This window comes from Hippoglossus hippoglossus, chromosome 22 (genome assembly GCF_009819705.1).
Source record: "Hippoglossus hippoglossus isolate fHipHip1 chromosome 22, fHipHip1.pri, whole genome shotgun sequence".
In the NCBI taxonomy this organism is placed as follows: domain Eukaryota; kingdom Metazoa; phylum Chordata; class Actinopteri; order Pleuronectiformes; family Pleuronectidae; genus Hippoglossus; species Hippoglossus hippoglossus.
The window spans coordinates 11503437-11575525 of NC_047172.1; the positions used below are offsets into that span (position 1 = coordinate 11503437).

The 72089-nt window shown below is 44.7% G+C and overlaps 1 protein-coding gene across 1 annotated transcript; it reads left to right on the plus strand.

The window, feature by feature from the left end:
* Window positions 1-7196: 7196 nt before the first annotated feature.
* Window positions 7197-10280, plus strand: sox11a (SRY-box transcription factor 11a). Its single transcript, XM_034576379.1, has one exon. It carries the CDS (start codon window positions 7403-7405, stop codon window positions 8510-8512), a length of 1110 nt encoding a protein of 369 aa, XP_034432270.1. The 5' UTR covers window positions 7197-7402; the 3' UTR covers window positions 8513-10280.
* The last annotated feature ends 61809 nt before the right edge of the window (window positions 10281-72089 follow it).

The window sequence follows — 72089 nt, forward strand, 5'->3', positions numbered from 1 at the left end:
GGACTCTATTGAAGTTCTCTCCTTTTCTGTTTTCTCCACTTGGTCTCCGAAGACGTTCACTCAGAACATAAATGTATGTGAGGACAACTTTATTCGTAGCCTATAAAGGTTGGTATTGAAACGACCTTCGCCGTGGACTTCAGTGTGTATTTAAAGGAGTTCTAATCTACATACAAGACAATACATTCTCTAAACACCAGTTGTCATTTTCATGGCAAAATGAGTGAAAATGTAGGAATGTGATGAATCCGGGTGGATAACCGGCCAAAGGCTGTAGTATCTGATTTCAGAATGGTGTGCAACATCTCCAGAGTTTTTGGCCCCACAACTGGAAAAAAGTATGTTTTCATTCTGGCCCACATGATTATGATTATGTTTACAAAAGTTGCGCAGTGTTTACTTGGGGTGTTTTTGTCGTCATGCCGGAATGACATTTCTTTACATCTTTTTTTTGTGTTCCCCGCTGTTTTTTTTGACTGAATAAAGCGGCTGAGGGTTCAACTAATTTCACATCAGTTTTCGGTGGTTATTTGTCACAATATGTGGTTTGAGGGATTGATTTTCCCCCTCCCACTACGTTGATGAAACCCCTGCGAGTGTGTGTGAAGGGGGGGGGGGGGTCCTCCTCTGGGAATTCATCTTGTGCTGATAACTTTGAGCTATCTTATCTTCTCACTGTTCAAACAAGAGTGAATGCTCAGATTTACTCCAGGTGTTTGTCTCTCCGCGGCTCCATTTCATCCTGATTTTGTTTTCAAGGTTAAAGCCTGATTGTTGCAGCAATGCTGGGCTTTTTTTTTTTTGTCCGGCCATGTTGAAGCTTGTGACTAACTCCCTCTGTCATTTGTCGAAAATGTCATTTATAACTCAGTGAGCAGCGGAATTAGACTGTTAGGTTTGGTTTCATCAGAGCAAAGAAAATTAAAGGATAAAAACTGCTTTTAGGAAATTACCTCATAACCTTAAAAAGTTTTAAGTGTGTGTGACAGATACATTTTGATTTGTGCACTAATTATTTTAGTATAAGGCCGTTTACAATGATAAATCAACCCTTAGTATTAATTAAAAGAATTTGAGGAAGCCATCAAAAGAAAATAAATTGAAACAAACAGCCCCTGACTTTAATTCTGGCCTGTCCTACCTACTAATTATTAAACCTCAGGACCTAACACAATGCCGCCTGAGATTTGTCCACGGGGCATGGATTCTCAATTTGTCATGCTGCTTTGAACTGTCACTATTCAACTGGTGGTGCAAAGATCATAAACCAGTAAAACTTCAGAGCACAGGATGCGACTGAGGGTGACTAAGCACAGCGGAGGGCCCTGCACCAGTCGCTCTGCAGTGTAGTCAACACTATCTTATCTCGCGAGGGGGGCAAGTCTGGGCTGGCCAGCAGGGAAGCGGAGCACAGCGCGGCTTCAGTGGGAAAAAAGTCCCACACTTCTAGGAAACCTGTAGTTAAAATGTTTATCTATTGCTCCAAGACTGATGATGTTTTGGTTCCATTCTTGGCAGCGGCGACAAAATTATATTAATGAACTATCCTACTGCTACACACCAACTTTGTATTTTCTTGGGGCAACGATTTGTAGTTTTCATCCAGCTCTTATTAACACAGTAATAATCACTTTTTTTTTTTTGCTGCTTTGTCATTTATTATGTTACACAATCGTACAAATGAAACTTCCTCTCGCTCTTTCTACAGTCAGCACCGGTGTGAGAGGGAGCAAGACCTGACCTGCAGCCATACAATCCATCAGCATTAGTCCTGCGCAGTCTCCAGACTAAACACACTCTCATTACAGTGGCTGCGAGCGCCTGCAGGGCTCTTCCACCACACAAGTTTATTAACACAAGACACAGTGTACAATACTAAAACGAGGTACGCCGGACTCTTACAATAAACACTGCTTCAATGCTCCTGGTATATAATTAAAGGATTTAGATGGCCTGAGCTTATGGGGAATGACATGGCAATATGGTTCCTGTAGAACATACTGTACTGTGCGAGCCCGGAGTTTCTCCAGGATGATGTCATCTCCTTCAGGCTACAGTGGATTCCTGCTGCTTTGTGGGGCAGCGTCTGTAGAAAAGTCTGTGAAGAGAGAGAGAGAGAGGGAGAGGAACTGAGACAGGAAACTCTTCACGCTTTTCCTGCAGAATTCAAACAGTCGTCACCTACGCAGACACTGATTAAACGTAGCCAGCCAATAAAAATCTAATTTTGCATTTATCACATTCGCGGGTGCAATAATTGGCTTAGTCGCAAAGTATCTAGTTACAAATTACAAATGTCCGACACCCACACTGATCCTCGTGTTTCTCATTGGCCACGCTCAAAGTTTATAGCCTCCCTCTGGGTTTAGTGCGTGCTGGAGTGGTTGGCTGAGGAGGTTATTGAAGTTTAACAAATCATCACGAGTGGATGAGATGTTCAGATCCCGAAGAAAAAAGTGTATTATCGGCAAAATGTGATTAAAGTTTCAAAAGTTAAATACTGATTATGATTAATGCGGTGTTATATTATTACATCCATCAAGGAGGTTATGTTTCCCTCTGTGTTTATTTGTGTGTTTATGGATTATGGAAAACCCCTCTTTATTTATTGGAGGGGTGAAACATGACCCAAAGAAGGAGCCCATTACATTTTAGTGCAGATCTGGATCGGGGGGGGACCAGCAATGGTATGTACTATTTTCTATTATCAGATTATTACTGCTAATCAATCCAATGTAAACCTGATGGTAATCTGTGTCTGCAAAATAACTGTAACTAGAATTACACTACGTAAAGCGCATACCTCCACCACGGCCCAACAAACCCCTTATGGATCTATTTAAATTCACTATGTCCAGCATTTTATATGGATCTGCACTCGTTTATATCACTCCCCTTAACATGCCTGATTTGGTTTTTCATCACGATCCACAAATTATGATTTTAAATATTCATGATAATATCCAAAGACAACCCATGTCACAAAAAGGTAAAAAACAACAACAACTGAATCCTTCCCCTGATGCAGATTTGCACCGAAATTGAATGGGTTCCTCCTTGATCCACACCACATCCTTCCAACACGTTTCATGGTAATCTGTCCAGTAGTTTTTGTTGAATCCTGCTCACAATCAAACAAACAGACAGAGGTGAAAACTCAACCTCCTTGGCAGAGGCAGCTGTAGCTGAAACATAATGTCAATGTGGTGGATGGAGTATAAAGTACAATATTTGCCTCTGTAATGTAGTGGAAAATAAATATGAAGAAACATAAACAGGAAATACTCAAGTACACGTACAGGTAGCTGAAGTCTGTAATTTAATACAGTACTTGTGTAAACTTACTACCTAGTTCCCACCACTGTTTATCATAAGAAATATAGAAATGGTACTCAGTTCACTTGTTAAGGGCAAAAATACACAACTTCACAATTCAATCCACTAGATGCATAAACTATATTCAGAATAACGTTTGCTCCTTTTAAATAAGAGGAAGACCGTTACACGTTCAAGTGTACACGAAGTACCTGCAGCTCCTGCGCTGGATTGTATTTGCGTGTCCCTGTGACAAACATTCCAGCACAGTCCTCAAGCATCATCTGTTTACATTCACGACAAGATACTCCAGTCTCAAGTATCTGCTAAGCATCAGACCTTGAGAGACAGAGACCACATCAAGGAGGTCAACAAAGAACCTGACACCCTGGAGATACATTTGCATTGAGTTGAGAATGTAAAGCAACAGCGAGGCATAAAATGGCCTCGGAGGCACCAAACACTTGCAGTAAAACAACAGCCTCCAAACTGCTGTGAAATCCTTCCTCGTTGTCGAAAGCTCGTCTTATCTTGAAAGAGAGAGAGAGAGAGGAAGCAGAGAGCGGGAGCGAGCGTGATCTTTTGAGGAATGAGAGCAGAGTGACAGGCGGCCCCGGCGAAACGAATCACGCCGCAGCTGACGCGACTCGTTTTAGCATCATCTCACAAGTTAAGACAACGAGATGGGCCTCAGCGACTGGCAACGAACACACACAACTATAAATCCCCAGGTATATGAGCAGGTATCGGTTTTCACCTCCTGCCACAGCCCTGGATACAGAGGAATCTGTGTGGAAGGAGACTTGCGGGGTGGATTTACCTTCTTCTACTTGCAAACTGATGGGACTTGTTACATAAATTCTATACAAAGCACCAGATTACCATAAAGTGACTCCACTATACGGCCTAGAAAATCACCAATTCACTGCACGGCAATAAACATCGTAACCCGAGTACACAGGATACTCAAGAATGTGTCTGTCAAGTGAGAAGTTAATTTGCGTTTTCATGTGCTACCAAAACAACCCCCCCCCACACACACACACCCCTTTCCTCACCACCGGCTTTTACCCCCCCTGCAGCCATTGTGAAGCCATCAGATAGTGGCTTCCAGAAGTCCACACCTGTCTTAGGGCTATGCAGAGGAGATGGATCCATGCATTTTGAGCATCAGATAGCCTCCAGCCAGGGTTAGTATTGATCTAACGCTTCACTGGCCCTTTGTGAGAGCAGCAGCTGCTTTGGGGGGCTTTTAGATAAGCAATGCAAAGGGGAATTGTTTCTCCTGAAACGCTCTTTCAGTGTTTGTGCATGAAAACCATCACTTAATTCAACACTCCATCGCTCTGGAATGAAAATGTCCCCTCCTCTCCCCTGACATGAAAAGCAGCAAATAAGCAATAAGCACTAAAACATCTGCCTTTGGGGTATTGGAAAGCGAACGGGTATTAGAAAATCACACGGTGATAATGCAGCTCTCTGGATTTTCGCTGTTTAATCATGTGTAATCTCTAGAGTGAAAATGAAATGAAAACACAACATGTTGCAGTATCCCACCACAACTATCTCTCTCTCTCTCCTTCTCTCTCTCTCTGTCTCTCTATCTATCTCTCTATCTCTCTCTCTCCTCAGTCTGATCACCAGTCACTGAATGAGGCAGCCGGTAGGGGTGGGAGGAGGTGGGGAGGGGGTGTGTATTACTGCTGCATATGTGTGTGCGTGTGTGTGAGGCAGGCAATGGCGATGAGACCCTCCCTGAGATGACTCATAGGCTGCATGGGCTGACACCAGCACCTCATTCACAGCCAATAATGAGCCATGCTAATGAGCAGGACAACCGCCCTGCATGCTCATCATTAAGCAGTCCTGTGATTCATGTCCAGCATTAAACCATCATATAAAGAGATAAGGTTGGCTGGAGCGGGGCCGGGATGAGATATGAATAGACAAGGGACACATCCGGGGGGAAAAAAACCTGTCACTGCAGGTAATACTTTGTATGATACGACTGATCTGTATTTTATTTTATTTTTCCGTTATTGACAAATCAGGACGGAATAAAACGCTAATTTAGCTGTTTGGTATTTTAAGGGCAGTTTCCTTGAATCCCACACAGATATACAATAAATATGTGCTTGCAAAGTGTGCATATATATGACACCATGCTATCAATTCATTTGAAATAACCTCTTCCACCCACATCGGCACTGATCAGATGATTAAACTCCCTTCCAATGAATCCATCAGGGGAAAAAATAAGATGCTGACAGTAAAACATGCATGTGCATGTGCCAACCTCCTGAGACTCCTGCTCCAACACATATATCTGATAAGGCTTAATCAGCACAGGGTGGTCATGATAAAGCATTTCAGTCCTATCTCTGTCTGGGAGGGAGACGCAGACAGGGGGCTGCCTCTCTTCTCCCACGGATGGAAAGCCAAAGAGCTCCTCTATCTCTCACAGCGTTTCTCTCGCTCACGCTGCCCCGGTCTCCTTACCCCTTGTCTTCTTTTCCCCCTGTGTGCCCCCTTTTTTTCTCCCCTCCTCACTCTGCTTTTCTAGCTGCCTCTCTCTGTATCAGAGACACTTCTTAAGCCCCAGCTGGGGAAAATAAGGTGGCTGGGTTGGGGGGAGGGTTTCAAAAGGGTAAGTGATTGCCCTCTAGGGGACGAAGCAGAGAGAGAGAGAAAAGCAGGACGCCTTATCGCCCCAGCCTCCAATAGCACTGCTGGCTACCACCCAGAGCCAGCGGGGAGGAGGGCGGAGGGTGGGGGGGCTGCAGGAGACGCCAGCTAGATGCATACACTGCCTCTTGACACAGCAAACTCAGCGGGGAGCCTTCCATCCGTGCCTGGCTGTATGGGCTCAACTCAAGGCTGCACAGCCAAATGTTGCCATCTGAATGAGTGTTATTGCTTCGGCTGCATGTGTTGCTGTGTTCTACACGGGCTTTAATCCAAATGGAGGAGAGATCACAGAATGTGTTTATAATTTTGATCAGAGGATTTTTATTTTTTTTATTTTATATAAATAGCAGCTTATCACAATTACATTAATCACTTGGGTGTGTGTGTGTGTGTGTGTGTGTGCATGGATGTTTCCTTGGAGCAGCATTCTGTAATGAGAGATGCTGCAGGTGTGTTTTGGGAACACACTCTCACACTATAAACAAGATCTCTAAAGCAGAATGTGCTACTGACCTATTTCCTTCATCCTCATGTGGACCTGGAAACAAATAGGACATGAAGGGAATCATGGCGAAAAAAAGGAAAAGAATGTGATAGCACGTGGCCACTCCGAGATAGGTGTTGAATGCACGAGGTTACACTGAACTTAACGGTGACATCCAGTCTTCCTCTAAAGACATTACCAGCTGCTAAAATGTATCCCTCTACAGCAGCCAGTGAGGCAGGCAGGCGGGCGCACAGACGCATCCAGGCGCCTGCAACAGTGTCCAAGCGCCACCTTCAGTATCCAACCTATGGTGATGGGGGGGAGCAAATAATCACAGAGTCTACATCTCTTCCTCCAGACACATCTGAGCTGATGACTGGCTGGAGAATAACCTCCTCTGCCACGCGTTATATATATTTTTTGTTCTTCACTTCACTAAAATAAGGAAATAGATGTTGGGTGTTGTGTGCGCCATGGTGCGCGGTGTTCATCTCAGGAGCGCACGGTGCTAACTGCGTGTTTAATATGCCTGTCTCGCCCCGCGTGTTGCCCCAGACACTGTGTACCACAAATCCCCACCTCCACTCCAACGAGCGCACGGGAGGGAGGAATAAAAAGGGTTAAGGGGAGTCTTGGATGGAGTCTGCAGGGCGGAGTGGAAGCGACGTGATTGGCCGGCTGCGCGTGACGCAAGGGAGATGAAAAAGCCGATAACTAGTTAAGAAGGCAGTTTGTAACTCTGGAAAAAGAGTGCAGGAGCTTGAGACGCACATTACGCAGAGGACGCGAGGACGAAACCGGCGCTTTTTTACGCAGAGAGCTGAGCGGTGTTGGCAGTGTTTTTTTGGGGGGGGGAACTGTGAGACACTGCGGCGTCCGGACCCAAAGTGACTGGGAGCAGGGGAGGACACGATGGTGCAGCACACAGACAACAGCGAGACGGACGGGAGCATGTCCAGGGAGGCTACGGACTCGGAGGAAAGTGAGTTTATGGCATGCAGCCCCGTGCCGATAAACCCGGACTGGTGCAAGACAGCCACCGGCCACATCAAGAGACCCATGAACGCGTTTATGGTGTGGTCCAAGATCGAGAGGAGAAAGATCATGGAGCAGTCGCCGGACATGCACAACGCGGAGATCTCCAAGCGGCTGGGGAAGCGCTGGAAGATGCTCAAGGACAGCGAGAAGATCCCGTTCATCCGAGAGGCCGAGCGGCTGCGGCTAAAACACATGGCCGACTACCCCGACTACAAGTACAGACCCAAGAAAAAACCAAAGCTCGACAGCTCCAAGTCCTCGGCGCCTTCTCCGGAGAAGTGCGCAAAGATGACAAAGACCCCCAGCAAGAAGTGCTCCAAGATAAAGACTAAGAGCGCCTCCAGCAAGTCCTCTCACGGCTACGGCGACGACTGCGGCGTGTTTACCGGCTTCAAAGTTGCGAAGGCGGTGAAAATCGAGCTCACGGACGAGGACGACGACGACGACTACGAGGAGGACTACCGGATGGGGATTAAGCCCGTGGACGAGGAGCGCCTGAGGCCGTACAATGTAGCCAAAGTTCCCGCGAGCCCAACTTTGAGCTCCTCGGCGGAGTCCGAGGGGACGAGCATGTACGAAGAAGTGCGGAACAACAACAGCAGACTGTTTTACAATATCAAAAACATTACCAAGCAGAGCGCGTTGCACGCTGCGTCCGTGTCACCAGCATCCTCCAGGTCGGTCTCCACATCCTCCTCCTCCTCCTCATCCAGCAGCAGCTCCTCTTCTTCCGGCGAGGACGCGGACGATTTGCTGTTTGACTTTAGTTTGAATTTCGCCCCCAGCGCCCCAGGCTCGGAGCTGGGCAACCCCAATTCAGGAAACCTCTCCCTGTCTCTTGTGGATAAGGACCTGGACTCTTTCAGCGAGGGCAGCCTGGGCTCTCACTTTGAGTTCCCAGACTATTGCACGCCTGAACTCAGTGAGATGATTGCCGGGGACTGGCTGGAGGCGAACTTTTCCGACCTGGTCTTCACATACTGAACTGTGTGAGAGAGAGAAAAAGAGATGGAGGGAGGAAGACAAAAGTTCCTCTTGTAATAACAGAGAAGGGAGCGTTGAAATTATATATGTGTCCCGGTCAAGTTGTCCCTACCGCCCTGCCTCCTCCTGTCTGTGGGTTTTCTGAAGGGTCCTAGGTGGGAGGTGGAGGACCAGGAGGCGAGGTGAGGTTTGAGGAATGAGATGCGTATGAAGATGGTAGCAAAAAAAATAACATAAATAAAAAACAACAGCAAAGTCTGCAGGCGTTTTTTTCTGGCAGCATGACAGGGTTTTTATGGATTTTTTCCCCTCCAGTAGGTCTGCATTTACTGTTCAGCTTAAACGGACCACAAAAGGGAAAAACGTGAACTTCTATGCATCTTATCCTCTTAAAACTAAAAAAAATAACTGCAGGGAGCTGAAAACGGACTGTGGACTGACTCGAAGCAAATCTGTGAACTGACAATTGTTCAGGATGTTACTTTACAACGGTTTATGTAATTTCTAAATGCCGCAAAAAATGTTTGTTTTCTCTGTTCTTTTTGTAACTGATTCCGTTTTACCTCCTGGGTTTGGACAAATTACGCAGCCTAAACCTCTGCAGAGTACAGGTGTGGAGGGGAACATTTTGATACATAACAGACCTCATCTTTTTAAAAGAAAAGTAAGATATTTTCAGGCATATTTTTGTACAGTTCAAAGGGAATGTTCTTACTGTGCTTTCAGTGAGTTTCAGGCACTTCTTCCCTTTATCCTTTGTTTTTACGCATGCAAGGGAGTCCTGGTTTTTAAGGATTAAGTTAAATTAAAACTTGCATCAAAAATGCCTTGTGATTTTAAACTAGGTTTTTGTACAGTTGTAGAGCAGATTTGTTGAGTATTTGTAGACGATACAATGGCATCATGGGGAACACATACCTCAGAGCTGGAACTAGTTTCAAGATTGTATATGTACTGTAATATAGTAAAGTTAGGAGTTTATGTATATCATACTCGTGATATGTGGATGGGTCCCAATCGCAGGTGTGAAACTGGATTTTGGTATTTTTTATGGCACATACTGTTTTTTCCCCCCTCTCATTTTTTTGTGCAATATATACTCTTAAGATACAGACCATCAACAATTGTAGCAAGTGATGGAGAAACAGACTTGTGCACTGTCAACATCATTTCATGTTATGATGCTGAAGCCTGTCCGGGCAGAAAAAAATAAACAAATCAGCTGGAACTGATACAAAAACGATTAAATATGGCCTCATGGTGTGATGCATACGTACAGAAACTGATAAATATAACCAATTGAATGTTATTTGACACGTGCGATTTGGGGGCGATGGGCATGAGTGACACCAAACAGTTTGAATCCGACTGAACAAGAAATTTGGGGAAAAACACAAAGAGTTCTGCAAAAGGGCATAGTCTGATAAGAGTGGTGGTCTGGCATTAGTTTAACAGGCAAGCAAAAAAGAACATTCCATAGTCCTGTTTCATGAAATGAAACTTTATTTTAAAACTGAAGACTGCCTTCTTTTTTTAAAACATTAACCATAAACCTGTATTTTTTATTTCTTGCACTTAAAAAAAAGCAGATATTGTTTATTTTTATGTGGGTCTTACATATGAAGTCTGTTTGATAAAAAGGTTTTGGAATATGACCTAATTATATGCCAAGACGTTTTGTTGGAAGTTCTGGGCAGTAGTTACTTCACATTCCAAGTGTGAATCTGTCTTTGACTCATCTTTTAATAAATAAGTACCTACCACCATCGACTGTCCTTTCAGTTTGTGAATATATGTACACAGATGTGTTATTTGTTGCGTTTGAAAAGGATGTGATGACAGAGTGATGCCTATTTTGTATGTAGGCGGATCCTCTGTAATGGATGGGCTCAAACTAACATGTGAATTCACATTTAATAAAAAGGAAAAAAGGAAAACTTGTAAACTGCAGTGTCGAGGTGCTTTCCTGTTTCAAATGGTGCTCTCTCTCTCTCTCTCTCTCTCTCTGGTGAACTTTCTCCCCCTCCTGACGCCCCCTTCGTGAAAACGGACTCTGCAGCTTTAAGAAATTGAATTGCCCGCTTGCCTGCGCCGAGCGATGTGATTGGTGGGCCTTTGCCGGTTCCCTTGGAGACGGAGCTGGAAACAGGAGCCGGCTCCTCTCAGCGTGTGGCAGCTCTTAGTCTGTCTGGCTTCCATTCAGAAAAGTAGCACTCTGTCCGGCACAGAAACAGCGAGGGAGCTGAGAGAACAGAGGGCTGGGGGAAAAAAATTCTAAATGTGACATATGTTCACTCCGGGACAAACAATGGCACTTACTCCAGACTGATACTGTTTTATGTGTGGATATAAATATGGAGGGGACGTTAACAGAAACATGATTCACATGACAAAGTAAACTCAGGACAGCCAAAGTCCACTAATCCTTCATTATGTCACTCAACGTGGGATCAGGGGTAGTAGGTCAGTGACGGTGGTTTAAAATAACCATTCCAGTCGTCGTCTGTTGCATCCAACGAGGATCACAGCTCTTATTATTACTTCTTAATGCCTCATCTTCACTTTGGATATTAGATCAAATATCTGGTACGACAGAAAACCAACAAATCTAAAGACAAACATAAATAGAAATAGGTACAAATCATATCAGATACCTATATATGTCTCACACTCACTAAAATAAGTGTGATACTTGACTTTGTATCACCAGATCTGATCAGACTGAGCTCCTGTATCAGTCTGTATGTGAACTGTTTGCCCCTGAATCGTTCATTAGGATAAAAACACATCTCAGCCGTATATGATGATGTCATCACTGTGCCAAAGCATGAATTCAGGTGATGACATCTTCCCGGAGCTCTGAGAGCCCTGTTCCTCCAGAGGAGCAGCGATGCAGCCGTTTGTCTCCTCTGAGCTCGGCTTAGTGAGGCCCACCTTTAACAAATCGTATATAAAGAAGCACAGACCTCGGCCACAGAGAGATTTGTGTTCATTACAGCAATAGAATCTAATGATGAATATTTGCCATGCATGGCTGCACAGGTACAAGCCCCCCCATTAAGTCCGTTTGCAAATCTGTAATAAAACATTTATCTAGCTATTACTTTACCTGACCTATTGGTCAAAGTTGCTAATGGGTTCCAGGGCTATTCCCAATAGAATCTCAACATTGATTTTGTGTTCCTCTGAAATATCTGCTCTGGGCTAATGCCACTGGTACATGTTGAAATGAAATTAGTGGCCCGTTGAAATTTCCCTCTATTTCCTCCTTAAATAAATAAATGGAAATCTAGAATGCTCGGGAGACGCTGGGTGAGATAGCGTCCTCCCAGGAATCCAGCGGCGGGGGGATATTGTGGCGACAAAAGAAAGTAATTTCCAATCCCTTGAGCGCTTAAATCATTCATATGACGCTGGATGTCAGAGTCAAACGCCGTACGTGACACCTATACAAAGACCCCTGCCACAGAGCCCAGGGCGGGAGCTGTAGCTCCACATTTGCCAGTTGCTTAAAGTGGACATCTAAAATGTGTTAGTGCTCAAAGACACTGTCCCCCTGTGATTGGTGTCTGTCTCACTGAATCCAGTAATGATGCCTGTTATGATTTCCTCACATCTCTCCCTCTCTCTCTCTCTCTCTCTCTCTCTCTCTCTCTCTCTCTCTCTCTCTCTCTCTCTCTCTCTCTCCCCCTCTGTACTGACTCCCAACCAGTGAGCACAGATGCATTACATCACTGCTTAGCTTATGCCGCTGCGCAGTAAGATTCCATGTTGTGTCATCGTTGATCCACATGTGGTCCTTTTCTCCCCGTGGGAGACCGTCTGATATTGCTATGGGAATACAGATAGATGTCCTCCATGCCGGAGGTTTCATAATAACAAAAACAACGCAGTGTTGCCTAAATTTAACCCTGTTTATCGTCTGTTAGTTGACGAGTCGGCAGGATTTATGGTATCTGCTCCAGATCTGCCATCTGACATCGGGACGGCGTTTGACACCATTTCTGTCCAAGCGAGCTCCTCTCCTGCTCTGTTATACAAGCGTGACATGCTGTTCGCCGCCGCCAGTGCCTCACACACCCTGCAAGCTGTGTGACAGAGTCTTGAAATGACACACCAGCGGTCGGTCCCCTGTGAGTCCTGTGATATGATCCATAACAGGTAAAAAAAGCTATTTGGGCCATAAATATAATTTATTATCTTATGAATCCAGATGAGAAAACGACACCCTTTTTCTCATCTGGATTCTGGGACGCCTGTTTACCATGAAATCTTAGATATAATGACCTTATGCAGTAAGCACTCATCCCTAATGTTGTGCGGTTGCCTCGCTGATAGTCAGGGGGAATTTGTCGGTGGAATTGCCTGCCTGAGCAACAGTCCGGTCCCTGTGTCCTCTGCTCCAGTCTTGGCCTGGGGCGACTCCTGCTGCTGTTGATGGCTATCCATTTGCTCTGCCCTCCCTGAGTACGAGAGGCAGGCAGAGAGGAAGCATCGGCCCCATCTGCTGCACTGATATTTACTATCCCTTCACATTTGTGAGGAGGAGGGGGGAGGCAAGGCCCAATTCCCTCATGGTGTTTCAGCACTCTGGCAGATACACACACGTGCACCCACACACACACACACACGCAAATGTAAATGTGACAGAGAGACAGATAAGATGCAAATAGATATAGAGCGTAAAAAAGAAAAAAAAGTGCTGTTCATAGAAACCAGAGTTAAACTCAGATTTAACTTGATGCAGCCCGGGATAGAAAACAGCCGGTGTCACAGATATTCAGCGTGTAGCTGGAGGCGACTCACCTGCACGCTCGGCTGCTGCCTAATTCTCCATTCACAACTTCATTGGAGTTTTCCATTATTTAGCAAAGGTAATGAGACATTGAGAAGAAGTTTGCAGGGGGTGGGGGGGGGGGAAGCTGCAGCAGCGAGCGGCCGACACAGCAGGTTGTCGGGGGGGGGGGGCGCTTTAAGATGGCAGGGCTATAGTCTTGTTGGCACAGAAACAAACAGTTCAATCACTCCTCCCCGAATCTGCCCTGACACGTGATAAGATCTCATTGGGAGAAGGTCACTTTTTTTCCCCTCTGTGGGGAGCTGCTGGAGGTCGCACATCACTCATGTGAATTATCTCTCCAGAGGAACTCTGCTTCACACCTGCTCTTCTGTTTTTCGAAAACCCCAACTCTGAGAATTACATTAATTGAGCGGAGCCTCCCGGATGACATTTCTACAGATCTGGAGCTCAATAACGCGTTAGATAAACACGCGGAGAAAATAAATCGTTTGTGTTCCCCCCCCCCAAAAAAAAAAAAAAAGCCACAGTAAATGGGCTCAGTGTAATTAGAGGCAACTTGTAATGACATCTCGCTCTGTTTAGAGCAATCACACAAGTTGGTTGCTCTGATTGCGGTCAGTATTGTTCCTACTTAACATTATTTGGAATTAACTGTGAATCTGTGCTGGATATTTATCTTAGAGCTCCACAGCAGCTGCTGGAGGCCCCGGCCCTTTCCAATAAGAAAAAAGGTCATAAGCTTACGATTGTGGCCCAATGGGGTCATCGCTGGTGGTAAATCGAAATCATATTCAAATCCAGATTATAGAATATGAGTGTTTTTTTTTTTTAAAGTTACATGCATTTGTTTTTATCGCTTTTAATTCAGCACTCCATATGTGTTTATACGTGCTTGTTGACCAGATTATGTTGTTGCTGTCTAATCAAATGGAGTGGATATTAGTGTATTCTTTGAGCTCAGCGCTCTCTCACTGCATGTGTGTTTCTGCTGAGGAAAGTCTGTTTGGCTTTCAGCCCAGATGCATGGATTTAAAACCACAGCACCGCCCCCGTCATCCCCTCCCCCGGTTTTTTTCGGAGTTGGGGATTGTGTGTGTGTGTGTGTGTGTTTGTCTGTTGGATTATATAATTTTTTTTTAAGGTTGTTGTTTGGCTGATGAGATGCAAACTTAACGGAAACTAAGCTGCAGCGTGGCTCTGAACACTGGCGAGTCCGGAGCAGTTTGGACGAGCGCACCGTTTCTTCACACAAGCACAACATTGTAGAGCACTCGCAATAAAACAGTGTAAAAGACAAAGTGCCTGCTCTCCTGCAACCCTTAAATTTAATGATACCAGCAACAGACATTCATGACCCCCGACGCTCACCCACCCCGGGATCAAGTCAGGCAGTAATGTAGATTCAAAACTGCAGCTCAATGGGAGTCCGAGCAATTTCCCCCTGAAGCAAGAGCAGAGCCAGCAGTTGGTCATTCATATGCATCTGAAATCTAATACTCTGCCGCTGTGCCCCTCCGTGGCCCCACCTTTCCTGACTCACCAGTGAACCTCGCGCACTCTGACCATTATACACCCCCGTGCTTCCTCCCGCTATCTCTCCCTTTCTTGCCCCCCAACCCCCCCCCCCCTCACAGTCAGACTCGACGCAGGGTCTCATGTGATAGTCTTTGCTGCTTCAGTAAATAATTAGCACACCGAATCCTCTGGGGCCCGATACAGGAAGCATGGCTTGCTTACCAGGGGGGCTACGGTTCTAATGATCGCTATCCTGCAAGGTTTTTTTGATAGCGGGCCCCCTGCCTTTCTCCTCAACACACCAAATGTGAAAGAAAACAACCATACACTACACAATTCATTTTTTATGTGAATGTTCATGGAGAAAAACAGGCTTGATTTATATATAAAGGTTTTTAAGGTTTTAGTCTCTGAGACTTAAATGTGTCTGCTCGCGATGAATCTAATGAGAACAATATTGTTGAAAGCTAAATTTAATGATTATGTTCAGTAATCAATCAAATTAACATGTTGATATACATTTCTATTCATCGAGACAGTTAAAATCCTTTAACAAAATGACACCAACATCTTACACAACCAGCAAGGTTATGTTTTCATTGGCGTATGTGGAGTTTTTGGGGCATTTTCACAGATTTCCCTGGAAATAATTAATTGATCTTGATGAAAAATCGAGCACATTTAGGGGACTGATATCTATGAGTGTGTAAAAAATTGTTGAATTTAAGTGGACTGCATTATTTTGCAGCTCAATTCTCCCAAATTCTGTGGTGGATCTTGTTTTTTTTTTTTAAATCAGGGGCATCCATTAACAACTCCTGATTCAGTAAGGTGCACATTGAAGTCATTGGTTGTTTACTGTTAACTACACCTTTGTGCAAAACCCCACGTCATTGAATATAATTTGAATTTTTTGGTTGCTGAAAAACCATTTGCCCTTCAGGGACAAATAAAGTTGAATTGAAAAACGTTCATTGTTCAAAAAAGCTTAGAAAATACAAATTCTTAAATTAAAAACACTGACAGGACAGAGGCACTTCAGGGGCCAATCAGATTCCAGCTTGGGCCAGTGCCACCCGGTCCTGCCCCTGGATCCACCCCTGCCTGAATGCATTGCGCAATGCATTCAGTAGATGCATTCCGCAGATTTGAATTGTATATTTTACTCAACCAGAAACATCAAACCCTTGCCAGATGCTTGACCTGACTGATTGGTAAAGGAGATACTCAGATAAAGTAAAGCCCTCTCAGGACCGCAGCCATAAAATGACAACTCCTGCCAAAAAGTCCATTAACTGCATGTAGATCGTGTCAGCTTGGTCCAAACCATAGACGCAAACAACTTCAGATATTATTGTGAGAGATGAAGAGACCAAATGAAAATGTGCCAGGACCTGAGAGGGACTTGAAAACATCCCTTCCCTTATGCCCTCCAGTGCATGTTGACCCCCCCACCCCCCAAAAAGGGCAAAACAAATCACATCGATGAATAATTCATGTATATATGCGAATGAACAATTCATATGCATCACGCTGAATCTATATCCATTATGAAGAAATGTTATATTCATGAAAGCTACTACACCTTAAAGATTGTCAGGAAGCAAGCAAGGAAATCTATATTTCTGGGAGTTAAGCACACAGCTGGCAGCTCCCATCGCCTCCGAACGGGATTCCTAGGTTTATTTTATTGCCTCCCCAGCGTTCCCATCACGACGCGCACTCTTTGAGGCCTAAACTCAAGGAACATGTGGCCTGGTCAGGGCGACAAGCGAGACAGTGCAGAAACGCATTTTACGCGCTACTGCAGCGCACACGGCCTCTGTGGAAGGTTCTGGGTGGTTGTAGATTGTTTGTAGCCGGTGGGGACTGGAGCTATAGTGTCTGAAGAGATGTGACACGTAGCCCCCACTCGTCACCACCGATACACACAAACACTGTTGACACACACGCACACACACACACACACACACACACACACACACACACAGGCACACGCACACTGTAGCCTTCTTTCTCTCCTTCTCTCCTGGCTGGTCAGAGTTATTCATTTCGTTGAGCACCTCAGCCGCCAGCAGAGAAATGCTGTCACTGGGTCATTACAAATACCCACAGGCGGTTGAGAATGTCCTCACAGATACAGGAGACAAACGTGAGGCTGCATGCTGCTGTCTGAGTGCTGCTGTTTGATGGTGTTCTCAATGACCTACATTTTCCCTTCCTCAGATATTTCACATTGGACCTGATGAAAACATGGATTACTAACACAGGATCCCACAGAAAATATTCTTATTTTGTCTCACACACAAATAGATGTGTGCAACACACATTTCACAAGACTAAGTCTGTTAAATATACACTCTAGTTTAATTATACAGGGTTGATTTTTAATATTGATTATTAGATTTTATTATGTATATAGTTAAATCCTGTGACTTTAATGACAATTATAGAGTTAAACTAAATGCATCTACTCGAGTAAATGTAGTACTAAATTACAGTTATAGTTTTCGCTTTTGGTTGGGATGGTTAACCCCATTTTACTATGAAGGGCCTTTTTAATTTCTATATCATACTTTGAGGGCTGAAAAGGAAAATATGTGAACACATATATCACAGTAATCCCTCCAATGGGATGGCTAGAACTGCTTATCTTCGGTGAGACAGCTGATGTCAGATGGTAGTGATGATGGTATTGGCATTGCGACAGGATTGAGTCAGTCAGCCTCGAGCAAACTCATGATTGCAGAAGTCAGTTTTCTTAAAAGCTGCTCACATCAGCAGGTTGTCCCAGAGAGATGCAAACTACAGGGCATGACCCCTTAGAACGGGGAAATCCTCAGGACGGATCAAATTTATAATACAAAACATTTTACCAGATCATTTAAGCCTTACGTGAACCCAGAGGAAACTCTACAACCTATCCATACACTCCTCATACTGTATATTACATATATAACATACTGTTGAACACAAATTCAATCTTTAATCATTTACACCACCTCTTGGTCAAAACACCCAGTCGTTGATGTTCATATCAAGACCCAGGCTGCCGACTGTACTGCCTGCATGTTGTGTCTGTAGGTGACTCACCTCCGCAGGACGGTTACACTCTATTTTCATGGAGTGATGAGACGAAGGACACTACTGTGATCAAAAGAGGACTCCTCATTGATTTTCAAAACCACACATTATGCTGCAAATACATATCAAAGGGAACAGCCTGCATGGCCTCTGTGATGCGCTCAGCATGACTTAAACATGCTACGGCCATGTTTAAGCCTCAAGCTAACACATTTTAACTCTGAATAACAAGGTGTTACTGCCTTCATGCCTACGTATGGGAGCCACTGAGGTAAAAGAGAGAGAATGAAATTCAGTGTGGAGGGGAAGAGTATTATGAGAATTTGTGCCACTGTGATTTGATGAATTATTAAAGTCGCATTTACAAATTTCTTAATTAGAAAGGGTAATCCAGTAATTAACCAGAGGACCAGATGGCTGTTACTGTATATCACTGTAATATATAATCCCACTCCCTGAATTACTTTGAGCTGCAAGTTCCCTCCTCGCCAAAAAAACTCACTAATAATCCCATTAGGTCTTACCACAGAAACTATACTCGGCTTTTGAGCGGCCTCAACCGTGTAATTGCCGTGCATTTAAAGCAATTTGGTCAGCGGCGACAGAAACCTGCTTACTGCTGAAAAGTTAATGACACTGAAAACCGATACTGCTCTCAGAACACTTAGATCTAACGTTTGACAGAATTTGTCACTGCATCGTTCCTTACTGGGAAAAAGACTACGTGGATTTCACTATTTCCCACGTTTGCGAAGAAACGTTGTGTATGGCACGTCTGAGCGTCATGGTTTGTTACAGCCAAACGGATTGTGGAGGCTTGTGGTCCGCAGAGGTACTATCTGTGAGGAGGTGACAGCGAGTGGCAACAAAGATGTTTTCAAATTGTGTTTAAAGAGAGATACTAGGCGTCACAGTGATTGAATGGTCACAATAACAAGATTTAGTTGTTTTGGTCCAATTTTCAATCAGGCAGCCGGCTTGTTCCTGTCATGACAGAGTCCTCTAGCACAGAATTGCGTGACTGATATCTCATATACTAGATTTCTCACTTCAGTGCACCCTAGAATCCAACCTGCCCAACCCTACCACCCACACACACACACACACACACACACACACACACACACACACACACACACACACACACACACACACACACACACACACACAGACAGGCACACACACACAGTCTCTCCACCCTCCATTCCCCGCACCTCCCTTCCCGAACTCCCTCACCTCATCCATCCAAACTAAACCACCTTTATGGCCATATTTCTGTAAAGTCCACCGCCTTGATTTGCTTTGGCATTCCTGTCCTTATTCATCCAGTGGGTCTGTGAGCTGGTATAATTAGGAGAACGCCATAAGGCCCCTGCCTCCTGACAAGTGATCAACAAACAATGATTTATGAGGCCATCTTTTATCAGGGGATGACCATTGATTTAAACACAACGAAAACCCACACACACACACACATACACACACATGGAGACACACACGCAGTTTTTTGACACAGATGACAATACGCATAAATCACATTTCGATGTCCCTACATTTTCAGGTGTTGTTGTTTTGTGCTGACCTATCCTATTTACCTGTCATTCACTTTAATAAACACCAAAACTCATAAGCCCGCAGCTTGATATGGATTTGACGAGTGATCTGACTGGCAACACTGTGCACTGCTTAAAATCCCTCGAATGCTTGAACGCACCTCCTGCAAATCAATTTAGCCGCCCTTTTGCTTATGCTGATTCCACATATTTTCTCGCTGTTGTTTTAAGTATTGATCGTCACAGAGGCCGGGAAGAAACACAACAACCGTGCAGTGTCGGTATAGTATCCAGTACATCACTCGGGCCTGTGTGCCTGGGTAAGGTCTCCTGACAGACAACACGCTCGCTGCGTTTTATTGCTCCGCCAGCTGCGGGTCCTGCGTCGCTCTCCCTGTGAAAATCGCAGGATCATATTTCCATGTGTACTGGAAAGCGGCAGCTTCAGATACTGATTAATGAGTAATGAAATGGCTCTTAGTTATTACAGGAGGAAAATATTAATATGGGAGACGTTGCGTGAGAAGAAGGGTGCCTTTATTATGTTACCGGTCCGTTCCATCATCTCGTAGACCTGTCATAGGTCCACGGCATCGGCGTGATCAAGAAGCCATATTGCTCATCAAATGCTAAGCGATCCCGCTCCAGTTAGAATGCACACGTGCTGTCATCATCATATACGATTCCTTTTAGCGCTCGATAAATCTAAGTGTGTGATGATTTGGTCCTGATTATGTGCTGCGGAGGGCAGAATTTAAAAAACACTTTACCTGATGCCTAATTACAAATACAATTAATTGATACTCATTCAACCGGTTATCAGACATATCAGTGGGAAATAATTCTTGTTTTCTACAAGCAAAAGAGTAGAGACGCTGGACGACATGGGGGTGAACTTTGCATTATTGTCTTTCCTTACCACAGATTGATCGTCACTGCAGTGAGGTCGATACGTGTCTAAACATGACGTTAATAAGGTGACTGGACTGACTGTCTATACCGCAATACCACAGAGCGTGATGATGCAGAAGTGGGCCTGTGAGGGAGTTCACAGGAGAGTGATAGAGATGGTCTACAGGCCAAACCCTGTCCCTCCTCCTCCTCCTCCTCCTCCTCTGGTGTGGGACGATAAGAATGGGCACCATTATGCTCATTGCAATTATACTGTTGTTAGTGATTGTTGTTGGTCAGAGGTAGCAGATCAAAAGGAGTGGATCCATATTGATTAACTGCCATTGTGAGGGAATGACCAAGTAGAGCTCCCACACTGTGGCGGGGCCTGCGCTCTGTGTACAGTGATCGACTCGCCCTCTGCTTTAACTTGCACTGTGGCAGTGGAATAATTGAGCATGCGGCATGAATCCAGTATCAGAGATTCATGTGTCTCACCCCACCTCTTCCTCTCTGTGCTCCCTTCAGCCGGCCGATGATTGAAAGGCCTCTGGTGTCTCTCTGCTCTACGTGGATAAGCAGTTGTCATAGGGAACATCAATACTTGAATGGATAGACAGTTTTATCCATTGATTAAACACTGAGCGAATGCACGAGTGCTCACCCTTGCAAGGAGCGACGTCCACACCGGTAACTACCCCCTCCTCCATTTTTGTGATTTAGGGCACATTTGCGCAATGATCTCTAAGTGCGGTGTCATTCCCTTCCCTCGCCATATTTGCCAGAGCATAATCGATAACTTCATTTGAGCTCTGATACATGCGGATGGGGAGTCATGGTGTTGGGGAAAAGAAACGTTTTATATTGTTGCATAAGGTCAAGCACATGCTTCTCCTGCTCAGAGAATTGGTTTGGAAATAGTCCCATCAACATTGGTAAAGCAATGACAAATGGGAGTTATGGTTTGACAGGTCAAAAAAACTGCCACTTGGAAAATTCCAATCAATAACAATTTCTCTCATTTTACAGAGCAGACCCGACGGTAGTGTCACGAGTTTTCAGCAGACAGAACATGGAAAACTAAATACTTGCTAATATGATTAAAAATGAGCATCACATCCAGTTTTAAAAGACATTAGCAGTTTAGTGATTGTCTGTATTTGTGCCGCATTTACATTCCAACAATGCAAACAGACAGAGGGAAAGCTCCTGACTGACACTTGCTGCTCCTGCAGCATCTGGTCAGATTGGACTCTTATTATGGCAGGGATCTCATTCAGATGGTCATTAGACAATCAAATGAGAATAATTTGCCTGGATCTCAATTACTAGGGAGCCAATTCTCCTGGTGCGCCGATGGCCTTTCAGAGAAGCGCTAAGCGTCACCAGGTATGTTGCTCTTACACTGATTGCGCATTTGTGCCCAAGAGATCTCACTATGTGCGAATGCCCTTTCTGATAGCAGAGGGAAATGCCTGTGGGAGAAGTATTGTGCGGGAATACGGAGCGGAAAGGGTAAAAAAAAGCACAATTGTTTCCCTGGATTTCATTCATGGCTTTCATCATCGGGTAAACATTCATTATTTCGCACATCATATGATGTGTGGATGGTTTGTATAAATTATTTTTATGTGCTCTTCACCAAGTTTTTTTTATATGATATACTGTAAGTAAAAAGTGACTCAAAAGCTGCATATGAGCACTAACAGTGAGATGCACGCTGTTTTCAAGGGCGTCCATTTGCTCAGTCCGAGGCCAAAACAGCAGTGGCCACTGCCCTCAGCATTAACCCCCACTGGCTCCTAGAGGTTAAAACCCCTCGTTTGATTTACAACGGCCAGTGGACACAGCGGCCATTAAAAACATGTAAATTTGGACTGTTTGTAGAGAGAAAGGTGCATGAACCCAGTGACAGACCACCCACTCTCTCTCTCCCTCAAACAACACTCTGCGTGGCTGCGGCTCACAAATCAGGGGGGAGCTTTCATTTGGGCAAGGTCACAGACCTTTTTATCACCTCCTTAAGACACCCTTTGGAGCCATCTCTCATGTTGCACAACTGGATGCTGCTGCACATCCCTTTTGGTGCACGCTCATCGGACCGTTTTATCTGTTGCCTCGAAACGGTGCAAAGTGGCTTTTGACACTTTAAAACCAAAGTGGTGATGACATATGAAATGAGATGATGAAATTCTGCGAGACCACCCCAGCATTCTGAAAGTTTCACCCGGTACTGACACTGAAATTATTCATGTCCTCAATCAAACTCGGTGTTTACATTCACCTCCCAAACTGTGCCAGCACAAGGTTTGAACATCCTTGACATCTGCCTTTTGGCTCAAATGTGATGGATGGATTAAATGTCACCTATGCCCTGGGTGTTTCCGTCAGTTTCTGTATGGGCGTTGTTGTGTATGCGCTCACATTGTTTGTTTCCGTCAGATGTTAGTGTTGTGTCTGTCAGTCTTGACACTGCCTCTGCCTTTCTTGTCCTGACGTGCTCTGCTGCATCCTGCGGCATTTGGCACCCTCTCAAGTCCCCTCCTCTTTTGCTACACACACACACACACACACACACAGAGACACACACACACACACAGAGAGAGACACACAGAGACACACACAGAGACACACACACACACACACACACACACACACACACACACACACACACACACACACACACACACACACAAACACACACATCCTCAATTAGCCAAGATAAGCTGGGATTCTGTGACTTCCTGCAGATTCCTCTTCAGATAAGGGAGAACAATTTAAAAGCCCTGAACAGACAGAGACATGAGCCTCTCTGGAAGCTTACAGGAAGAAAAAAAAAGACCTGCACATACAAAAGCCAGAGCTGCCAGGCTCTTGTCTGTCAACGTGATGATTGGCCTCAGCATCATCCTGTCATACCGCATTACTTTTGGTTTTTGCACACCTCAATGGCACTCCTTGCTGAATCTCATTTATCACATAGCAGGGGATGGACACCATGGTATCACAGGGGACGTCTCTGAAAGTGTGACAATGTACCGTTTTGGAGAGGATCCCACAGCGCTGGCTTGGGTCTGTGCAGCAGAAATAATCACCGTGGGCTGGAGAAGCCTTTGTACGTGACAAAGACTTGAAACTTGATCACATCGTTTGCCTCATCTCAACATTTTTCTTTCACAATGTCATTTCTGTTTCACAACTCACCTTAGCTATGCATACTTGTAAGAACATTACCAGTCTGAGATCTGCTGTGAGCAGCCTGTTAGTGGTAAAGTCTGATCGGTGGAATCAGAGGAAATACTCTGAAGTGGACATTTTCTTTGAAGTCAGCTTGTAAACCAGGACAGTAGCTCCAGGAGTAAAAATGGAAATCTGCCGCAAGAGGCTATCACTTTTTTAAAAATTCGATTTTTACATTGTTGAACAATGAACAAGAGCAGCTCAACAAGAAATTAGAGGACAAGTCTAAAATAGTGTTTGATTTAATTGGTTTGATAAGGGCAATGTCTGTCTCAGCAGAACAGACTATCTTGGAAGGTGTGTGTGTGTGTGTGTGTACTTGTTTTTGTTACCTCTTTAAGGCCAGTATAAACACTGATCTTATCAGGACCAGTAGACCTCATCGGGTCCAAAGTACAGTCTTGAGGATAAACATAATTTCTGAAGTCCTGGTTAAAGGTATGGGTAAGATGTGAATCGTGGTTAGGTTAAGGTTAAGGTTAGGGTTAGGCATGAATTGGTCATGGTTACTGTTTAAGGATTAGGTTGTGGTTAGGCTGTCTGTCAATAATTACTGGAAGTCAATTCAAAGTCCTAACAAGAATAGCTAGGCAAACTCGTGTGTGTGTGTGTAGTCTAGGTATTACTCACGTTGTGGGGACTGTTTACAGAGTCACATTATGGGGACTTAGTTCAGGTTAAGGTTAGGTTTTGTCAAGTAGTAACTAAGGTCAGAGGAATTCTCCATGAAATCAATGTAAGTCAATGCAATGTCCTCTGAAGTTGTGGAGAAACAATTGTGTGTGTGTGTGTGTGTGTGTGTGTGTGTGTGTGTGTGTGTGTGTGTGTGTGTGTGTGTGTGTGTGTACCTGAGATAATGTCCAGATGACAAAAAGCAATCAACTCATCTTGAAAAGGGAAAAAAAGAACTTGAAGTAGATCTGATTCCAGTGAAGAGGAGTCTGTCCCTCTAGTGTGCATATTACCGCGTCTCATTTTGCTTATTGCTGTCTAGAGTACTATGACAGCAGAAGTGGGCAGAGATTTAATCTCCGCAGCCCTACTAACAATACTACGCTCGTGGCTGAGGGCCGAAACACGCACAAAGGGCCAATCATCTCTAGCACTAAGCGCTTTCTTGCACATGCACACTTTCCCTATAGTTCTCCGAGCTGTCAGGAGTAAAGAGATAAAGAATGAGCAGGAGGGACAAAAAAGAAAGTCAGCCGTGGCGTGAGGAGTGTCTGCCACCACGGCGTCATTAACACCCAGTGGTGCTGGGGTAAGGGAGGGAGACGGGGCCTCCGAGCACTCGGAGTGAAATTGCAAACCCAAGGTTCCTGATACAACCTGTTATTATTTTTGACACAAGCCATTTACAATAGCTATGAAGGTGGCAATGGAAAATGTAATATTGATTGTATGCCCTCAAGGCTTTGCTCCCCTGACTTCTAAACGTCACACGTCTCACATATGTTGGGTGTGATGATATGTTTCTCTTTTTTTGTATTTATTTATTTATTTACTTTTTTTGTCACTTCCACAAATCCTATTTTAGGGGCTTTGTTGATAGTTTATTTGATGAGGTAATTACATTGGTAGATTGCGAGGGCAAGGTGATGTTTTGGGAGTGGAGAAAAATAATAGAAAGCTGTGTAACTATCGCAATGCAATATGATATCCGTCTGATGTGACAGGTGTTAATATACCCAATGGCAATCTGTATTTCATCTCTTTTTCATGAGGGTGCTTACTGAATTACTTTCAAATGACATTTCTGAAACATTAAGCGACCATGGCACCGTGGGATTGCTCATGGTGGCTCATTCCGGAATTATTAAAATACACTCTAACGTACAGTATATGAAAGACACACAGGCGGAAAAAGAATACTGTTTTTCTTAAACACAGACGTGTGATATCCTCGGACACATTTAAGCTTTGTTTGTGCAGACACGTTGTCTCTTCGCTTCAAATGGAGGCATTAGAAAGTAGAGGAAGCTATTAAGCTCCTCGAACACAGTGACTAACTAAACACACTGTTGAAACAACTCGGGAGTGTTGGCCTTTGGAGAGCCCTGTCTCTGTCTGTCTGTGACAGAAACCTGTCAAAACCAAGACAAACATGTTTAACAAGGCCCTCAAAGGACTGGAGACAATTGCGCGAGCCTGTGTGAGGTGCCGCGGAAGTCTCGGTGTCTGGGGAGATTGCAGGGGTTATCTACCAATGTGGTAATTACGCCAGGGCTCTTCTCTCTGGTAAGTGTGACAACTTTTACCGCTTGTTTCTAAAATGAATGCGTGACCCGCACGGCACCCCGTCCATGTAGAAAACCACTGATTGCTGTGTTAAAAGCTATCTTTGTGAAAAGTGCTGTCTAAGAGCTCTTTTTCTCTGGTGCTAGGCGCCGCCACGGACACGTCGTTATGGACTCACATGATGATTTAGATGACCCCCGTAAAATCTCCCTAAAAAGAAAGTATAGCGAGGGCAAAACCTTTGTGTTGTCAAGTATTCTTCATATTTGATTTTGTACTAACCTGTTTGAAATTCAGCTTTTTAAAAGCATTACAAATTCAAAATTAAACCTCTGATAAAGGATTTTTTTTTTACTTTGTTATCCTCATTTACACATCCCACATGCTGAGAGGGGCTGATCAAACTGTTGCCGTCAGTGTCACCATTAGAACATGTAATGTTGAGCCGCTCCGTGTTAGCATTGTCATCATTTGTCTGGCTAATAGCGCCTCTCATTTTCCCATGCACAGTTAGCCTGACATGGTTTTATCTCTGTCATCACATTAGGTCGAGTGGAGGAAATTCAGTCTTAATGACACAGAGATTATTGGCTTTGTGTTTTGGTTTACCAGTAAATGCCAGCCATGCCAATGGGATTTCCCTGCGTAAGCCGTCACTATCAGTTTACAATAACTGTTGCATTCTGCTGTTATCCACGAGGATATCAAAGCACAATACAAAAAGTCGCTGCTCCCTCACTTAGCGTCATTGTTGAGCGATACGGTCCCAAAATAGACACACTACGCCCGGAGCAGTGGTTTTACTGTTGCAGAGCGATGCATGTGGAGAAGTTAAGACTGTTGTTCACTAATCAGTCAGTAATTACATTGGCTCTAAAACCCAACTTCCTGTTGCAATCTCTGGTGGAGAACTTCCCCACCTCCACCGCACCAGGTTTCATTTGGAGAAGTGTGTGGGGCTGCAGCACTGTGAGAAAATCCCTCCAGTTGTTCAGTGGTGGGGCGGTGTTGATATATTCTAAGTGAAGAACATTCCTTAATGTCAAGAACAAAGGACAAGTATCCAGTGTTAAATCTGTAAAATCCATTGACTAATAGTTAGCGAGAACAAAACTTAAACTGGAAGCTTTCATCCATGTCTGTCGCTCCATCTAATCAGAGCAAGCTGGAGTAACATGAAAGCATACATGAGTAACAATAAAAGGAACCATAAAGGAGGCATAATAAAAAATGAAAGGATAAAAGTATTCGTTTTATCCAAATCCATGTATCTTTCTGAGAAAAGCTGTTTGCAGTGTACGTTTTGCATGTGCACTGTTTGCATGACTGCGGAGCTGCAACACCGTGTGTGTAGTTGTGAGAAGAGCACGACGCGTGTGTCTTTTTTTAAGCAAGTAGCATCCAGTCAGCAATAATTGGTGTCCAGATCCTCCCTCAGGCCACACACACACGTACAGTGGATGAACTGTCCAATTAGTCAGCCTCTTCTGGGGAGCGGAGGTTGTTATGGAAAATCGGGTCGCCAGTAACAAAAACACCAGGACGTGATTTTTAGTCATGTAAACCTGCCAAACATTAATCTAGACACAAACACATGTTTTGTCGGTCAGTGGATTTCATTGTAAAATATCATGAGTCGGTTTTACTTTTAAAATGATGAAATTAAAATAAGCTTGAGTTGACTTTACTTATTCTATTTAGTATACTTGTTATTATTTACAGTGTAGTTTTCAGCTTTTTATGCACCATTCTGACTCACTGTACCAATGATACTATCTTAGCCTGAATAAAACGTTTTCTACTAATAATGCTTCAGTCTTAAGCCGACATTCAGACATGATCATGAACATGAACTGAATTTTATCTTTCACATATGAAGAACGCAGCAGGAGAGGCACGTTCACGACAGCAGGAACATTTCCAGAAATTTTCATTCAGCCGAGTGTCTGTGTAGAGCAAGCAGGGGGCAGAACATGACGTGAACATTTCGCTGCGGGAATCCCAGTGTCGTTTTTTTTAAAGCATATCGACGGTGTCGGCCTTTATTGCTAAACGCTCTTGAATCTCATCGTCTTTCCAAGTTGACATCTTCGTCTGCGACTTCTCCGTGTATGGCTCCTGTTTTACATCCAGAGATATTTGTGTTCTTCCCGTTTTCACATCCCTTGCATAATAGAAAAATCTTCAAAGCAACCACTCGCTCACTATGAATTTTCCTGCTGTATTTTCACTTTACCTCACAGGGACTGTTTCCAGACATTTTACTAGTGGGCTGCAAAATATTCTTCTAGTCATTGTTGTTGGCAACCAAACAGCCTCATCAGCCCGAGAGAAAAAAAATCACAGTCACATTCATGATCAAAGGTAATATACAAACATGAAAATAATCAAAAGTAATGTAAATAAATACAAGTCATTTCACAAATGTATTTCATGTGCCACATTAGAATTTGATAGATGTTTTAAAAAGTCCAACTACCACAAGACAGCTGTACTCTTTCATCAACGTGTATTTGTGATACTTGGAAGACACTGTAAACTATGCCAGAGATCTGAAATCCTTTGGAATAGAGATCAATTTAAGTCATAGCTTATTTAATGCCCCTTTAAAGCCATTGAACTCTTGCAAGGGCACACTCATGATTGATGCCACTCACTAAAATGAGGATGAGTGTCTATTGGGGAAGGAATGGCTCTTAAATATTGGAAGAAGCGTTTGAAGCATTGCTGAATATTTAGAGTTCTGCAGCTTTCATGTGGCTGGGTTGAAGCGAAGTTCAGCCCCCTATTCTCTCTCGACTCCCAGTCCTCATCAGTGTTCCCACTGTCACAGATGATGTCTGCTTCACGGACACAGGGAATCACATTTGCGCCGAGGCTTCCCCTGGCGAGCGGGCCCGAGAAGTTTTGATGAAGACTCGCGAAAGGCTGTGAAAGAGGAGAAGATCAAATCAAGCGGCTCTATCGGCCCTCGTAAGTGCAGAATCCCCCAGAGAGAGCTTGTGGGATCACAATACTTCCCATAAAACAGCGGGAGCTCGGCCAGCCGTCTGAAAAGGACCTGCCTCTCACAGGAGTGAGCGAGTGCTGAACTGGAGAAGGGAAAGAGTTGAGAGAAAAGAAAGGTCTCTCATATAAACAGGTTGAATGAGGGTCTTAGCGGTCAAACCTATAGAATTGGAGGAGGAACGGTGGAGAGGGAGGTGGTATGTGGGGACTGAAGAAGAAGGGGGGGCTTGTTAGTCATTATATGAAGCATAAGTACAACACCAGCCCCTCGTTCTGCCACTCCTGAAGGTTCACATCCCCGCTGTGTTAACCACAGGCCCCCTATGGATTCCCTTAAATCAGACAGGAATAAGAGGCAGGACTGTGTGCTCCCACTGCCTCGCATTTACCTGAGGCTCGCCCTTCTGACCCCAGCTCTGCATGTCTCTCCGAGGAACAAATTATATTCCTGATTAAGTTTGTGTGTTGTTATCATAAAATGTTATATTAAAATGCTCTTTACTAATCTGGGGGAAAAAAAGAAAGCTGTTTATATGCCTCCTTTTCTCTGCGTATTACAAGGCTCAGTAAATTGCCTGAGCAGAGGTGGGATATTTACCATGCCGTTTCACAGCACATTTTACAGCCTCTTTTTAAGCACTGTGTATTTGGGTTTTTTAAAGAATGTAGTTATGGGCGAGAGGTAATTCCCTGTTCATTCCCTGCAGTGAGATAAAATCATCAGGTAGAAAACAGCGTGGCACAGTGCAGCATTCTGAAACTTGCACTTACAACCCAGAACTAAGTGGGGAAAATGACTGAGCAAATGAATCATTTCAAGTTGTAGAGTTGAAGCGACATATCAGTGTGAATGCATGGAATAAATATGTCGCTGCTTTATGAAGTGTGAAATGGACCAATGCAGAGGCTGTCCCTGCGTTGCTCTGTCTGCTGCTCATTGCCGAGGTGACTCCACATTTATGGGCATTTACACCCCCGACTCTCGACAGTTTGGAAAATCAAATTTATGGGTCCGCTGGCACTTAAGTTTTTACTAGTAAAAAAAATAGTTCAGTAGTTGGTTCATTCTGATAAATTGTTATTTGCGCAGCTCCTCTGGGGTTAAAGCAAAAGACCAGAATGTTATTTTCATCCACATGATGCAATGGGACAATGATGAACACATTAACGAAGTGGCTGGGTTATTTACAGAGCTTATGCCTGTGTCCAGGGGTCGCAATTAAAGTGGTTTCGCACTCACATGCCAGAGTCCTAATGACCTAACAATCTCACACACTTACCAAAAAATCGCTCATTATCTGTTTAGCTGGCCGGGTGTGTTTGTCATCAGTGGAGTGACCTGCTCGGAGTAATGCCTCCTGTGGAAGAAGTAAATACTAATTAATGAGAAACAGAAACTGTTCCATTTTATATGCTACAATTGAAGTTAATAAGTGAGTCCTGCTTTTTTCTGCATGAGGAAATTCACAAAAGTGTGCACATTCATTTATGTGGGCATAATTATAATAGTAATGATAAGTATACCAATAAACTTTATTTGTATAGCACGTTCCATAGCATAAAACACAGCTCAAATGGCTTTACATTAAACAGATCATCAGAAGCTTAAAAACAGAAGATATTCAGACAGTAAAAGGCAATAAAATAATGATAAAAGGGTTAAAGCAAGGTTGAGATTACAATAAAAGAAAAGACATGGTGAATCAATTAAAATAAACCAGAAGGCGTCCAGACCTGCATATTCTGCAGAATCTGTTTACAGAGATCGCTGTGCAGTAACAAGTGTAGCTATAGGAACCGTAGGAATATTTGCACCATGTCTCTGTAAGAGATTTGCTTAATGGTTTTCAAGTTAATTGACATTTTGAGATAAATAAACCACCATAATGTTCAAACCTTTTGGTTTGTTCCTTTCAGCTCAGTCAGAGAATGGATATTTTATCTTTGTTAAATTTTAGCAGTTTGCAGAACATTTCTGTGTCCACGGTAAAGGTATCTGATCTCAATACATGTACATGCAACGTGGTGAAACAGTGGCCAATCAGCCTTGGCGGAGGTCTGCGCTCTCCAACTGCCCCTCCACTTTTGTACTGTTTTATTCCAACAAAAACAAATTTGCCATCAGCCTCTTTCTGATCCTCTCTCTTTATCATTTGTCCAGTTGCCCTGCCCCATTACTAGCATTTTTTGCCAAAGGCCAGGACCCTGTGTCCATTGATTGTGTAGGATCAAGTCACATCATGGGCGACCTCTGACCCCACAGTCCACTCTGGCTCTCGGCCTTAGCGTGCAGGTGTGGTGAGCATTGGCATTCCTCCCCTGTAGGTCAGAGCACCATTAGCCTTCACTGTAAAGAATGGACAACCATTCGTAATGACTAAACAACTGACAGTGACAATCTACATGAGACACAAGTTAACCGTTGACCTCTTCCTGTTGTTGTTGTTTGTTTCTTCTGGCAAAGCATCAGTGGTCTGGAGAAATGTCACTTGCTTCACTCTCCACCTTTTAAATCTCCTCTTATTAATCTTCAAAATGGTGTACATCTCAAATTCTGAAGCTGATGAATTGCAGCACGACCATTAAATGTCAAGCAACGTGCATCTTTATGTGTGTAAATACATCATTCATGGTAAATTCACATGATGAATGATTGTTAAAGTCTCCGAAAGAGTTACGATCTCTGTTGTTGCACTACGTAATGGGGTTTTAATGGCTGTGATAGCCAAAACACATGTCCCGACCACGCTGCTGCATGTAGGTTCAGACTTGGTCAGTGGGACCGACGCACATATGGCATTGTTCTTTCACATTGTCTGAATCACACTCTCTCTGGAGTTGGGCTGGAGTCCAGACCTTTCCTTTTTTTTTTTTTATCTTTTATTTCTTTGCTCAAGTCCTTTTCTTTTTCTCTGTGTACGTTTTCCTTCCTCTGTCTTTGCCTTGTGTTGGTTGCACTGAACTCTACTGATATACTGCTGTTTTCACCGGTGCTAAGACTTTTCTAAAGCCTTCTGGGACCCCACGGCCACAAGTGTCTGCAGGGCTGTCTATGTTGCAGTCTGTTTCTTTTTTGTTTTTTTTAAGTACAACAAAGAGAAAGACCTCATAGTTTCTCAAATCCTTTGAAATTCTACTTTTGTGATTGATCCACAGACCAATTCGGTAAAACCCAGAGGAACCAAACCCTGCTCATATGCCCCAGGGAAGATTTTCTTTTTTGAAGCTGATGGTATTTGCGTTTCGTGGAGGCAAACTGTGAGATGTGTTGATTTGTCCTGGGCATCCGTTGCTCCACAGGCTCTCTGGTGAAGACATTGACTCGCTCTGAACTCCATGCCAATTTGTCTCACTGAGGGACAGGCGCTCTTACTGTTCTCCCTCTTGTTTTCCCCACCGATCCTCAATCTAAACTTGCCCCACTAGCCCCTCTTGCCACCTCTCCACCCCTCTCCCTGTTCATTTTCCCCTCACGGCTTCTTACAAACTTTCCGCAATCTTCACTTTTAGGTTCCTCTTCCCCTTTCAAACTACTTCTGCATGCACTTCTGTCCTCCAAGTGAAGGGTAGCTTGCACAAATTTATCAGACCTGACACCATGGAAAAAAAAAACGTGGACCTCCTTCGCTATCAACGTCTAATCCTTTTTTCTTTCTTTCTTACCAGTGCAGATGGCTGTCAGACGCTGCAATCCCAAACACTGTGTTCAGCTGGGATATGTCTTTGATCTCTTTTGACTAATGGTAATGGCTTGTTTTTGTCTGGTGGGGGGGATCTTGGCGAGCTATGTCAAACAGGGATTTCATCAGGGCAGGCGATGTGTCTTTTTTTTTTTTTGGTATTGTTTTACACATAGAAACTTGCTAAGCTGAGAGCATGAACATCGTGGAGACAGTGACAAGATGCATGACCACTTTTTGAAGCTTATCAGTGATCAATGTTTGAGCTGCTAATCCCCTGTGCACTTACAACACACATCTCTCACTGACTGACTCGATGCACACACACACACACACACACACACACACACACACACACACACACACACACACACACACACACACACACACACACACACACACACACAAGCACACTCTCACGGAGCCACTTCACAGTAGTTAGTCAAGAGCTGCTTTTAGACATGAGACAAACATTTTCCTGAGGTTCTGTATGTGACAATGCAAATGTCAGAGTCAGTTGCTCCAGACATTTTGCGAAAATTGTCCCTCCAGCCCCCAAGTAAAATGTCCAGAAAATGTCTTAGTGAGCCCATGTGAGAATTACAGTGTGGACAGCCGAGGGGTCCCGATGGGTCGAGCCAGGTTCAGACGAAAAATTCCCAATGATGTTCGGGGTTGTGTTGGGTTTGGTCATGTTGTCGGGGCTATTAACTTGTTTTTTACACTACTCGTGCCTGTAATGAGGGAAAACATCAGACCTGGGTTGAGTTCGGGTTCAAAAAACAGAATGCCTGTCGGGATTGGACAGAGTGTGGATACAGAGAGAAAATGTCTGGAAAATCCACAGCTAGTGAGTGAGTGGGGGTGTTGATGATGTTTCTAACATGCAACCGACATCAAACTGCAAAATGAGAAAGAGCCACCATACAGTACATGTGGAATTACAATGAAGATGTCAATTTGGAAACACAACAAGACTGAGAGCTTTTGGTGATTAAGGCTGACACCGGTGTCGATGTGGTTAAACAAAAACACATGGAAGTTCATACGTTATGTCCTGCCCCCTGCAGGCTCTACCCAGATGCCACCCCTCACCTGAGCGTTCTGGACACAGTCCCTGTTGATGTGAACGTGTCTGACCTGGACAATCTCCTGCTGCACTTTTCAAAATCAAATTTTCTGACCCAATTTACCCAGTTCACGTCTGAAAACAGCCGAAAGAGAAAGCAGTGCAGTTAATCCTATGAACTCCACTCGAGCAAAACCTCAAAAAAAGAGACATTTTCTAATTAATGGTTCACTTTTCGGAAAGTTAATCACGAATTATAATGTTTACCGTTGCAGCATTTGGAGCTGCACACCACACTGACTTTGCCGTGGGCTCCTCCAAGCCATGAAAGCCAACGCACCTGTGATGAATACGCCTGCTATTATCACTCATCGGATCAATTAATTAAATCTTCCTAAAACATTTATGCCACTCGTTACCACACCGATCCCTGAATGGGGAGATGGATTACAGGTGCTTCCTGTAGGCATCAGGAAAAAACACATGACTGATTAAAGCGCGAGATGTTTTCTCCCAATCCTCCGCCCCTCATCCATCCATTCTCATCGTCCTCCCGGAGGCTCCCACACACCGGCCCGTTCGGACCCTTGACGGACACTTCTCCAGTCTAAAAGAGGCCACCGGGGGACATTCCCATGGAACGTCTCAGCAGCCAGAGTGAGATTATAATGTGGGGTGCGGTGAAAAAAAACAAATAACTCCTGCTAAGTTATTTCTTCATGGAGGGAGCGGGGAGACAGCTGATGGGGACATGTTTAGACAGTTGCACTCGGGCAGGGCATTCCTCACCCTCTCCTGACGCACACACATTTGAACATGTGGTGTAGTCTATTTGGATACGAGCTCACATTTAAACAAATATACAGACACAAAATATTGGGCAGGGCTCTTGACTCATCCATTAACCCCCAATCTACATGTGCACACACACTGAGCGACATTCTATCTCCTCAGCCAACATGCCAAAGATTTGACAGACACACACACACACACACACACACACACACACACACACACACACACACACACACACACACACACTCGCCCACATACACTCCAACACTAACATACAAACACGCGTGAGCTTGATTACAAAGCTGTGGTTGGTTGACAAATGGCACGGTGTTCATATTTTGCCTCCGGCATGGCGGTGGTAATGATTCCATAATTGTCCTGAGCGCTCAACACTCACTTCCAATCAGCATCCAGAACAACTCCGCAGCTGGCTACACACGCCTCTGCGAAACCTGAAAAGACACACACACACACACACACACACACACACACACACACACACAGACAGTCACATAAAAAAAAAAAAAAGATTCAGTTTCAACTGTGGTTAATATGAGTCACGAGAAGAATGCTGTTCATTTCAGTGTGTTCATAGTTAACATCTTTTGCTCAGACACTTGCTATGTGATCCTATCTGTTATTACACCGGGGGTGAGATGAGTCTGATACATCGGGTGAGGCAGCTGTTTGTCATCGCAGCCAAACTTGTGTTGGAACAGCTTTTAAGATAAAGATTAATGAAGTTTGCTGCCTGTCTTTTCTGGTTACTTGTGATACCTGATTCCTATGAACACACAGGGATTACAGGGATGATGCTGACACTGGAAGTGACCCAGGGTGCTGTGTAGGCAGCGTGACTCATTTTTATTTTGTTGTCTGGTGGGCGAGTACAGTGGCCCTGAGGTGCACGGCCCAACGGCAAATCACAATACACGTGCACAGAGCATCCGTCCAATCAGAGACGAGCCTGGTTGGATAGCAGGCACCTACCTTTACCATCAGATGTTGAAGCTCTTGTGTTTTGTAATTTGTTGTTGTGTGTTATTATTCTATGTTATAAATGATTATTGGCTGTGTATTGTGATTTGCCATTGTGACTTTCTAACTCACGCATTGCAACTTAAACAGAACAAATGCTAATAGACAAAAAACTAATTAAATGATTTAGTTGGCTGCCTGTCAGTGGTGTCAGAAGAATGAGCTTAGGTGAATTATTTTTGTTCTTGTTAATTTGAACTCTCAAGGTGACTTCACTAACTTCAAAAGTTACAAATCTCAGAACAAGCTTGTCACAGGCGGGCTCATGACTTTTTTGTGTCCCCTGGAAACACTTTCCTTGCCGTCTGGGCCACATACAGCTCTTTTCTTTATTTCTTCTGTGTTATTTTGCTCCACATGTGTTGTTTACAGATGTTTTCTCAAGTTATTTGTCCATTTGCCTTTTCTGAAGGTGCAGTGTGTTGAGCCTCCTGGGCCACCGTAGGTGCCTGTGCTGAACATAACCGTAACTCACATGTTACATGAATGATCCATTTCACATACATGGCAAGGACCATATCTGGGTCACTGGTGCAGTCTCTCTTCCTCCCTCTGTCTGCACTAAGTATGAAGACAGAATTCATACATGCAATCCATTTGCCATTATGTCACCCAGAAACGGCATATAGGGTAAAACATCTTGTCCGAATCATGGGGCTTTTTCTGTGGAGAGTGGGGTCAGAGATTCTCTGAGAAGGATTCATCCTCGTACCCCATGCAGACTTTAATTAGTGATGAATTAAGCCTCTGGTCTCAGCTTGCGGGAACATGGTGCTTCTTGAAGGTTAGCTCTGCTCGAATACTTCAGGACTGACTTCTCTGAAAGGCTGCCAAGAATGTCAGAAATCCTAGTTGCGTGGGAGCGTCTTGCCGGGTTCCTCCTGGGTTGGTTGGTTGCCTCCTCCGCTCTGTGTTTCTGCTATAAGCAGTGCCCTCTGCAGGATGCCTGGACCGCATGTGATGATGTAAGCACATTTCTCAAGTGCTGTGCAACTGCCTGTGGCTATGGAGCGATGCAGGGCAGACGGTCTTTCACATTTTCTTTCTCTCTTTTTCGCTCTTGCTGCAATTACAGAACCACTGCTTGCTTTGATCTGTAGAAGGTTAAGAGAAAAAGAAAAAAAGATTCATCAGGTGTTGTCACTGCAGAAGCTGATACATCCATTAAACATTACGCAGTTAGAGGCACATTTACACTGTCTGCACATCTGCTCAGACGTCATTTGTGGTGGGAGAGGATATAACATCATCACCATGTGAAGCTGCCTTGTGCATTGCAGAAAGACCAACCCAGCAGCCCGTGTCCACGTGCTCTTATACAATTAGCAGTAGCTGGAAGACATTGAGCCAAAAGAAGTGACAGCACATGTCAGAGAGACTGAATGCACATTGTCTCTGCATGTGTGTGAATACAAAATAAGCCACTGACACTGAATACAAACTATATGTTTGATATGTGGAGGGTATTGCAGTCTCAATGCAGGTCTCTGTGTGTGTGTGTGTGTGTGTGTGTGTGTGTGTGTGTGTGTGTGTGTGGGCATGTCTATCTATATTTATTCAATACCATCATTGTGAGGATATTTTGAAGTTGTGACGACATTTTGGCTGGTCCTCACAAATTCAAATGGCTCCTTGAGGGTTAAGACTTGGGTTTAGGGTTAGGGTTAGAATTAGGTTAGGGTTAGGGTTAGGCATTTAGTTTTGATGGTTAGGGTAAAGGGCCAGGGAATGCATTGTGTCAATGAGTGTCCTCACAACTATAGAGAGACATGCATGTGTGTGTGTAGTCATTTGGTACCTCTTTAGGACATTTTCCAACATAAACTCTGACCTTGTGAGGACCAGCAGACCTCATGGGCACTGAAGCCAAAGTGTTCCAGGTATTACTCATGTTGTGGGGACCTAAATCTGTTTATATTCATATTATGGGGACTTCAAAAATATAAAAAAAACAAGTGCTGTGTGTGTGTGTGTGTGTGTGTGTGTGTTTGTGACAAATGAAGGTGTGGGCTGGTTAGCTGGTCTATCTACACCGCGCTGTTTAGCAAAGCCTTCAACGTCTGCTGCTCGGTTTGGAGGAGGTCTATATAAGGCTGCTTAGAAAAGGCCTTCAGGGTCCTCTATGTTAATTAACTAATTACTTTGCTAATTGGACACATTCGATGTGGCCCCCTCCCCCATCGCCAACCTCTGCTCTGCTATCTCCTCTAAAGCCCTGTAGCAGCCTCCGACGCAGAAACACACTGAGCTTCGAAACCACTCCTGGAAGAAACTAAACCAAAGTGTTTAATGTGTTTTTTAAAATGAAGGTGCAGTAACACAAATACTGTGCGATGTGAAATGATGGGTCGTTGTCACATGTCTGTAGGATGTGTTCGCTTTCCCAGACACAGATTAAGCTTAGTTGGAGAGTAATATGTTATCTTCAGTGGAGGCTCTCCATCATAGGGAATATAGGCCAGGATTTAGTTTAATCTCTGCTTAACCTGTTGAAATTGTATGGTCACTATCCTCTGTAGTTGTCCACATGGTATTGTTATCACTTAAAAACTGTGGTTGATCAATTTGCTTTATTTCTATTGGATTTATTGTTTATTATATGATTGTTTAGATCATTAAATAAGTTGTGTCTTGTAGTAAATTCATTACATGTGTGGAAAGGGCTTTGCAACAGAGGTGATAGTGGATACTTGTTCACTTAGAGCATCTGTCTGTGTGTGTGTGTGTGTGTGTGTGTGTGTGTGTGTGTGTGTGTGTGTGTGTCTGTTTCCCTTTAGCCTGCTCTTTTCTCCTGTTTTTTTTCCCTTTGCTCGTTTCTTCCCCTCTCACTTCCATTACGTCCCTCTTCTTCCCATTTCTCACCTCTTCCTCATATCTTTCCAATTTATTTTGTCATCTCTCTCTCTCTCTCCTTTTCCATTTCTCCTACTCTTCCCACTTTGCCTTCACTCCTGCTTCTCTCTCCCTTTCTTTCTTCCCTTCTTTCGCCCCCTTCCCCTCTCACCCTCCTTTGGAACAGGGAGTTCTGGGTTGGGTGAAAGCAGCAGCTGCAGAAGGAGCAGCTGCTCGATGTGTGTGTGTGTGTGTGTGTGTGTGTGTGTGTGTGTGTGTGTGTGTGTGTGTGTGTGTGTGTGTGTCAGCGTGTGTACATGCCACAGCTTGTCCCCTCCACCAGGCTGCTTGGGCAGGGTTGGTCCCAGCAGGGTACCACAACCCTGCCAACACCCCACCAACCACCCAGGCGCATCACATGTGTGCTCAAAACACACACACACACATACACACATGCACAAACAACACCAACAGACATAAGAGCCATATGTACTGCCATACACACCACAATTTCACACATACACATTCAAATTCAAATGCACTCCTATTCAATGAGAAAACCAGTGAATCATTCAGTTATGAGCCGTCGTGAAATGTATGGAAATATACACACAAAACTTGTAGGAGTCATCCATTCCCTCATGGAGTTTGTGACAGACATAATGCACTTTGGAAATATTGTGTTTATGATGTAAAGAGCTGAAGAATGAGGCAGGTGGTTTTTTTTTATGAAAAAAGACGAAGAAGAAGAAGAAGAAGAAGAAGAAGAAGAAGAAGAAGAAAAACCCAACAGCAGTTAGTAACCGCACATTCTGGAGTCCATTCACATTGTAGGCTCCAAGGTTTAGTGCCCAGGGCAATGTTAAGCTGAACTCTCTGTGTCTGAAGGTGAAGGGGGATCATCACATTTCATAGTCAATGGATAGTCCTCAGAGGCTTTCATCCTGTACAGAGGCCATTTCCATTCGCCCTTCCTGCACGAGTGCACGAAACCCCCCCCCCCACACACACACACACGCTCCCCTCCCCTCCTCCCCTCCTACACACACCCCTCATCATGAAATTATAGCCATTTTTAAAGCGCTCTCAAGTTGCTGCTGTCTTTGTTTGGGTGCTGTAATGAGAGATAGGCCCGAGGCAATGATTTTTCTCAGGTAAACAAACAAAGCCATAGGATAATATTAGCTTTAGACGGCCTCTATATGCTGTCTGTATTAGGGCCCTGGTTGAATATGACTTCAACAGGGGGGAGTTGGGGGAGAAAAAAGTAAAGCCCCTTTTCCACTGGTCAAAAAACCCACTAACATCTCACTTTTGTCTTTTTTTAGCGGCTCTAGCTGATCAGCAGTGATGGAGACATGTCACCCAGCTAAACGCGCTAATTTCTGCTTCTTCTTCTGTCTAGACGCTAATGCTGCATCTTATCCTGTGCGACATTACGACGCGCACTGAACTTGTGGCCGTTGGCGCGTAAATAGCCATGGATGTTTGTGTACTTAACGTCTCGGTAACAAGGTGCAACAGATATTTTTTTCTTGGTATCATGTAAAATGCAACAGTGAGAAGACAGCAAGGTGAGAGAGCTTATCAGCTTCTGGCGTGTTCGTGACATGACTCATTGTGGACGGAAAAAGATTTTAAAAAGACAGAAAGTCGAAACCGCCTTTTTTGATATAAATTAGATATAAGTAAAGCCCCTTTTCCACTGGTCAACTAACATCTGGCTTTTGTCTGCAATGGGAATGGATACAAATGGTGTTTATTCCAAATTACAGTTGACATTTGGTTGGTTTTAATCGACTTTATCAGCTTTACTCGTTCCAATCGGCAGGGATAGAAATGGGACAGCTGCATAAATGTGCAAATTTGGCAAGAAGTGAGAGAGTGCCTCAGTTTCCGGTGCATTCGTGGCGTAAAATATGGCAAAAACAGGCAAACTCTACTGGCAATGGGAAAGGAGTCAATTGCCTCTTTTAGCGGATTTACGTCCGTTTAAAAAGACAGCACGTATGCCTTCTAATTTTGGTGGAACAGAAGTATAAAAGAGAGAGAGAGAGAGAGAGAGAGAGAGAGAGAGAGAGAGAGAGAGAGAGAGAGAGAGAGAGAGAGAAAATTAATGGCAGCAGGGCAGACACGGACAGAAAGCGAGATGAGTAGCGAGAAGAAAGAGATTGGTGCTATCATCCAGTTAGCGGCTGGTGCTGGGGGAATACTGTCCTGTCACTGGAGCCAGCCATGCAGAAAGGAAGCAAGCTCTTCTATTGCACCTTGGCGTCTGTCTGCGTCCGTGCAGCACCATCTTATTGCCTTGTCGCTGCTTACTTCGTGTGACCACACTTCCCTATAAACTCCGGGAACCCTCAACCTATCTTTTACCTCCTTTAACTCTCTCCACTCTCTTTTCTTTTATCCCTCATATATCTCTTCTCTTTTTTTCCCGATTTCCCACCCTTCCTGAAGAACATCCATCTCCCACCCCCCACTTCATTTATTTCTTGCCTCTTCCTGCCTTCGCAACCTCAAATACCCCAGTTAATTTTCCTGACTTTCTTTCTATCTCTCTCTCTCTCTCCCTACTTCTCGTCATGCTCCAACACTCATGTGGGAACGCTGGCATTATGCGTGTGGTGTTGTGGCCTTGGCCTGGGGGTCAGCTCTTAGGCCCAGAGGGGGGTGCTGCACCTCTTGCCTCCACAAACTGGGGGTACTGGGCAGTGTGCTGGACTGGAAGGATGAACAGCTGGAGGGTTGGAGGCCAGTGGGGGCCAGCAGGGGCCACAGAGGTCAGAGCCATTCAAAACCTTGGCTCCCGGCTCAAAGGTACGGGGTGAAAGAGGATCATGCTTCTGGAGGAGAAAAAGAGCTCTTGTTTCCCCCCACGGCTCACAAAGGACACAGCCGTGCAGTCAGCCAAGCCGACTCTACCGAACAACAACCCCATCCCTCTCTTGTCATGTGATTACATTTTCTGTGTTTCCATGCACGGCAACAGGAATTATTACATTTGTGCTGCAGCATAGTGATAATATATGGTGTTTATTTTTAATAAACCAAGCTGTGTCTGTGTACATCTCCCGCGCCGTTGCTTGCGATACATAACACGTGCCTGTGGAGTGTTCATCTTTTACATTTATGACGCTCATATAGAAGGGGAAGAAGTCAATAACTTTCAGGGCCTAGTGCAGAGCCACTAAGCCATTCCCTGGTCTTGTGGTATCGAAAAAGCAACTTTTTTTGATTAGTAAACAGTGGAGCATGCCCTTCAGGGTACTTCCCGGGACTGGGAGGGACGTAAAGGTTAATCTTCGGTTTATTGCCACCAGCAGTCAGACAGATAGTATCTTTTAAAATTCCTTGTCAGGCGCTATTGATCCACTGACATCAGAAGCCCCCAGACATGACATTTCTTGTTTCCCATGCTGGCCGGACCATTACATGACCATCCATATTTACTATTCAAGGAGACCCTCAGCATCATTCTGGCTAACTACTCTACAGCTTGGCTAATAAACAGGCCTCTTTTTCATTTTGAATAGTGGTCACGTTGGTGTCATCTTAGAACGATTGATTGATTTTATTCGACATCTCATCTTAAGGTCAATTTAGACTTCTGAATTGATTTGATGCCATAGGTCCAATTTAGATATGGTTTAGCCAGGTATCGTACGCAGTAGACTGATTTGCACCTCCTGAAAAATGAAACTACACTTTGCCGTGATTGGTGTGTTCTTGGTTGCTTTGATATAATGAAGCTCAGTGGTTGGACATGCACAGAGAACTCACCCTTTATCTGTATCAGTCAATTTGAATGTTGAACACATCATCTCCTCTGATGACTTTTTCATTTTTCAGTAATTTGAGTAAAAGTAGCTATTGTTCAACATTTATTAACCCTAACACAGTCTGCTCAATTTTAATCTCCATTGTGCGCTACAGCACGGGCTCTGTGTCGATTGTACGCGTAAGTGTAAACCAGGATTTAAGCTAAGTCAATGGTTGGATTGATAAGGCGCCCTTGCCCCATTGTAGCGAGCCGTTTCTCCAAGTTATCGGGCCTATTAATCTGAGTATGTATTTTATTCGAGGAAGACAATGGGGTCAGACCACCGAATGCTCTGCTTCTCCTCTTCTCTTTGCTTCTCCACTCTGTGTCTTCTTAAGATGCCGGCCTGTGATGGGAAATCTATATGGTGCGAGAGGCCAATTTAGGTGGCTCCAACAGTGTGGGTTTGAAGAGTGAGCAGCCAGGGTAAACACAGTGAGTAACGCCTCCACTCTCTAAATGATTTCAGCGCAAGGAGATGTGAGGGGATGGTATTTTTCATCAACCATTTTCCTGACACTTGTGATGTAGGGGTAGAGGGGGAGCCCAGTGGAAGTTTTCCTCTGTTGCCTGCTGCTTCATGCTGGTGTTGTTTACCAGCAAGTCATCGAGGTACCTACGCTCTTGTACCTGTGTTCTGGTGAGCCTGTCAAAGCCAGTATATACACAACCTCCTGAACTACCCATTTGCTGCTTTCTTTTTGGGTTGACCCATTGAGCCCCCCCCAAAAAGAAAAAGAAATCCCAGTGTTTGTTTTTGTTTACTGTTTGAACAAAATTGAACAAAATTCCCCTTTTAGCCCTTTTGTAGTCCCGGCTTCAGCCATTCTGAGCCTGCAACTCATTTCTATTTAAGATATGGTGTATCAGGCTTAGTGGGCTGCAATTAATTCACTGCCTCCAGGGCCTCTCTGGCTTTGTATGAGGGGTCAGACTGGGTCAGGCCAGATTTTTTTTTTTTTTCCTGAGAGTAAGCAGCACTAGGTTTGTGTTGGATCAGATGAGACTGGGCTAATTCTCTCCAGCAGCTGGTCCTTTTCACTCACTGTTTGCCCTCAAATGCAAAATCTGCTGCTTTGCCCTGCCTGCCTATAAAGAAATCTCTTAACACTTCAACTAACCAAATTTAACAATCCTCTTAATTAAAAGCAGAACTGATGCTTTCTTTTTTTTTTCAGGGTGTATTGATTCAGTCGGGGGGGGGGGGGCTGTTTGGTCTGAAGTAAGCAAAAGCTCTAGATTGGACTCGGTCGAATCTAAATTGAGTTGTGTCATGTATCTTCAAGCCAAGCCACCTCTTCGGTTTCTAAGCCCCGTCATTATCTCTGGTATCCCTTGTTGTGCCTTCCCCCCCTTGCTGGCAGATTTAGCTGAAGACTGAGCTGCTCCTCTGGTCATTTGGTTACTCGCTCTATGGGTCAGCCAGTTCTCTGTGCTTTCTGTGGCCACCACCTCTGCATCTGGGACTTGTTTGCTGAATGCTGTGTCATCAGAGCTTTGCTGTCTTGCCCCAGAGCAAGCTAAGTCTAAACACTGCACTTTGTGGCTGAAAGGCCATCTGTCACGGGGAGGGAATCCGGCTTCTCCTCCAAAAAGCATAAACAGGGGCGGGCTGTTAAGCCGTGGCGCAGCTCACTGTCATGGAAATGCCCCATCTGAGTGAGGCTCAGGTCCTAATCCCGCACCCTCCCATCTTTGCAGCTGCTTTTTAGGGCTCCATGGTCGTCTGTGCATACTCGCTGCCTGTTTAGCCGAGAGAGGGGCCTTATGAATAACATTTAATCAGATGCGGCTGGTCAGGCTGGTTAGATGGCGGTTTACAGCATGTGTATGCACGCTAAGCCTGTCATCACACGTACCCTGCCTTGACTTAATGGGCTTACTCACAGGTAGATAAGTGATGTATCTTAATGTATACACAGAGATTATCTGATGATATTCCCACACTGGATCATCTTTTGTGTTATTACATGTGCGAATTTAGAGTTTCGCATAAAATACAAACCAGGTGCTTGATGTCAACATCTTGTTTGTGGTAAATGTGCTCAAAAATTGAATTGATTGAATTTATTCTGTACTTTGTTGGTGCAATACAGATTTATTTTATCTTTGACTTCTTTGAAATGTTCCTTTCTTAACACAAAAAGGCAATTTTTTTTTTGTCAAATCTAAAGATAATCTATAGCTCTGGGATAGCAGGTCTGGAGTGTTTGTGATAAGTCGCCGTCTTTTCTTTCAACCCAGTTCTCCTTCTATCACATGACAAGTGTCGACTGAGCCCCTAGAACAGCTACTGAAGAGGAGCAGCTGAGAGGGAGACTGAGAGCAGAAGATCCTGACATTTCATACATGATTGCAGAGATTTACGTGAGGTAATTATTGGGGCTATGTCTGCCAACCCAGAGAAGATCAATTCTTTCAATCAATTCCACTTTTAAGAGGATAGGCCAGATTACCAGGGCTGAGGGCCGATGTGGACGAGGGGCCCATAATGCTCTTAATAGGTCACTAAAAAGTGTGTTAGAACCTCTGGTTGCAGCCGATGGAGGATTCCTGTGAGATCAGCCATTTTGCCCTCCCTTTCTCTCTGTCTTTTCCCTTTTCTCTCTCTCGCTTTCTTGCATTTTCTCCTTCTTCTCTCCCTGCCCCTTCCTTCCAAAATAAATTATTTACAGACTCCCTATTATTGAAACATTTAGAGGGCAGTATTTGTCTTTAGTAACTTTATCGGCCTGTTTTCAAACAATCAATAATTTCTTTTACGATTCATTTTTAATCAATGGCTGCACAGATCCAATTTTCCATTGTTTAGGTCAAGGCCAGATAATGGACAAGTGGTGCAATGGGATGGAAATACAATGTCCATGTGCAGTTATCCCTCTTTAAGTAATATGTTGGACCTTTTTTATTGATTTAGATAATCACTGTGAATAGTTTTCTGCTGGAAATATCTGTGATTTTAATTCTTGAATGTATGGAGGATTTAGAGTTCAGGGGTTACGCTTTTTCAGCATGTGCCAAAGGAAGCATCCATCTGAGGGGGGTACAAAATATTGTGATCCTTTCTGCAGGAGTTGACATGCAGGACAGTAGTGTGTGAGTGTGTGTGTGTGTGTGTGTGTGTGTGTGTGTGTGTGTGTGTGTGTGTGTGTGTTTATGAGGTGGGGATTTTGCCACATAGTCCAGTCTCCGTGGCTTGCATCAGATAAGGGTGAGGAGTAGTGACAGGATAGATGGGATTGCTGGACTATTCCCAGCCAGTGCTTATTTAGACATACCAGCAGTCTGGAAAGTCAACAGTGGGGAAGGACAGAGACGGACACGAGCAGCAGAGAAACCTGAGACCTGAGACCAGAGCTGATGTCAAGCATCTCAGGATGGGATTTCTGGCCCCGGATCAGTTTTGTGTGTCACCCCACTGGGAGGGAAACTACAGAAAATGGGAGCTGATCACCGATCTCAGTTCAGCAGTCCGGCTCTGAAAGACATGGTAAACACACCCCGGCCATGGTAGCCTGTCCAGTGTTTCCAGCACTCACTGGGGAGGAAGGTCACTGGGGCCCTGTCAACAGTGGAAGCTACAATTCACCTCGAGCCTTGTGTTAGTAACAAAAGAAGGAAAGAAAACACAACTAAAGGGGTGAACCCCCCCCCCCCCCCCCCCCCAGAACATAATCCATCACGACTCTACACCCATGGACACCACCCTGCTCAGTGCTATTGTAATTTAAAGATTATATATAGCCTACTAGATTTTAAACATTAATATCACAGCTACCTTCTGTGCAAAGCTCTAGTGGAGTAATGGTGTCCTGAGCAGAGACTCACACTGTTTGTGTTGTGATTCGAGCCTCTCTAAACATTGTTTTGGGCGCCGGTCCTGCTCATGTTCATGTTGGAGTATGTGAGTGCCTTTCTTTTCTATTTTTATTTTTACTTCCTGGTTTCCCCGGTGTGTGTTCTTGTCCCCATTTAGTGTTGCTAACTCCACCTTTTTGGTATAAATGCTCGATTCGTACATCTTTTCTGTTGGAAGCTGGGACTGGGCATCAGACTTTTTTTTTTTTTAATGCAGCAAAAATAACTAGCAATGTTAGTCGTAGCAGCTATAGCCACCATGCAGTGGAGACAATTTGGACTCTGTGTTCCGAGAAATAATGTTTAAAAAATCAAATTTACCGACAGAAGCGTCTGACTCAGAAGCTCCAACACTTACAGGATTAACCCTAAAATAACATGCAATGGATCCATTTGACTTTTCTGCATGGTAGCTCGTTGTTTTTGTTGTTGTCTCCTCCCCTTTACTTTACTCATGTGTGCATCTGGGTCATAGACCGTATATTTAAAGATGGACAACACGACAGCTAAAGATGGGTTGTGTCATTTAAGGTAGTTCTAACACAGTAATGTTTGTTAATTTTTTCAGTAAGTTTGCTTAAAATGTGTTATTTGATGCTATAAAAACAGGGTGAACCGTCATGATTGACAGCAGAGACTGACTCCTGATTGGTTGACCGCATGTATCCACAGGACTCTGCTGCCGAGGCTCCATCCTCTTATCAATGATGGTGTTCATATTGGGGATATTATAGCTTCATTTCTGGATTGTAGGAGGAAGTGGAGATGAGTCGTCCATCTTTATATCCAGTCTATGGTATGGGTTGCATGTTTAGGGCCCACTTTCACTTTGCTTTGCAACACCCATAGACTGTATACGTGTGTGAGGCCACAGCCCTTAAAACGTTAGCTGTTTACTGGAAAGTCTGCTATTAGTGTCTGAACTCATTAACACTGCTGCCGGTGCAGAAAAGAGTGAAACGTGATTATTTGTGGGAACTTTCAGTAAAACACTAAATGAGCATTTCATTCATCTCACAACAGCATTTAGTGCCTGTAGGCCTTCACCGTACAACCGTGCAATTAACTGGATCAGGATTTAGTGCCTGGCCCGAATGCTGCTGAGAGCACTTCCTTTAACGGCGGTTATACTTTCAGACATGTTAATCACAGATCCTGATGACTCTGCCATGCGTTTGGTACAGGACTTCTGTCGGGATACTGCGCTGCGTGGCTCTAAATCACATCTGAGGCTTTCTGATGATATTTTTTCTGGAAAGTTCCAGTGATGGTTGAGCTGGCGGCCCACAATGCCAAGTCAGAACCACCTTGGATGGCCCCTCTCCTTCTTCCCTCACCACATGAAGGCGACTTATTTTTGGACATGTTTTTTTCTAATGGTTTATGAGTGAAGGGAAAGCCAGGGTGCTGATGATTTTTTGTTTTCTGTGCACTTGATTCCTTTTTATTTTTACCCCTTCTCTGCCACTCCACAGTCACCAGCACATACCTCTGAGACATCTGCGGAAAGGTTTGCATTAGCATGTGAAAGGGTTCATGCAGACAATGCTATGCATTATGTATTCACAGCATTTGTATGAAATGCAGCCGCTGTCATCCCTGCTAGCCTGTAATCTACTGGCAATATATTTCAGGCAGAGCAGGGAGAACAAATCTGAAGAAGACACGTGGGCTACTACCACACCTACTATACCATACGCCGCTGACATGAAAAACTTGCCGCGTCCTCCATCCCAAGAAACATCAAATGCAAGGAAGTGTCGGATCTGTCAGAACTCGCTGAGCTAACTGTCTGGTAGCGAGACACGCTACCAAGTGGCCTGTGTTAATGAGGAGAGGGTTGTTTTTCTTCTTACCCAGAGGCAACACAGGCAAGCAGTAAACAGAGCATTTGATCCCTGAGAAAGTTGTCACTTTACAAAATCAGCCACCATCCCCTATATATGAGAAATGTGCCTGTGTGTGTGGATCCAGCGTTGCTCGGAGAACTATGGTGAATGTGAAAGACAAGGTTCTCTTTGTGGGACAAACAGCGGATATTATTGGAAAAGTTCCAAACACTTAAAACATATTTCATCTCCTAATGATATCGCTGAACGGAGGCCTCATACTGCTTCTCCATTTAGCAAATATCTGACATGTCTCCCGACACAAACTTGGACCCAGGTTTTGAAAAATTATGGTGCGTAAAAACATAATTCTTTTAGGATATTTATTGTTGTTGCATTGCTTAAACATCGGCACCAGCTTGTTGTTTGAAGTAACTGTTTGTAAAGCATATGATTAATAAGCTGTTTATACACTCAACGGGCTGACTTGCAAAGTTTCCACTTCCAACTTACGGTGCTATATTGTATAAAATACTTGGCAAACGAACAGAGTATGTTTTGCATCCAGAAGTCAGCGTTTTTGTGTGAATCATCCAGAGACTCACACGGTGACTCTACAGTTTTGCGGATAGTTACAGAGTCGTAAAGTCCCTGAGCTCGTCTGAGTGCTCTGGCTGCCTGTCATCAACCCGTCACGTGTCACAGTGAACTCAACTTTCAGGGCGGTATAGTGGCCGTGGGCTGCCACAGCTGCTGCCGCTGCTTCGGTCAAAAACACAGACAGAGACAGGGTGGCTAGAGTGAAACACACAACCCCAAATTGCCGTTTCGTTTTTTTTGTGCTTTTTCCCCTGTCCCGTGAAGCGCTCGCTGTTTATCTGTTGCACCAGAAACGGCCTGCGGATGGATCTTTCAGCCCCTTCTCTTCTCACTTCTTTCATTGTCTCGCTCTTTCTGAGCCTTTTCAGTTTGAGGCATTTTCTTCTTAGACGCAATGATGGACGGTTTTGCACCCTTGGATTTTAGTGTCACAGCTAAATGTGTGTTTGCATGGCTATTAGTGAGGCCCACTGAGGGATGAGCTGCACACTCTCCTGACCCCCATACAGTCAGTGACAGAGCATTTTCCCCCTCTCTCTCTCTATTTCTCTTTTTCTCTCTCTCTTTCTCTTTGTTGTGGGTTTGGAACCATCATGTCAATTGACAACTTTTCATTTTTGCAACGCGATTTATGTTCGCACAACACTGAAAAAAACCATGGAATACATCATCGAGTCAAAACTATAATTATAAGCTGTGAGTTCATTGTAATTTTAAAAAGTGAGAAACTTTGTGAAGTTCCAAGCAGGAAATGCGTCTGCTTTTACCCGCGGTTGCTTAGTGGGCTGAACATGCACGCGAAGACGCCTGGCGTGCAGATCTAATGTCTCTCCCAGGACCCCCTTCCCCACCCTCATTACCAGAGAGCTGCTTAATGACAACGTCAATATTGATCACAGCGCAGAGAAGCACTGGAGGACGTGTGGTTAGTGGGCCAAGCAGGGGGAGGACATCCAATGATTTTTTTTTTTTTTTTTAAACTTCCCTCATCCCTCATTCATTCCATTTTGCATTCTGGAGAAAAGCTCAGACTCAGCAGCATTGGGCTCTTACCTTCCTATACCTCCATCTCCCTTACATCTATTTCAATTTGTCTCCATTCGCTCCCCCTCCCGCCCTGTCATGCCGTGTGCTAGTTTTGCCATCTTTACCGACCGGGATGGTTCAGCATAGCCTTGAATGTGCCGCGTTCTGTCAGCCCGCAGGTGCCTATGCAAACTTTAGTGAACAGATAATTGCACAGTGGTGTGAAGTGGACATGGTTTAGAGAGAAGAGTTCAATATTTAATCTGTTAGGAGGAAAGAGTCCAATATAGGAGCAAGCTAAACTGATTACCAGCTCTGCAGTAAACAGGCCTTTCACTTCACATAAGTCCACAAATGTGCAACCTCTCGCAACAAAGATAATGCACCTGCATGTTGATCAACAAGTATTGATTATCTCTCTTGCTAATTGGGCCCAAGTTAATTACTAGCAATTAAAATCATGAATGATACATTAGCACAGATGCAGTAGACATTGCGGTGGGGCCGTGCACAGACACCGGCATGTGTAAACACGCGCTCATTCCAATAACAGCCACACTACTCAACCCAATAAAAATACACTCACTGAAATAATCAAATTGTAAGGCCCCCCGACATTGTAACAACAAACAGTGCGACCTCCCAGCGCCAGTGAGATCATTTCATTTACATCACTTTCAGCAGTTTCAGCTGAGGTTGAGGCACGACGACAAAGAGGGAATGAGAGAGGAGAAGGATGTGACTTTACTTCGTTCCTGGGAAGACCTGGTTTTACCTGAAGATATCTGGTGCCTGGGTTCTTCTCCTCCAAAGCCTCGCTGCCAGGCCGATAAGCTCCGCTACCTCCCCAAGCCCAGGTCGCATTCCTTTTGATCAGGCCTGAAGTTCAGCCGAGCGTGGCTTTCACCTTTTAGCCCCGCTGTCCTTAAGCTGGTCGGTGGCTGCCTCCGCTCCCATACTGCAACAACAAGAGGAAATGAAGGAAGTTTCGTCGACTGGCACCTTATCTGGTCAGGGTCAGTGCAGTGATCCCCGCAAATTAGCCCCGGACCTGGCTGAGTGTGTGTGTCTGCCTCCCCGCAGCTCCGGCAGCCTCAGACAGTTGACAAAACGGTCAGGATTTTGTGGTCGGACATCAAAGCCATTAGATGAAGAATGAAGATGTGTTTTTTCTTTCCTCGCTCTCTCTCTCTCTCCCCTTCTGCAGCATGTGCTTGCAGTTGGTTGGATAATTAAAATTTTTGAAGCGGGAATTGTAGTAAAACGATTAAAGTTCATGACCTCAAAGATCTGTGGATCATGAGGCTCTTTTCATGCCTAAAATAGAACTATGGCTCACTGTCTAAATGCTGTATAACATTACTGTGCATAGGAAATGGTGTTTAATGTCTGACGTTTACGAGCTTACGTCATGTGTCGCCTTGCCTCACACTTAACAAGAATGGATCTCAGTAGAGCGCATACCAAGGCCCCACTGTCCCCTTGTGAAACCACACTTAAATGAGCTAAATCTAATTCTTCTTTGGATCTGCACCAAATTGCACACACTCATGAATAGAAGTCCCTTAAATAAGTCTAGTTCTTTTCGTCAAGATCCATGAACTATTCTCAGAGAAACCAAGGAACATGTTGTAAAGGCCCAATCTCGCAATGTTTTTGGAAGTGAAGTTCCTGGATCCACCGCCTCATCCGGATCCACATCTAAATCTTGCAGTTTCCGTCATTACCCATACTGCATCCTTCCACCAAGTTTCGTGGAAATCCGTCTTGTAGTTTCTTGCGTAATCCTGCAGACAAACAAAACCTAGGCAATAAAGTAGAAACTCTATGTCCAGCCTATAGTGGCTTAGAGTCGGTTTAAAGCATCAGACCAAGGAAATTCAATACAAGCTGTGACAATATGAATGTCTGTCCCAGAACGCCTTTTAATGTGTCTATCGGTTCAAAAAGCTTCTACGTGCTGGGCCCATGAATCTGCATTCCACAGCTTCTAAATGACACTGGCGCTGCTTGGGAAATTGGATTCATTACTCCGGCCACTGATAGAACGATTACCACATGACTGATACTCGTCCGTGCTCTTTCATTCCTTTTTCTCTTTGATGCCCGGCATTTCTCTTTGTTCCCTCTGTTTCTCTCTATTACTCCATTTCCTTAATGTGAGTTTTGTCCCCAGAACACAAGTGATAAATTTATAGATTTTTTACAAAAAGTAATGATTGCTTTTACAGATTTCTTCTCTCAATGCCTTCTGTTTTTCCTTCTTCACGTTTTTCCCTCTCTCACCACAGAATGGATGATCTATTCATGGTGGGAGAGAACTGTTTTTATTTTGCCAACTGCTCTGGGATGACGCGGAAGGCGACGTGCTACTCCTCTTCTCACTGGGCTATTCTTGGCTAATTAAAGATTCATGCAAAGCAATGTGGCAACTTTGACGGATCAGTTGCAGTTGCTCTAAATCCTTTTCAAAGCTCATTTCGCCGTGGACTTTTCTTGCAAGTGAGGCCTTTTAAAAGAGAGGCAACTCCGACCCCAGCAAACGGGGCAGAGCTGAAGATGATTGATGTGTCTCGGGGAAAATCCATCCCATAATTTCACCTTTTCACCTTGGAGATGCTTCCTCCTAAGACCCATATTAAAGCTTAATTCTGCCAACGAGGAGCAGGCGGTGTTTTAAAGAGAGGAACACATGTCTGTGAGGCCTGTTCCTCCTTATCTAGCAGCCTCAGCCTCAGCCAAAGATAGATGTCTGCCATGCCAGCATGTTTATTTTCCTTGCCGATTAGCTTCGATTAAAAGCAGACCATGTTGTCTCTCTCCTCCTATTTGTGTCTTTGTGTGTCTGCTTGTGTGTGTGTGTGTGTGCGTGTGTGTGTGTACGGGGAGTCCTCCGATCCTCCCTGTGTGGGTGTGTGGGTGTTCATGTGAGAGTCTCCGTTATTTCATCTCCACTAGGCTGCACATGATAATTAAGCCATGGGGGGCTGGGAGAGAGGGAAGGTGGGTTACAGCTTACAACTTTGAGTAATTCTGTGTCCCCCCCCTCCACCCCCCCTGCCCTCGTCACCTTCCTTCCTACCCTGCTCCGTCTCCTTACCTCAAACCTCCCCTCCTGTCCCCTCCTCCCCCGCCTCCACCCCAGCTCCAATCCCACCTCAGGCTGTGGGAATTTTCTTTAGTCACACTCGGCTTGCCAGGTAAACAAGCCTGAGTGGGGAGACGCGAGCACAGTCCATGGGAGCAAATAAAACAGGGGAGGATGTAAATGGATTTATCACTGAGCCACCCCGCCCCCATCCCGTCACCCGCCTGCATTACCTTCACCCCCACACCTCCTCCACCACTGCGCTCTGTTCTCCCGAGTGAGGTGGCACTCCGCTAAGTCGGCAGTCTCCTTTTTACGAGTCAATCGCAGACCTCTGGAACTGAGGTGCTCGGAGAGCTCCGGAGCGGCGAAGTGGGGACTTTTGCTTCAAATTTATTTTCCACTCACTCTTGTCTGCAAAGGAATTTCTCTCTCTCTCTCTCTCTCTCTCTCTCTCTCTCTCTCTCTCTCTCTCTCTCACACTCTCACACTCTCTCTCTTTCTCTCTCTTATTGCCTCTTTCTCCCTGTGTCGCTCTCCATCACTCTCAGTCTCTTTGCCACAGAAGCAGCGGTGGTAATTCTCAGAGGCAGCTGTGTCAACTCTGTCTTCAGTTCAACTGTGAATGATAACAGTGCACTACCTGTAAGCCCTTCGGCTCAGGCGGACACGCATTCCCCGCTCCTCTCCTCCCTAAATTATCTGCCGCTAATCCAGATCAGAAAGTTAAAAAGCAGGTCAAGCGCGAAAGCCTTATGCTGAGTAATGAGAGAGAGACCCATGTCTGTGTGTCTGCATGTGTACACGTGTGAACTCATGAGTGTATGTGTGTGTGAATGCACACTGAGTGCTCGCAGGACGGAATCCTACCAAAGCCCTCCAAGGCCTCCTTTTCAAAGGAGTCTTTCAATCTGAGGGCAGGAAGAGCAGACTTAAACCAAGACCACCATAAACAGACTCTTCTGTTTTATAACAAGCCCAGCCTGCCAAAAACAGCTCCCAAGCTTTCCATGCACTGTGAAGAGGAAATATGGATTCAACGGGAATACAGTATGAGGGTCGGGAAGGAGGAGGGGGAAAAAAAGGGAAGAGATGGAGAACCAAATTTACGTCCTCCCCGTTTGACAGCATCCAGGTGTGTGCAAAAGCAGAAAATCTATTCCAATCGATCCGGAAGAGCTCGGCTGAGGCAGAGAGATTGGGTTGTACACTGCTCCGGCTCCTCGAGGGAGCCTTGATCACGGTTATAGCCCCCTGTGTTAATTAAGGTGCTTTGACATTTGAGCATTAGCCCGGTCTCACATCTTGGCACTCTGGCAAATCTTTTCCAGGCTCCTGAGAGCGTGTGTTGGGAGGGATGAAAGAGTGTTATGGCACCATTGTTAGGAAGGCGATAGGGTGGGTGCGCGGGGTCTTGACGGTGCACTACCCACTGGGAGAGCATGCATCCACCTGTCTGGGCTGATCCTGGTGTGCATGTGTGCACCGCTGCAGCATGTTTCGACGGAGACCGCTGCTAATCGATTGATCTTACGAGGCAGCATTATCCGTCCTAATCCCAGGTTGTCATTAACACCCACAGTGTCATTTGTTACGTATTGATCTATTGACCCATTGATTAGGTGGTATACAAATGATAACAAACACATTGAAAAGTAGAGAATGAAAGTCAAAGAGAGCGACAGGAATTAATGAGGTTTGACTTTTCCTTCCTTAAGTACTTTCTTTTGCTGGTTGGAAAGGGATATACACTATACTCTACTGTATTCACTGTGCAACTGGAAATCAAAGATTCTAAAGGGCAGGTTGGTGAAATATTCACTCCACATCATTTTGGATAGGAAACCAAAAAATCGGCCTTCACACATTAATCTTCATCGCCTGCACAATAAAAGAAGTGGGTATGTGGGTAAGTGTTAGTCTTAGGCTACATCCATACTACTACATTTTCGTTTAAAAAAGCCGTTTTCAAAATAAAACAATCTATGTCTATGCGAGTGTATTGGCTCTGTATCAGTTTAAATCCATGTCCATGCTAACGTGCCTGAAAATGAACATTACATGATTACTCATGCACACTGGGCATGGACGTGCCAGTATAAACAGGAAGGGATGCGTGGGAATCGCCGTAGATTGCTTGAATAATACCTTGGCGCTAACACGTGTAAGCAGTTGTATCGTTGTAAAATGCTTTTAGCAAAAACAACTAGGTCAGCAATGCTTCAAATCAACTATCATTGTTGTGTTCTACGCTGAAGGCAGAGGCTGATGCTGATTGTTTTCATGTGATAAGAACCTGACAAATCCGCCAAGGATATGTACGGAAAGAAAATTCCCAATCAGGAAGCGGTTGTAAGTGTGTTTATCATCATTTTCCAACATCTAACCCTTTTTCACCTGGGTTTTCATTTTTGCGTCTGTCGCATATTAAGCATCATCAACCCCCCTACTTGGTCATGGTGAATCCAGTGGGGGGGGGGGGGGGGGGGGCATTTGCGTTCACACATGCACCTCCTCTGGAGAATATACAGAGGAACTGCGGAGTGCATGTCAGAAAGCAGCTCTAGTGTCCTCTCTCTCTTTAGCCCCCTCTCTGTGTGCACCTCTTCTAACGGCACAAGTCCATTCCTGCGGAGAGCCGGTGTTTGTTATGCTAAAGCTGCAGCAACATGCTGTTGAGAGTGCCAGATGCATTAAGGCTCAGTACTGGGCGAGGGGAAAGCAGACACCGTTTCAGACATTGCCGGGAGCTTTGGATTTGCCAGCTCTGCCGGTTTCCTTTCTTTAAACAACCACTGACATGCAGGATGGAGGAAAATACACTTCCCTCTCAGATGTTAAGTGCTGTATACATTAAACTGAACGTTAACTCCAATATGCACATTTTTGAGCATTGTGTATTACAAAGACCATTTTTCTGAGCAATAATGTGACATAAATTCTTTCATTTGCACTCATAAAATATTATGGGTGGAATATTCTTTCAAAAGTGGAACTTTTACTTGCCCATGAGGGATTTATCAAGAGCCATTACTGCGGTCACAGTCAGTTGGTACATGTGGAAGTCGACACGACGGGTTCAGCAAAGAACCCAAAGAGTTTACCCTAGCAGCACATTGTTGGTTTATACCTAGAACCTATCCAAAGGGCCCTTCTAGTGGGGAGTAATGATGATCAGATTACCAATTTGCTCATTTGAGGTTCGGTTGCCGGTGACAAATAAAGCGGCAGAGGCTATGCTGCCAGACCACTCCAGAGTTGTTTTGTTACCTCCGCCAAAGAGGTTAGAGAAACCTTGTGGAAGGACGGGGTTTGGGCCAGGGAGGAACTCATCAACTTTTGGAGTGGATTTGATTAATGGGGTGGATCCAGGAATTTCTTTTTTTCGCTTCCTTTAACTAGTTTTTGCATTTGCAGAAATACTACAGAGATCTTAATACAAAAATGTCAGGCATATTTAAAGGACTGATATCAGTGAGCAATTTGGTGCAGCTTAATTGAATCTAAGGGGACTGTTGGGCCTTGGCGGAGGTATGCATTCTGAGCGCCATTTGAAAAACTAGCTATTGGCTTGAGTGTAAACCTACCAGCAGGAGGTTGTGTGAATACTGTGGCTCCACAGTGCAGAGGGGACTTACATGCTATTGTGCTATTTTCATGAATGTAGATAGGAGGCTAGCTGTGCAGAAAGATGTCCTTTTTTCCCATTCTTACTCCATTTTGTCGCTGTCGAATTGTTGATCAAATCAAAAGTGTGGGTGGTGATGCAGAGGCCTGGAAACAGACATCACACAATATGAGGCTTTAGTGGCGACAGAGTGGAATCCCGCCCTCACTAACACAAAACACGGTAAACTAGGAAATCAGCAGCTTTTTTGTCTGCAATTATTTAACCCTCCTAAGGTTTTAGTATACCCTGAACCAATCCAATTGAAAATAGGTGATTAAGAACCATGTTTTCAAAGCGTGTACAGAAAAGTTTAATCAAGGCACAGAGGTAAATTAAATTGCAAGCTGACGTACAACCACTGAAGCTTTAAACAGCTTTTAGTGGTGTTTAGATGTTGAATTCTTCATGTGCTTCTCAGAGTGTTTCCTTTGTGGGTGCATTTGCAGAATTTTGATCTTCTGACTTTGAAAGCACTTTGGCTTGATTGCCGCTCCTTGCCGCATGCGAGCAGAGCCGACACTTGATGGGAGGTCAGAGTGCTGCAAGGCAGTCCCCCTCCCGACCAACTGTGGGTTTCTCGGTGCCCACATTCACCACTGATAAAGTCCCGACATAAGGCCCTTTCACACTTTTGCGCTGCACTGTACCGTGTCGTGCCAGCACGGATTGACTAGCCTTTCCATCACACTACAAAATCCCTGAAAGCAAGCCACGCTTCCTCCACACAACATCTGAAGCTGTGTGGATTAAACGATGTTAGGAGTAAGCGGGGTCGAATAATTTATAGGGTAAGAAAACAGTCAGGGCCCTAATGAAGGTTCACACAGTAGGAGTCCTGATTTAGGATCAGCAGCCGGCGGCTCGGCACTCTTTTTCTTGACTCTTAGAAATCGGGGCTTTCGAAATGTATAGTCTGAGATATATAGTCCACAGATCCACACTGAGCACAATATGGAGCCTTTTAAGTCGCCTAATAGCAAATGTGTTTTGTTCTATACTTGCAAACTAACCAGCCAGCTGCAGACGCCCTTTGAAATGGCCCAGACTTTCTTCTGGACTTTGTTTTTTTATCTGCCCTGTGATAAAAGGCTGAAATGTAATCCCAGCAGAAATTATGACCCTTCACATACGCTGGGCATGTGCGTGTCGGAGTAAATAGTACGCAGTTTGTCTACTCTGCAGTTGGTTGCTTAATTAGAGAAAATACTACGAATGAGAAAAAGTAAGATGAAGGATTTATTTTCTTGGTCCGACGATGTGGTGGAACTGTTACTGGCACTGTTTATAACGTTTTGCCCTCACCGCTGGTGGTCGAGCCGTTATTGATAATAACCAATCAGGAAGCGGATACTGCGTCATAGTTTCCAAACGTCTCAGTTTTTGTTCCATCCAGACTTCAACGTTGCCATGGAGTTTTCCAGGAGTTGTTGTGAACGCGTCTGTGCATAAAATCTCCCGCTGGGTTGGTCATATCTAAAAGGCAAACTGCGGAAAAGGTCCAGGCACAATTTTCCAGACATGACAAGACATCTCTGAAAATGGCTTAAAAACAGGACCAGACGTGTTTCTTACCTTCCTGAAAACTCCAGAGTAACGTGGACGGCCTTTGTAAATGTAAACAGTAGTAGTGTGGATGCAGCCTGTGACTGGCTGACCTGTTTCTACATCAGCTGTAGAAAAGCCTTTGGAACACAGTTAGGTATTTTTTCCAGAGAGCCAGCGGGGGCACTGTGCAGAGGTGTTTGCAGAACATTTCCCACTGAACCACAGTGTTGGGACAACCCCCTCTGTTCTGAGAGCTTTGTGAGCTCACCGAGATTGGCCCTCACTTTCCTGTCCACCATTGCACTGCTCCCCTTTCCCCTCGTATCCTCAGCTGAACGTGTTTCATTCATCTCAAATTGGTTGGCCTCAGGCAAACCTAGCAGTGGCATGATGGGAAAGCAAGGGCCGCCCTAGCGTGTTGCAAATTTCACATCTGGGCTGTAGCGGTGTGATTGTCGGCCGACGTCCCCACATGGCCCGAGACTCTCCCATGACTTCCCACAACTGGGAGAGAGCCCGAAACACCATTCCACAGGCCTGAGGTTTTCGCACGAGCTTTATGAGTTTACACAGGTGGAGGTCCTGGACTCCAGTCCCGTTTGTGTGCACAACGTATTAAATATTTACAGCAGCTTAGACACTCTGCCTTTGGAAAATACAGTTCAGAAAGTCGTTTAGAGGAAGAAGATGAACACTAATAACTGTCATTAGTCAGTTGTTGGCTTCCAGTTTGGAGGCGGTGAGTTGAATGGAAGAGCTGCTCAGGTATATGATCTGTTAAATTAGCAGAGAATGCTGACTGTCTATCGGCGCCATAATATGGACCGAGGACTCTGGGTAGCCTTCTGCACCGAAATTAAAGCCACATCAAAATTGCTTTGACATGCATTCTTATGGTAATGACAGTTTTCCCCCCTTCTTTTCATTTAGATGGCCGCGCTAATGACTGTCAGCCCCGCAAGTGCAGCGGCGGCAGCGGCGTCCAATAAGGCTTCATTTAGAGCCCACCGCCATTCAGAGTGAATGAGGGGGAACAAGGGGCCCTAGATGAGGAGAGGAGCGCCGGCCTGGTTCTTCATCAGCTCCTTGTGGCTGTTGGGCTGGTAATTACACACATTATCAGTCATTAACGCGGGCTGCCACAGCGCACGAGACAGGCAGGGAGCTAGGCCTGGGTGCAGCGGGGGTAGGCCATTGATGGGGGTAAGAGGGGGGTTGTACGCCTTGGGTTTAAGAGCATGAAGACATATATATGCTTCGCCCAAAGTTGTGCCCAGACGGTGATGTTGTAGACAGCCACGCTCATACAAATTGCAACAAAACAAACATCCTTGTACAAAACCATTGGCCCCATTAAGGAGAAGGTCTGTGTCATACCTATTGTGTTTCTCTCTCTCTTTTTCCCTCATTCTTGCCCTTTCCCTTGGTTCCAAATCTCTATTTTACCCCCTTTTTTTCCCCGTGTTGTTTTGTTTTTCCTTCCCTATCTCTCCCACCTTTACATCTCCTGAGTGCACTCTGTCATATGGGTTCCCCCGATGACAGCGTCTTCCCTCCCCCCCTCTTTGCCTCCCTCTCTTTTTGTATTCCTCAGCTCCTTCTTCTCCTTCTCCCCTCACTCTTTCTCTATCAAACTGTATACCCCCGCTCCCCTCCTCCAGTTTTTTTCTCTCTGTCTTCCTCGCTCGCTCTTTGTGTATATCTTCTGGGCTCGCCCGAGATGCAAATGACACAAGAAAGTGATAAAAGTTGCATGTTGGCACTACCATAATTAAATATTAAAGACTCTCATTTTTTCTTCTCTCTCTCTCTTTTTTTAATCCAGGAGAAGGGATGCCTGTGGATATTGCTTTCGCATTACAGCAGGGAGAGAAGAGGGATTTATGAGGGACTTAAATTAGAAACCAAATCTTTCATTATGCTTTTTTTTTTACTTCCTAGATTATATCATAAAAGGTGATGAAAAAACTGTTTACGGGGAAGCCGTGTTAATTGTAAAGAGTTGATAGTCGAAAGTGTGTTGACAGTGGAGGCGTCATCGTCCTCTGCACAAACTTTCTGGAGCTGAATTATTAACTTTAGGTGAGTGGTGCCTCATGCATGCTCTGCTTCTCGTAAATATACTTTCTTAACCCTAACCCTCTTATTATTTGACTAATTAATCATATAAACCTGTTTTTTTCCCCAGTTGTTGTTGGGTTGTTACATCATCGTTACATACGTTATTCTAATGCAAAGTGTGACCCACTTTCTTCACTTGTATTGTTCCTGGGCTTAGTCCCACCAACCCTGTTTTCTATTCACCACGTCAAAACGAGGATAAAGAAAAAATCATTGAGTGCGTGAGTGTGTTCGTCTCCGTGTGTCCCTCTCCCTTGCTCTTTTGCAAACACCCTGCGTATTTATGTGTCAGTCTGTGTTTGCATGCATCATTTGTGGAGCTGGGGTATTGCTTAGCCGTGCCCCGGCAAGTGTGTGTCATGACTGCATCTCCACATGTGGTATGGGCCTTTCTGCTGTGCTCATCCAGGCACAGCTAAAAAAAAGAGAGAGAGAGAGAGAGAGAGAGAGAGAGCGACACAGCGAGCGCGCGAGAGAGAGAGGGGGGGAGATGAAGAGGAGGAGGCGGAGGAGGAGGAGGAAGAGGAGCAGAGGGAGGAGGAAGAAGGGGCTTGTTGCTTTTAATTGAATTGTAAATGCGAGCGGAGGGGGAACGGGCTGCTCCTAGCTGGGACAGACAACAGATGGAAGGCAAGGCCTGCCCTGCAGGGCGAGCGGGGTGAGAGGGGAGATGGGTGGGTGGAGGGCAGATAGATGGATGGATGGGGGAAGGGAGAGGCAGCCTGGTGCATGGAAATGACCAGGGTCTGTGGCCTGTGTGGAGTCTCTGATTTCCCTCTTTCTCTCTCTCAATCTGTCTGTTTATCCATGTTGCATCTCCCTCTATCTCCCTGCTCCTTAGAAAACAAGAGTTTGGTTCGCAAAATGTAAGAGCTGATATCTAGCTGCTAATCGATAGTGGTAGCAACACTCCATTCAGTCGGCTTGAATTAGTTCTCTGCTGTTATCTTTCCCAGTTTGGCAAATGTGAAGATACACTCTCAAATCAACTGTAAATAAATAAAACTGGAAACAACACTGCACATATAAGCCCATGCGATGCTCCAGTGTAATTATATAGTAATTAATGGTATAAAAGGAAACAGTAGTGAAGAGTGTGTTCTATCTTAATAAGAAATCTCACTAACCACATAAGCACAGATTGGGCAGTAAAAAGTGCTTCCTGTGAAACATAAATGTAGATTTGCTCAGTGAGAAAAAGGAAAAGATCCAAAGGAAACACACAACTCTCTGCCTGCCCCCTTCTCTCTCTCTCTCTCTCTCTCTCTCTCTCTCTGTCTGTCTGTCTTCAAAGACAGGAAAATTGCCCCAGTCTGCCCTCCTCAGGTGAACAGGGTTCAGGGATCCTGTCTGTGCACCAGGCAGCAGAGTAGGTCAGAAAACACACACGCACGCACACACACACACACACACACACACACACACACCACTAGGTCAATACAGGCTTTACCCCCTGACTAGATTAAGGGTATTTGGGTTGTTTGTGCATTTGTGATGATAATAACTCCACATGGGGTTGCCTCTTGTTTTATTGAACTGATCGACACCCCTGCTGGATTTGCCAGGTTTGCTGTCTGCGTCGATTCATTTGTTTATTATTTTAGTTCATGAGTTCCAGGAGAGGTCTGAAACTTCTCCTTTAAAAAAAAAAAAAAGAGAATACTCCACAATCACACACTCGTAGAGCGCATATAAGGCCCAATATTCCCCTCATGAAACCACATTAAAATTCACTATATAGAGATTTTCACTTGGATCTGCACCGAATTGCAGCCGTTTTAAGACATGAACTCCGGAGAATGTCTGCAGAATCGGGTCCTGACTTTCTCTGAAGGTTGCCTTTCAAACATGAACAACGCAGCAGGAGATTCTCCGCTCAGACGCGTTCACAGGAACGCAGAGATCCAGGCGAGGGGTGGTGCTGCAGGCAGAGGCAGGAGGTAAAGTATTCTTTCTGCTACAGAGATCCACCTGTTTTTGTTTACAGCGCATCGACTGTAACATTGGCCCTTATCGCCGAAAGCTGTTTTGACTTTGTCGGTCTCCTCCACATGTATGGCACCGCTTTTTCTTCTGGAGATATTTCTACAATTTTTGTGTCTGTCACATTTAATAAACATCATCAACATACCCACTCGCTTGCAGCGAATCCTCAAATCGGCTCCTTTGGACATTCTGCAGAATGTTTATCAGGGCGCTGGACGGAGAAGCTCAGGAGAAAGTCTGGAAACGCGATCTCTCTCTCGGACATTTGTGATTTTTCATCAAGATCCACGAATTATTCTCTGAGAAATCAACGAAAATGATAATTTAATGGGTTCTTCCCTGACTTATTCTCCATCCTTCCAACAAGTGTGGAAATCTCTCTTGTACTTTTTGCACAATTCTGCGAAACAAACAAACCCCCTCGGCGTTGGTTATGCCAATAAGTGTTGCTCCATTAATTATAACATTGAGATGAACGTGTACCTTCCATTCAAATGCACTCAACCTGCTTTTCCTGTGCATATTTTATTTTCTTTATCATTTTGAGATACAATTATGTAGGTATTTTTTTCATTTCTCGCAGACAATGCCTGTGATGGATACTTCTCATAACTGTCTCTGCAGGCATGATGTCACCGAGCTGCCTTAGTTAATCTCTCTCCTCCCAGACAGCATATTCACAGCCTTGGGGCCAGACCCTGCTCCTACATCTATCTGAAGCCGGCACATGCACTGTTGCTCTCCAATAACTCCACTCAATTGCCCATCAGTCCTCCGCCTCCTCCAGCCCCCCCCTCCACCCCCCTTCACACACACCTTTCAGAGCACCTCCGTCCGCAGCTGCATTTTTATTCAGTTATTAATCTGCGGACGCATCTGCCAAATAATTAACCTGGCCGAGTTATTTATTCCCTGGGTGATAATACCCTACCTGTGTTTGGGAGGCAGAGGGGAGGGTGATGCCATTGAAATGTCCTCTTGCCACTGGAGGAGACCGAGGAGGGTGTGTGTGTGTGTGTGTGTGTGTGTGTGTGTGTGTGTGTGTGTGTGTGTGTGTGTGTGTGTGTGTGTATGTGTGTACGGGGGGGTTTAGGAGGAGAGATTTGGTGCTTTGCCTCAACTGTGGGCTGGCGGGGTGCAGACGATTCATGTGGGGTATTACAAATGCACCAGTAACCTTTCAGTTAATGAAAAAGAGGAGGTGCTAATAAATGGGAATAAGCTGGAGAGGCACCCTTATGAGGGGACACGGGGGTCCCGGTGTAAATCCCAGTGGCAATCACAAACAGGACACGCACATGTATGCACAGGTACACACAGAAAAAAAAAAACACACCCACACACACCCACACACACCAACTGCTCGCATGCCCCCATACAGATATGCAGATAACACGCTAACACGCACACACAATCATGCCCGTAAATAGAAATGCACCTTTCAATTGCTCATACGCGGTGCAGCCAAACCTCGCTCTTCACCGGGTGTGATTATATCCAGGAGAGAGGTAATGTGTTGCGCCTGAGGTGGGAGGTGGTAGATGGAGGAGACATGAGTGTTTTGGCCTTGAATTTCACCCAGGACCGCCTCCCCATCTCCCCATGCCCATTTCTCACTCTTATAGGGGAGAGTGCGCTGTGGGCTGCGGTGAAGTGAGGGGCCATGCCACAGTGAGCTCGGTGTTTAGGGACCACATTGTTCCGACGAAATACTCTGCTGACTCTTCCAGGCCGTAATGAATATCCATAATGGAGGTGGTCTCACTCTCGCCGACATGACAGCAGAGAGCCATTTGTGTCAGGGAGCTACGTGGGATGAGTGAAAGTTAGTGGTGGTTACCACAGCTGCCCGTATCCGGATCGGGCCCAGTCGCTATGGATAAAAGTGTCAGCTAAATGATGTAATGTAATGAAATGTAGTGGTGAAAAAAACAATATACTTTTCCTTTAAAATCCAGCACACAAAGTGTCTTTCAGAAATTTGCCGAATAAAACATTAATCAGCAAGTCAATAACCTTCATGTAAATACATTAACCGGATTGGTTGAGACTACATAATCATGCAAACAATAATAACAACTTTTTAAACAATAAATAAAGTTATTACTACTTATCCACAATAACTACATGGTGTTTTTTATCAATCAGTATCAATCAGTTTTTATCAACACATCGGACACATGTCAAATAAAATGTCCTCAAAGGTGTTTCTGTCATTTTAGTCCTCTAAGTTTGATTTAAATTAGTTACTTGCTGCTATAATAACCTAGATTGCGTGGTTCCAACTCCAGATCACTATTGTGCAGACTCAGTAAGATGTCAGCATTTGTACCCAGGATATTTAGGCTTAATGTATGGATAGTGGGATGCGTTGTCCATCTTTAAATCCAGTCTATGGTATGGACGGGGATTATTCCAGATATGTAGTGAAAACACAGCAATCATTTAATAAAAAAAAAAAGAAAGTTGGATCTGCATGTATCTCCTCTTTTTCTTAAAAGTGTCTCGCCTTGAATATGCCACATTCAACCAATTCTGGGACCTGTTACATCAACAAACAGGGTGAACTGACAGAACCAGCTGTCTGGTGGTTTGCATGAACAGGCGACTTCACTCCACTCCAAACCATATCTCTATCTTATCGCCAACAATGAATATGACCCTCACTTGCCAAGGAGCGTGCAATCGCTTCAGAGTTCTTGGTACTGAATGAGGCCTTCATGTGCTATCATATGACAGCATGAAACCCCCCCCGCTGTGATGTGTTTTTTATACTCGGCCAAGTCCAGACAGGAGAGGGAGAAACAGCCAGCAAAGATTGGGCAGCTGTTGGAGCCTGTCGACCTTGGGTGTCAAGCTAAGTGTAATTATTTTTCACGGATGCCACGTTGACCAGATATACACCACTTGTGTTCTATTTATCAGGCCTCCCGTGTGTGAGGTGAGGGTGGGAGAGGTTCATGCACACACACACACACACACACACACCGTTGCATACTTGCTTACATGCATCAACAGTGACCCGATTCCTCTGGGGTTGCTGCTGGTAGATAAATAAAGGGAAATCATCGCCCCACCGAGATGAAACCTGCAGAGACATAAATTTCAGTTCAGATCTGATTTGGGTTTGAATAAGGCTGCCATTGATTAATTGAAATCTCCAGCACAGGGAATAACTCCCATAATTCACATCAGCAGTTGTTTTGCTGTGTTGCCAACTGGATCATCTCTCGCATCTCCGCACTCCTGCCTCGTCTGCAGCCCGTTTGGTGACAGTGTCGGCCTGAGCACTCGTCACCTCCTCTCTCTCTCTCTCTCTCTCTCTCTCTCTCTCTCTCTCTCTCTCTCTCTCTCTCTCTCTCTCTCTCTGTCTGGCTGTCTGTCTGTCTTGCGTCGGGGCATCTGAGCCTCAGATGTCTGCCGTCTTCACGCCTGTCAAACGCTATGATACAGCGCCGTATCTTATCAAAAGCCTCTAAATGCCAGCCGAAAGAGGAGTATTTAAAAGAGTGCAATTAAAATGGAAAGGAGCGGGTCATGTTGGGTAAGACCTTCAGTAAAAAAAGAAGAAAAAAAGGCCTCTGAGCAATCCAAGCAGTTTCCCCCCCTCCCTCCCTCCGTCTCCCTCTTGCTCTCTCTCTCTCTCTCTCTCTCTCTCTCTCTCTCCTCCCTCGTTCACTCTCCTGTCACCCTGAACAGAGGATTGACATTCAGTCGAGGACACCCCTGGCTGGCAGTTAAAAGAAGTGGAATTAATGTGTGAGTTGAGGGGAGAGAGAGTGGAGCGGGGGCCATAGGGTGGTCGGGGTGGGGCCGGTCGGCGCTAGTGAATGACTGACACAGTTTTTGATGGAGTGCAGACATGGCTGACTCACCCTCTCTCCTCTCTCCCCCCCCGCCCCGCCCCCTCCTCTCCTCTCGTTCCATCCCTCTCTCCGTCTATCTCTCTATCTCCATCCCCCCCCCCCCCCTCCCACACCCCTCCCACCCTCCTTTCCTTCCCTCCCGTCCTCTCCGGCCTTATTGTTTTACATCTCTTCATCCAGGCTTTTATGGCCGCTTCGTCCTCGCGCAGACCCATCTCACCGCCTGGATGATGGGTTCCCTCCCCCAGTTATCGCGGCTATTTATTATCGGCGTCGATCCACATCACATTTCTCTGACTTTGGGAAGATGGTTTTCACATTGGACCGCTTTACCGACTCGCCGTATAACAAATCCGCCGCACAAACATGTGCACACTCGCACACACACACACACACACACATAAGTGACACAGTCAGAAGGGAAAAACCTCACATCACTATATTACACTGCAGATTTACAAGGCGCTAAAATGCAACGTGGTGTGTTAATGCTGCACAGACGAACACTCTGACAGCTTGCTCAGATTATACTTTGCAAAAAAAAAAAAAAAAAAAAGCCTCATGCTGGTTTTTTCATTCTGTAGTTGGGAATTGGTGTTAGTATCGCGGTGACTTTTACTGCTGGGTCAGAGATTATTTTAATGTGACGGAGGATAAGCCATTCCAAAGTGCTGACACACGACTGCGCGCGTAAATCATATTTTAGTGAGAGCGAGTCGGTCGATCGCGATGACATCACATGAATTCCTGGAGATGGAGGGAGTTTGAGGTGAACGGGCTGTTATCAGGTCATGATGTTTGAAGTCGGCTGGGGGAGAGAGAGAGACACTTCTATCCGTCAAGGACTTTCTGTGGCGATGCAGATCCAACTCCCTAACTCCATACCCGCGTTAGAAGTTTCATTCTTCAACTCCAGCGGCCCTCATGTCTTCCCTCGGTTTAAAAAAAGAAAAAGAAACTCGTGAAACATGTTGTCACTTCATCACGTCTTTCAGCCTCTCCCTCTGAGTTGCCCCTGATAAACTCAGAGTACTGTAAGGTAACCAGACATGGCGCTATACCTCTGTGAGTCATGTAGAAGGGGGGAACATGTTTTAGCACTTAGCCTCTATAGTAGGAGCAGCTGTGGGGCCCAGAGGGACAATGTATTCAACAGAGGAAGGCCGGCTGGATGCCTAATTAACTCGGCTGGCTTGGTGATACAATAGCATCTTTTGAAATGGCCAATACATTTCTGGAACAGGGGCTGGGGCTACAGCGCTGACGAGGCAGGGAGGAGGGCAAAGATGTACTCATATGTTTTTTTTTTAGGTTGTCACATTATGCTGCTTTCAGAAATGCACTGGACTCCAGATCTTTTCCTGAGATTTTTCCCGAGGGTCTGCATGTGAGAAGGCAAATGCAAAACATATGGTCTCAGATATATCGTTAACAGATCCATACTGAGCACAATATTGAGTCATTTAAGTGCGAGCCTCCAAATAGCAAATGGATTTTGTTCTATACTTGCAACCTTTACTGACCCGCCAGCTGCTGCTGCCCTTTGAAATGGTCAGGACTTTCTTCTGAACTTTGATTTGTATCTGCCAATTGATTAATTGCTGTAATGTATTCCCATAAGAAATCACGAGAAATAAAACAACAACCCCACACGATTGTTACTGACAGACTTGAGGTGCTTTCCGACACGCACTGAAGTCCAGACATTTTCCTGAAGTCGTCCACAGTAGCCGTATGTGTGTCGGTCCCTTAGCAAAATGTCTGGAAAATGTCAGTGAACCCACGTGAGAACACAACAGGAAAACGTCTGTTAATTTGATGACACTTGACAGACCCATAACTAAAAAACACTAAAGTATACCAATATCTAAGGATGGAGCAGAGGTGTCATTCATGTAGAAGACGCAGATGAAGATGTCAACTTGGAAAGACAACGAGACTCGAGAGCTTTTGGCGACAAAAAACACTGTTTTTCACAGCGGAATTTATACATTATGTTCTACCTCCTGCCTCCTCTAACACGGCACCACCCCTCACCTGAATCTCCCAAACATTTTCCTGTTAACGTGTCTGACCAATGATCTCCTGCTGCGTAAAATATGTGAAAGGGAAATCCCCAAAATTTACCAACCCCAATTTTCCAGACATTTTCCAGAGTTTGTCTGAAAACGGCTTTAGTGCTAGTTACTTGCTAGTTCATTCTTGCCCCTTATACAAAATATTTCAGCACAAGTTGCCTCTTCAACACTCACACACGCATAAGACAATAGCTTTATCTGTATTCTGCCTCAATCAGTCAGGCTCTGCAGCCCAACTGCACTTAAAGTAACCAAAACTCACAAACTTATCAGCTTCTGCGTTTCCACAGGGAGTTTTCTTCCCAGTTGTTTTTTGACAAAATAGACTTAGATAGTTGATGTAATCAGTGAATGTTGTGGGTCTGCTGGATTTGCGGCTGCTGGGAGTAGACGAGCCATGAGTGGAACCCCAGGTAGTGCGCTACTCATTATGGATCGATTCCCCCGTCTCCTGTGTCAGGTCCTCTGCAGGCCTGATTGAAGTGTTTTCACCCAGGCTTCATGGAACTGTAAAAAAAAAAAGCATCTCTCTGCCTCCTATTGATTTCAAAATGTCAAAACCCTAAACCTTAAGAGGAGCAGAACACACTCCAAAAGGCTTCAAGATGGGCTTAATGGCTGCCGAAGAGAAGCTGTTGGGAAAGTTTTTACCCAGTTTATTCTTTCTGTAATGGCTTCCCCTTTGTCTCACTCATCAGAATGGCTTTTCCGAGGGAAGTGGTAGGTGAAGCATATCACCCTGCCATAACGAGGCAGAAACTGTCAGTTAGGATACCAACCCGTCTGGTTCGCTAAGGATTAGGCTGGTTGGGGAATGTTGTGAATTAATCCCGTGCGTCAGACATCACACCAAAGCCTTGCGCTGGATTAGCATTAGCTTTTGTTTGATTCATTGTGAATTAACCGACATAATCCACCTGGTGTCAGACACAATAAAAACACACCAACTGGCACAGAAACAGGATTAGGCTTTACAGAGAAGAGCAGCAGGCCTGACTGCCGTCAGTCACTTAACCTGGAAGGCTGTGGAATGGCCTCATCATGTCATAAATGGCATTTTTCATTAAATCATTTCTGAAACCTCCTTTTTTTCCAACTGTGCGGTGCTGCCTGAACACAAAAGTAGACCGAAGAGTGCTCTCATTTGCCTCGTTGAAGAGTCTGTATGTTCATTTCAGTTAATTATACATCATGTATAATATGAATGTATGAATGTATGAATGTATAATATGTAACTTCAGCCATGAGGGGTCTCTCAATCAAAACAATACCAAAAGACCTTGATTGATGATGGCGTGTAACAGCGTGGGATCATGGGAGTTGCCGTCGTCACAATTATTGCTGATGAAAATCTCCCGGACACGACTCGCAGCAAAAGGCAATGAATAATCATGATCTATAACGAGTGACCAACAGTGGAAGGAAATAACTGCCGACTGGCTATCTGGTTAGCTGTGTGTTTTTCCTTCCTCCGCAAGTTATTGCAGAGATGGACAAAGTCAAGAGTAAAGCGGATACAACACAATTAAAAGGCGAATAAATAAAACGTCCCGTTACCTTGAATATTAATATTTGGTATTTTTCTGGGTTATGAACATTGTTGGAAACATTTCGGATAATGTAAGAACACAAGTCAACAACATGTATTACATAGGTATAGTAGTATTTAGACATTTTAATGAAGCATTTCAACATATTACATCTTTACCAATCCGGCATTTTTTTAAATCTCTTGTTATATTTATTTAAAAAATATATGGAAAAGTTGTGGTAAGGCAAGTCGTGCTGGTTGATCATTGGGTTGTTTCACTCTTGCGGCCTTCATGGCAGCAGCTTGGTCGACTCTCCCAAGGCTGAGGCTGAGAACCTGCCGCCGAGGAGGCAGACGTGCCGGGAGCACCTGCTGGGTTCCCTGCCTCTGTTCCTCTCCTTGCTTCCATCTCTCCACCCCTCCCTCGCCGCCTCTCTCCTGAATCTGTCATTGCCTTTTCTTTCATCTGCATCTATTCCTCCCCCCCCTTCTCCTCCGTTTTGGCTTCACTCCCCCACCTCTCCATCCCCGCCAGCATCAAAACTCTGCCCAATCACAGCAGTGACAGCAGCGGAGCTCAGCAAACACTCCCTCAGGTGCTGGTCTACCTAACGTACAGTAATGTGCCATCTCTGTGTTACACGGGATGTGGTAAGCATGACACTGCTGGGTCGGCGTGTATCGCCAGAAGACATTATGTTTACACTCTTTGTTTCCACTGGAAATCTCCATCATAATCCCCAACAACTCCTCATACCTTAAAGAACAAAACACTGTAAGTGGCTTGGCATTGTCTTCCAAAAATGCACAAGTCATCGTTAAAAAAGATTATGATCAAAATAATTCAACATGTTCTAAAATAGCATTTATCCTGTTAGTAGTTACAAGCCAGTAGCCAGTCAGATTTACCCTTGGCCTTCAGTTTCTGCTTTTAACGATATTTCGATTAAAAGGCAGAATCACAGGATGACGCCAAAGTACAACTAAAGATTATTATTTTTATTATAACAACCAGTCTGACAGAGCTTAAACATGATGGTTACACAACTCTCTGTCTTTTCTCCCCTCTTCTTTTCCACGCACCTCTCCTCTCCTTCCCGACATACTCACCCCCTGCTCACCCCCTGCTCACCCCAACCGGGGGTGAGTAAGTCTGGTTCTAGAGGTTTCTTCTGGTTAATGAGGTTAACCAGTTTTTCCTCTCCACAGTCGCCAAAGTGCTGCTCATTGTGGGAACTGTTGGGTTTCTCTATGCACTTTAAGGTCTAAAATTAATATGTTATAATGTGGTGCTTAAAAATGGAATTGAATTAAGTACCATCTATTTTTATTCATCCATTTTTGCTATGGATTTCGTGAAGCACCTTGTAACCTTGTTTAGATAAATGGTATTCAAATAAAGTTATTATTATTATTATTATTATTAGTAGTAGTAGTAGTAGTAGTATTATTACATGAAAAGATGATACATCTTTCAAATCAGTAAGGTGAAGCAAAGTAATCAGCACCTAGTTATCTTAGCTTGGTTTATCTGAGTTTAGCTTATTTTAGCTTAGCAGAAACACTGGAAACAGCTTTTCTGGCTGTGGCTGGCAAAGAAATAGAAACGCTTGTAATCTTTAGATTGACCTTTGTCCCATTCAATAACATGGATGAGGTGGGGTTTATGACTGATACTGCAGTCAGCCACCAGGGGGCGATAAAGATGGCCTCACTTTTGGGGAGCTGTCATGTCAGTCATCTCCATATTCAGTCTCTGATGCAAACCATCTACACTATCTTCATCCGTCTGTGTTTTTTCTGTTCTGTAACAAAGTAAAATTCTGCTTGAGGATACAGACATTATTTGCATGACCACCACAGACGTACAAGTTTCAAATCTTGTAGAACTTGTAGAAAATGATGAGGGGTAAAAGTGTTGTTTTTTTTACTCAAATGCTTTTAGCAGTCAAACAGGACACTACAGAGAATTGCTGAGTGAGGTCACTTCTATTTGCAGGGTCAAAGCCTGCAAATGCAGTCACAGTCAAGAATCCGAGCACTCACACTGAGCCCTCTCAAAGCCCCAATCACTCAAAATGGAAGCCCGTAGTCCCGGGCAGGATGACTGATACTTATTGCAGGTTTCACCATCATCATGTTTAGACAACCTCGATAGATTATGCAGGATCCAATGTTGTGTGTGCGTGCAATATGGTCATACATGTTGTAGACAGGGAGTAGATGCATCAGTCACAAAGGGCACGTGAAGGATGACTGGCTGTCTCCCCATGTGTTCCGAATGGAGGAACTGTCATGGATTTCTCAATTGATTACACGTCCTCACATCTAGCTCGTAATTGCATAAGAGTCAAGGCAAGCTGGGTTTCTGACCAGAACATTCAATCACTTTTCATCTATTATGAAGCATATACTCAAAACTCAATATGGAAAGAGACGCTTTATCAAGCCCGAGGTATCATTATGATGACCATGATGAAAGATTGAACACATTACTTGCATGCCACTTCACTGTGTTTTTGTTCAGCCTAATGCAGGCTCAACTCTTACTCTACAGCCATTTTCACCTTCCTACATTTTCGCTGTCTGGGCCTCTTGAAGATGGCCTCATGTGCTCTTCTCCGTGCTCGGATCCATTGTGTCAAAATAAGAGCGTCTCCTTCAATGCTCCAGACTACTTGAAGTCTGTGGCTTTCATGCTGATCGAAGATGAAAGCCGAATAAAATGCCTGCAAAATAGAATCATAATACCATCCTCGGCCAGCTTCGTTATCACATAGATCATAGGGAGACGCTCATGAAAGGGGTCCA

Coding starts and splice junctions, on each gene's coding strand:
- sox11a (XM_034576379.1), top strand. CDS start 7,403: ATGGTGCAGCACACAGACAACAGCGAGACGGACGGGAGCATGTCCAGG.